Source organism: Hyalella azteca, unplaced genomic scaffold (genome assembly GCF_000764305.2).
Source record: "Hyalella azteca isolate HAZT.00-mixed unplaced genomic scaffold, Hazt_2.0.2 contig13248, whole genome shotgun sequence".
NCBI lineage: Eukaryota > Metazoa > Arthropoda > Malacostraca > Amphipoda > Hyalellidae > Hyalella > Hyalella azteca.
In genome coordinates, this window is record NW_025943177.1 from 1 (window position 1) to 66,283 (window position 66,283).

Genomic DNA, 66,283 nt, shown 5'->3' on the forward strand with positions numbered 1-66,283 from the left:
TTTTATTTTATTCACACATTTATCGCCAGCCAGGTTATCATACATTTCAAGAAGAGTTTCAGTTCCCAGTGCAATAGCGTGGAACTCAAGAGATGGAATTGTTTTGGTTTCAAGTTGCTTATTAACAATTCGATTTTTAGCTGTCAAGAAATTAAGCTTTCCGCTTTCTATATCTCTGATGTAGATCACAGTGCCAAACATGAATTTACTGGCATCAGTGAGAGCGATCAGCTAGAAGTTTCCGTCTCTGCGACCGACAAATCGGTCGACTTCGAGAGCGGGCGAATGATTGATCTGTTTGCAAATTTTTTTCCACTCATTGCACACGTCGGAGGAAAGCACGTCATCCCAGCCAAGGCTAGCGTCGCGCTGCAATTTATGAATAAACAATCTTGCTCTATTCAACATAGGTCCGCCAAATTGGAACAGATCGAAGTTGATGGCTAAAGAAGAAAGCAATTGACGCTTAGTGCGCGCATCATTATCAAGGCGAAGCGGTTTTATGGACAGTTTATCGGAAGCGCGGTCCCACACCAAGCCTAGCAGTTTTGCCTTTTGCGGTGTTTCGCATGCCGAAAGAACATCGATCTCTTTCTGTAAGGAAGAATCGTTAGTGGCAAATTGCTGCACGGAAAATTGGTATGGTTCGAAAATTTTTGGAAGCTGCTTGTGCGCCCACCTTAATTCATTAGCATCATTTGCAGTAATGCATCCGTTATCCATGTACATGAGGTCATAGACCAGCTGCTTCAGAAGCTTTAAATCTTTGTTATCGCTCTCTGAATCAAAGATCAAAATTTTATGCAACGCAAGCATCAGCAAAGTGGGAGAGCAACCTAGGCCGAAGGCCAGGCGCAGATGCTTGTATGCCACTAGAGTGAAATCATTTTTAGCGACATTGCGGTACCAGAGGAACAAGAGCTTTACTTGATCATGCGGATTCAAACCAATTGACAAAAAAGCTTTTCTCAGGTCAAATGCCATCACTAGACGGTCAAATCTAAGTTGAATTATGGAAGTGGACAAAGACTTGTTGAGATTAGGCCCGCAATGCATGGCCTGATTATGACTGATCTTTTTTTCGTTCCCGCTAGTTGCTTCGCACAAATTTGAGAGGAATACCACACGGCATTTCGTGGTCTCTCTGTCTGGTTTAAAAACACCCATATGAGGCAAAAAGCTGCACGTTGGATTTTCTTTGAGAAAATTAGGCAAGTCTTCTATTTTTGTGATCACTCCAGTTTTCTCTTGCTCGGCAAATACGTCATCGTACTGTTTGAGACGGGCGTGATCATTGCGAAATCTTTTAAAATTCGACTTCAAGACACATTTAGCCAATTCGTAATTATTAGACAATAAAGCACTAGATCTGTCGTTCCACAGTAGCGGCATGATCAATCTTCCGCTTTCATCGCGCTCTGTGCGTGTTTGTACGAACTGGACAAGCAATTTATCAGTCTCGACGTCTGATTCCTCGTACATTTTACTGTCGTAGATCATTGCGGGAGAGGAATCTCCCTTCAAGATATCGTCGACGGCTTTGTCGATTATTTTGGGATCAAGATTGGACGAGTGACACGTATGAATATCAGTGTCCGCTAAGGCTTCATTAATTGAATCTTCAGGGTCTGCCAAGCAGGTACCCTCAACCTCTGATAAAGCAACAGTCGTGCGCTGCGGCACGGCATTCGTCAAATAGCCTAGGTTCGACAACATTCTTGTAACACTGCCTGTCAACATAGCACCCAATTTGGTAGAGGAGTAAATGCTGGCAGGGTTGTCACCAAATTTATCGTCTGTGACAGGGAGAACATGTGCGTCATTGTTACCTAGAATAAAGTCTATCTTTTGGTTTCTGGTTGCATCCTGCAAAATAAATTCATCGGCTAAAGTTATTTGAGCATTCCTGAACCCCTCAACTATAAGGGCTGTGCCTTTGAGGTAAACTTTAGTTCGTACCTCAGGCACACAAATCGCTCTTACAGGAGTTTCCTCCTCGAAGACTTTGAAATCGACCACCCTAAGTGGGTAGCTTTCACTCGAGTTGAAACCATGAACTATGAGATCTGATCCAGCATCCACTGGTTCCAGATTCAATTCTCGCACAAGATTCTCAGTAATAAAGCTGGCCTGGCAACCAGAGTCTCTTAATCCGCGAAATTTTATCCCACTTGAATGTGTCACACTGAAAGTTGGGATCAAGCTGTCCTCCCCATACTGGACTTGCAAGGCACATACATCTTCAACTACAAGTAACCCAGAATGAATCTCACCTTTAGATTTGTTGCTCTTTGATTTAGAATGAGTCTGTGCGGCAATGGTCGGGCCGGACCCCTGCTCCGTCCTGGAAGCTAGCGAGGGTGTGCTCGAGGCGCTGCCCGCGTTGTCGGTGGGAGAATTGCACAGATACGCAAAATGCCATTGAGAGCAGTTAGCGCACTTCTTGTGGAAGCGAAAGCGGCATTGATTTGTGGGATGAGAAATATTACCACACTTTGAGCAACCATTAAGAGAACGTAAGCGTTCCCTCTTATCAGACACTGTAGGGTAAATTGAACATTGGTACGTTGCACGAGATACAATTTTATCGCCGCGCCCTGTACAGAGACTACAAAAGGGAACATTCACATTAGAAGATTTAGGTTTAATGTTTATAGCAAGATTGGCAGTTTCATGGCTTATGCCTTTAGCGTCACTACGCCCAATTTTCTTTGGGGCGCTTGCAGTAACGTATCGCTCCGTCACCTCAAATACGTGCTCGTTTATCTCATCAAGAGACGGTTTATTCTTATTAGTAGCTTGAATGAAAATTTCCTGCATACGCGGGTTCATACCATGCCAAAAGAAATACTGGAGCACGATATCAGTGCTGATTTTCAGAGTTTTAAAGGAATCGGAAATTACTCTCATCTTACTAATATAGTCATATGGACTATCAGCGTTTCCGAGCTTCATCTCTGACAATAATCTCAGAACATCGTACTGCTGGGTTAGGGGTGACGCAAAAGCTTTAGTTAATAGCTCTTTAGCACTTTCATAATTGTGCTTGCACGCTTCTAAGGAATTGATCAAAGTCAATGGTTCATTGCGCAGCTGTCGCTTTAGAAACACATACTTTTCGAACGACGACAACGTGTACTTTCCGATCGTGTTCTCAAAACTGGAGAAAAATTTATTCAAATCCTCTCCCGGCGCATGACTATATTCAGGTAGAGGAAGTTGCGGCAATTTTAATCAGCTAGGTGCCTCTCTACCTTGCGAATTATTCTCGGTCCAGTTGGAGGCAGTGCTATCAGCGGATTCAAGCAAGGTGCGTGTGGCGATCAGTTTTTGATTGTACTCAGAACAGCACTCAAATTCTTTTTCCATTTCAGAGTCGGCTACTTTAGATTTGAAGAGGTCACAAGAAATTTTTTGGTCATACTCTTTAATTTCACCTTGAATCTCCGTCAATCTCACCAAGATGTTTTTGCGTTCAATGGTTGAAAGCTCATCAAGGTTAGCGTTAACCTTGTTAAAAGTTTTGGTTTTCTCTGACCGTATGTAAGTACGCGTACGTTTAATTAATGCCACATCCATTATGACTGTCAGAATTCAAAGTTATAAATTAGCACTTGCCTCCGGCTGAACTGGAGAAGATACGAAATTCAAGATGCCGGTAAACAGAGTTAAGGAATTAGCAATCTTATAGAGCACTGGGCAAATGTTCAAGCTCAAGATAATTCAAAATAAGTTAAAGGCTCGTTACTATGAAATATAGTCAACACTGAATGATAAGGCAACCAGAGCACCATAAGCAAAAAAGCACACAATTGAGCAATTCACAGGATTAATTAATTTAATAAAGTAAATATCGGCAACCCGCGTCAGGAGTAAAAGTACACGCAGGGCAGTGAAGTGTGTAGAGGAGGTCGTCATGCGGTGATAGTTGGTGCTGAACTGGCTTGGAATGGCTGCCAGGGCTGAAAATCTCGAGGCTGCGGATTAACCTCGATATGGCGAAATTAAGTGGGTGCAAGTAAACACGTAAAGGAGATAATGCCGTCGGAAAATTAATTTAAATTTAGACATGGGGAACATTGTGATCACTCTTTGCTTAAATGAAATGAATGATAGCAGTTTTCAACATCACACGGTTTTAGGTCCCAAGTAACAATTAGGAAAGCAATAGCCCTCACAAATTTACATAAAATACACAGATTCTATCACCTCCCTCCAAATATAAAACGTACCCTATACCTCACCCTTGTTAGGTCAGCCCTCATTTATCCCCCAATACCCCAACACACACTATCCAAAACAGCAATATCACAACTACAGAAAGTCCAAAATAAAGCACTCAAATTCATTACAGACACACACTGGTCCGACTTCATATCCTCCCAAACACTACATGAACAATGCAACATTCCCACAATAAACACAGTCCTCCACCAACATGCTCGTAAAACCTGATCCATCATCAAAACATATGACCCCTAACTCTTCAACCATTTCACATTCCCTCCTGACGCCACCGCGAGGCAGCACCGGTCATTCCAAAGCTCCAAAATACTCGCACTAGGTCCCCCACCTCCACCCCTGTATAAATAAATACTCAGCGGACCATGCTGCACCTAGACAGAGTTGTTCTCATCACGGTTGGGTGCGGCTGGTCCCAAAACAACACAACACTAATCATTCATGACACCATCACACTGACGGACTGACGTTACTCACCGAGAGTGACGTACAGAAAAGACGTGACTAAAAATTTATGAATATACCAACCAACCTTTACCTCAATCCGAATCTCGAGCGACTCACCTATCGCCTTCACCATCATCAATCACCATTATCGTCATCCCCCCTTATTATCAAATTCATCAAGAAAAATGCAAAAAAAAAGCGAGAACGCATGTACATTAACATATGTAAATAGAGCACCAACAACCCCCCCCCCCCATCACCTACCTCTCGGATGCATCCAAAGCCCCACGTGTTCCCATCCCCCCCCACTTCCTCAGCTCCAAACACCCCCCAACTACCTACAGCCAACCCAATTATGCGCAATGCACCTTTTCATCTCCCACTGTCTTTTCCATTTCTCCTTCCTCTTTCTGGCCACTCTGCGCCACCTCTTGATCTTTTCCACTCTTTCCTAGTGGCACCGCACACAAATTAAGAACGCTTATTTGTGGTACGCCTTTGCGGTGTCGTTTGCCTATTAGAAAATCTCTGATCCATTGGAGTACATATCTTTCCATTCCATTTCCAAGAAACAAGTTGAGAACTGCCGAAAATTATTGTTGTGACATTAAACCGTCTTATTTTCTATATAAAACAGTTAAAAACTGTTTTACATATTACTAGAATGCAGTTCGAATAGTGCTCAGAATTAGAATAATGCACTTGGGAAATGCCTTATCTAAAATAATGCAGTTAAAAAATGTCTTATTTACTATCATGCAGTTTAGTAAACACATTTATAATCTTTTTATTTATCGACCGTATTTACTACGTCTACAATGCAGATTAAAAGGGCCTGAATTTACCATGTTGTTAAAAACTGACTAGATTTCCTGTAATGTAGTTAGCAACAGTCAAAGTTTGGCAAACTCATACATTTTCTGTTTGAATTTGATTGTGTAGGCAGTTCATACACGATCGTTGATCGTGAAGCAAATTCGTATCTTTGATACCTAGGGTTGAATAAAGGCGACGAATGTCCATTTTCTATATAAAACAGTTAAAAACTGTTTTACATATTACTAGAATGCAGTTCGAATAGTGCTCAGAATTAGAATAATGCACTTGGGAAATGCCTTATCTAAAATAATGCAGTTAAAAAATGTCTTATTTACTATCATGCAGTTTAGTAAACACATTTATAATCTTTTTATTTATCGACCGTATTTACTACGTCTACAATGCAGATTAAAAGGGCCTGAATTTACCATGTTGTTAAAAACTGACTAGATTTCCTGTAATGTAGTTAGCAACAGTCAAAGTTTGGCAAACTCATACATTTTCTGTTTGAATTTGATTGTGTAGGCAGTTCATACACGATCGTTGATCGTGAAGCAAATTCGTATCTTTGATACCTAGGGTTGAATAAAGGCGACGAATGTCCTCGTTCGACACATGATAATGATTGTGACGCGTGCTAGATTAGGTTCAGCATCATTAGGAGTAGTTGTCGGATGGAAGGAGTCGGACAGACGGTCGAAGTAAACGCCGAGTAACCAATCTCTTCCTCGAACCTCACACTGCACTCGTACTTTTCTAGCCGGAGGATTGGTCTAAGGCAAGTATAAAAGTGAGTAAAACTCTACTTATCCCTCACGCACGTCTCATCAAAAGCGAGTGCTCGGGTGCGTCGCGGATAATGTACATCGGTGTGACGCAAATCTTCGACTGCGACAATCCTATCTTGCTAGAAAAAGTAACGTGCCACTATCAGATTGTAAAAGAGAGGTTGCAATTCTTGTACCACATTCAGTTGCGAACCCACATTTGGGTCAATAATACAATGAATTAGCATTGAATAAAGTAAATTCATGAAACTTGTACTTCACCTAATCGACATTCCTTCGAACTCAAATCCGTAGGCAAGTCGTCGATCTCTGCCCAAGGTGAAGATAGCCGTTTCATACGTTGCTGTAAATCAGTGGTTCCAAAAGTGGGCGATATCGCCCCCCTAGGGGCGATGGAAATATTTTGGGGAAGGGCGATAGGGGGGCAGTAGGGGGGCGGCAGTCTGAAGTCAGAAGTTTCAACGTTCGTTTGACGATTTGTACAAAACACTTGCGCATTATCGATGCGCAATGGTTTTTTCACCCAGATTTGTTTTTTAAACTTCACCTGGTTTTACGTCTCGGACAAATTTACGGTCGGACACGGGGCCGGTCTCACGTCCAATTTCTAAATTCAACGATCAAGGAATATCTCTCAAACTAAGGAACTTAACTCGATGAAACTTGGTACACGTATTCATTAGGACCTAACGATAAGGTTTTGCTCGTGAAAATTGTTTGAATTTTGCCATCGTTTGTTTATGCCATTGTCAAATGGCAATACGGGCCGAATTTCAAAGTGATCGAGGAATTTCTTCCTATCTACTGAACATATTCGAACGAAATTTTGAATTTACAATCTTAACTACCCAACAGTAATGTTTAGCTGGTGAAAATTTGTTCGATTGTGCCTTCGTTCGCGAGTTTTTTTTTTTATTTCACCTTCATTCGTGATTTAAACAGCAATACGTGCTTAAATTCGCAGTTATGTAGGGTTTTATTCCCTGCGCTGGAGGTAATCCTCTTCTAGAAATGATTTCTAAAGTTAAGCGCTAAGCAGGATAGAAATAAGTGATCATCAATCAAGGCATTTTAATAAGAATTTATTCCAAGCTTCTTATTCGGGGCAGTTTCTTCATATTCAAGGTAGTTTAAATCCATTTAGAAAGCTGCGCCCAGGTTTAGTTGAATTTGGCAGAAAGGCAGCAGATGTTGACGATTACTCGAGATACTGGTTAAACAAACGCATCATTACAATAGAGTCTATAAGCTAGTAAATAGTAATATTTCAGATATTTCAGAAGTATTTCAGAAGTTCATGCTAATGAAAGCATATGGCTCACCTTAATCAATTAAGATTAAGTGCACATATTGCGTCGTGCTTTTAAATGTAGAAATCGATTTAAGTAATGATTGATGATTTAATTTAACGCGCGGCAGTTCCGAACATAAATATAGGTCACCTTAGTATAGAGAATGACCACCTTGGCCAGTCAAGGTAATAATTTTAAGGTTTAAAGTTGAGAGGTTAACAGTTAAAGTTTATAGGTTTTAAGGTTTCAAGTCAAATAGGCAATTTGACGAGCTGGCCAAAGTGTCAAAAGAAGTGAAAAAACGCATGCACCCAAAAGTGAAATTTGAACAAATCAAAGGTTGTGCACAACAAATTAACACCATTCATTTAGAGAATTAAGGAAACTAAGCACGTAGAGGAACTGAACACGACCGCTCAGTTAGAGTTTACAGATTTAAGCCTTCTACGAGAGCAGCGGCTCAGCTTTATATGGACTGAGCACGTTCTGCTTCTTCGCCGTAGTCTTTCTATAAGCCCGGATCGGAAATTTCCCGAACAGTAATTAAGAAAATTCTTCCAAACTACTGAACAGATTTGAAAGAAACTTAGTATTTAAATACCTAACCTCAGCAACAGTGATGTTTAGATCGTTACAATTTTTTCAATTTTGCCTTATAACAACAGGGAAAAGAATGCCTGTATAAAGAAAGTGCTTGATGAATACAGCCATGAGATGATACTAGTTATGGGGGACATGAATGGACATGTTGGTGTACTAGGAGAGCCTGTGAACAAAAATGGGGAGCTTCTGAATGAGTTTGTGTTTGAAAATGGACTTGAAAACCTGAATGTTACTATGGCTGAGGGGAAGGTAACCTGGAGCAATAAAGAAAATTGTTCAGCAATCGATTATATTTTGGTGAATGCGAAGGCAAGAAGAAAAGTGATGTGCATGTGGGTGGATGAAGCTGGTGTGTTTGATATCAGAAGTGATCATAATATGCTTCTTACCGAGTTAAAAATGCATGATACGCATTTGAGAGAGCTGGACAAAAAATGTAAATGGCGAGTGAAAGGTGTGGACTGGGATAACTTTAGTGCGAAACTTACTGATACAGAATGGGAAGTGACAAGTGATGTGAATGGTATGAATGAACAACTCAAGAAATGTATGAACGAGGCTGCAAGGGCCGCATGTGCAAGGACAACTAAGAATAAACGCAAAAGCCGAAGAATTAATGAAGTCTGGTGGAGTAGTGATGTGAGAGTGGCAAGAAGTGAACGAAAGAGATGTAATCGAGTCTGTAGGCAACTTCGGAAAAAGAGGCATGAAAGTGAGGATTGTGAGCAGGAATATCAGGAAGCATGGCAGAGGTATGAAGAACAACAGAGAAGAACCAAAACTATCATTAGAAACCATATTGTTGAGTATGAGCGAAACAGAATAAATGAATTCGTTATGAAGGGAGAGNGATGGAATGTGGGGCGTATGAGAGAGAGCGTCAGTCTATGATTGAAGTGATTCTGAATGAGAGAGGTGAGACTAACGAGGTGGGGCATGAGAGAACAAGCGAAGAGTGGATGGCGATAATTACGGGTCTGTCTGAGGGAGCAACTGCGGCTATGTTTGAGAGTGTGAAGAGATATTTGGAAAACGTGTGGATGATGAGGGAGAGGAGGAGGATGTTGTAAGTGGGGTCTTGAGGAATGGAGGGTTGAGAGAGGGGAGGGTGGGAAGACGTGTGAACGTGCCGAATTGTTTTAGTACGTGGTTTTAATTTTTTTGCGATTGTCAAATTTTTATATTTTTTCTTAGGACAGCTGTGAATATGGTATATTTGAACTTTTTTGTTAACATAAGAGTGTGAACTTTTAATTTTTTGATGCTAGTAAAAGTTTTTTTAGGCAGCGTGTATGACCGATTTAAAGGTCGTGACCGTAGGTCACCAAGCACCCCAATTCCAATTCCTTCGTTTGCGAGTTATACGGCTATATGTAAACAGCTCTTGGTTAAAACGGCCGGTAGAAAAGCCGGTCGTTTCTTCTATACCTGTATAACTCGCGAACGAAAGCAAAATAGAAAAATTGTGACGAGCTAAACATCGCCGTTGGGATGTTAGGTATTTATATACAAAGTTTCGTTGAAATCTGTTCGGTAGTTTAGAAGAAATTTTTTTGATCACCGCGAATTTAAGCGACAAATTACCCAGCGATACGGGATGAATATAAGGAAGTGTGAAATCATGTATGGCGGTGAAATGAAAAAAATCGCAAACGAAGTTAAATAAAAAAATTTTTAAATCTAAAAAATCACCGTTTGGTAGTTAGGAATGTATATTCAAAATTTCGTTCAAATCTGTTTCGTAATTTGGAAGAAATTCTTTAATCACTAGCTGCGAATTCCGGCCTGTATTGCAATAGTATAACTCACGAATGGAGGTGAAATAAAAAAAAAATTCACGTGCTAAACATCACCGTTAGGTTCTGATGAATACGTGTTCCAAGTTTCATAGAGCTGCGTTCATTAGTTTGGGAGATATTACTTGATAATTGTATTTGGAGATTGGTCGTGAGACCGGCCACGAGTCCGGCCGTAAATTTGCCCGAGACGTCCTAGATTTCTAGTGCTGAAACAGTTAAATGAGCTGAAAAACATATTGGTTCACTAAATGGGGTTCTATTTGTGAAATACACATTTGTGTTTAACCTTTATCTTTTAAAATTGCAGCGTACTAAATTTCAAGAGAGAGGGGTATGTTTTATATTTATCTGTGGGGGGTGCCAAAGGGGGCGCCAGCCTGAAAAAGTTTGGGAACCACTGCTGTAAATTGACCTATTATAGCTCATACGTCGAGCTAAATAAACTTCCACCGCTCAAGTAATTGTATATTCTATGTTACTTTTACTCAAATAGACCTCAAGCTCGGTATGTCTGACGTGGTTATCCTTCGAAATTTTCGACTATGCCAATGAGTGAATAATGCCACACTAGCCGTCACGGCTGCCTTCAGCTGTACCATCACAGCCAGTGCTTCCTATTGACACTTGAAGCTGCAAGGACTGAATTAATTTCGCACGAATGATATATTTTATTAAAAAAAACTTTACTGAATAACAGCACAATGATGGAGCCATGACTCGAGAAACTATGGATGACGATAGGCATTCACGAAGCCTAATGATGTCGTCTTGCTTACGACTAAATACTCCCAATATGAAACTCAATAGCGTCATATTTTGTAGTGTGTTGAAAGCATGCAGTCATGCTTAACTGAGAAGGCTATAATTGTTGCCATATTCCTTCCCGCATCGAAGATATCGCCCTATGTCTCTTGGAAAATTCACAACCAAATATTCTATGAGTGTGGCAGACGCAATCACTTCAGCTAATCCAGAAATTGTGCACTCAAAATAGGTAGATGCATATTAATTCAACATGCTTAACAATTTTCGGTAAACTCAAAAAAATTCTAGACGAACTTAAGCCCTGAAAAATAAAAAAACAAACAAGGGCTTGCAACTTCAGTGCCTCACGATAAACAACGCCACGGGTACAATAGAAAGGCAAGAAGTCTTACTAAACAAATTCTGGAAGCCATAACGTCAATCAGTGACTGACTGGATCCCTTACGGCCAGGAATTAATTACTTGCGAATAAAAAAACCGTGAAATTTCAGAAGGAGTATGAAAGCTTGGCACGTCCACATAGAGAACTTCTCTCGCCCATACAGACGAGTCACTATCATTTTTTTGAGCGAAGTGCCTGACTCTAAAATCATTCCGACATCATCGCAAGATAGCGAGTGAGCATCATATCATCTGCATCACTTGGATGAATGATACCGTCATTTCCTATTCAACCATAACAATGAAATATAATCTTATGTCAGAAAAACTGCAGAGTCACGTCAAGCGGAATGGTTTGGCGCGAAAGTAAAGGTTTTCTCCAGACCTTACTTACTTCAAGAACTCGCTATAAGAAGAGATTTAATAAACCATGCAAACTATGTATGGATAAGTCCTCGCGACAAAATTCGAAATGAATTATTTATGATTATAGCAAATCACTATCTTCAGCGAACCTGACTGCTAAAGTATGAAATTTTTTCTTTGTAAAATATAAGATACTACCAATCTACGTCCAATACTTTCCAACATCTGGAGTTTTATTCTTTATTAATTAAAAAACGCAACCGAAACCTAATTTGTTACATTCTGTAACAGAAGTGCGTATTCTGCACAATGTACACCATCTGTCATCATTAATATGCACATCTACCCAGGCGTGGGCGCCTGTCCGGGGGGCTCATTTAATGTGCTGAAGTTACCTTCACTCCTCTAACGAAGTACTAATGCTCAGACAAGCTACAAATATTGTACACAAGTTTACCACGACTCTCACATCAACATCGACGACTCCAGTAAATCATTTTATAACCTATTTTCATTTATTTCTATTCATTCGTAAAGCCGATTGTGTCTCTAATCCACTGCTCGTAAGCCTCGACCCTCGTATAGACGCCGGGCACGCTGCGCTCCCCGCACCCGATGCCGAAACTGACCACGCCGACCTGGTACCACTGGCCGGCCTTCTCGCACACCAGCGGCCCGCCGCCGTCACCCTGCACAGTGTAGAGAGTAAACATTTATCTAATTATATTAATTACCTAGTAATATCGAACACAATTAATTACCTAGTACTATCAAACATTCTTAATTACCTAGTAATATCGAACACAATTAATTACCTAGTACTATCAAACATTCGTAATTACCTAGTAATATCGAACACTATTAATTACCTAGTTATATCAAACACTATTAATGACCTAGTAATATCGAACACTACTAATTACCTAGTAATAGCAAACACTATTAATTACCTAGTAATATCGAACACTATTAATGACCTAGTAATATCGAACACTATTAATTACCTAGTTATATCAAACACTATTAATTACCTAGTAATATCAAACACTTTTAATTACCTAGTAATATCAAACACATTTGTCGTAAATTCTATGCAACTTTTCGCAACCTTGTAGTTTATTAAACATATGTGTTAAACTATTCAGTATCCGATATCAAATCAGCAACATGATGTATTTACATATTACATATTTTACGCCGAGTTACATTTTGTACAATTAGTAGGTAAGAGAGATACATGAATAAGATTTTGATTTTCATATTTTCAAGCTAAACCGTGATTATTGACTGTTGGTGTAACCATAATATTCGTTGAAACGTTTTGTGATGAGAAACGGATTTTTTCGACTTCATGGCAAATAAAAGAGTTCCTATTTATTTGCGATTGCCTTTAATGGTGTAAGAGGGCGCCACCATAGACAAATGCACTCGTAAGCGTCAGCGAGTTCAATAGAAGTGGAGAATTTTCTTATTCAAACGGCCATGACAGCCCAAAAAGCCTTACAGTTATGAGTGTAGAATGAACCACCAGGTGCTGAATTTTTTTATGTTTCAAGAGTCAAGATCCGATGTTTCGTTTGATCTCAATATGGTAAGGCCAGCCTCTGGGACTTCCGGCAATTAATTGAAAATGTAACTAATTGTCTGTAAAAGCGAGGAGAGTCTTCTCAATGCATGTTTCTTTAACTTAATTTTTTACTTAAAAAACTGATATAATTACGTCAATTAGAAACCCCCGAGTGAAAATTAGAGACATTTTAACGCCAACTTAGAAGTACAAGTGTAATTTGGCAACATGTTGATAGATTATGCATAGATGGAAGGCACGAAGAGCGAACCTTCAACTTACGACTGGATGTAAATGCCATCAAGGCCAGAACAGGGTAGGGTTTGGATCACATAATTTTGAGTAGTTAGTAGCACTTAAATTCAATTTATGACTCGCGAAATTTACGTAACCAGCGTCATATATTTTACATGCGTAATTGCCGTTACTTACGTCACAGGCGTCGCGGCCCTCAGCGCCGGCACAGATGGCTGTAGGAGGCAGGACGTATGCAGGACCAAACTGCTGACGCAGAGCTGTCTGGCAGTGGTCGTTGTTCCATAGTGGCACGCTGATCTCCTTCAGCACCACGCTGTGACTCGATGCTGCACACAAAACGCGCCATTCAGAATTTATTCTTAATTAAATTCAAGGAAAAGGCCTCCAATATACACTCTGATGGCCGGACCGACCCACTTGATTTGAGGTTGCTCTATATCACGTGGAACAACAAAACAAATTTGAAATGATAGCCTTATAACTCAGATAGTTCGCGAATGCTCCTGCACTAACGAAAATTTACTGTATGTAATGCATCAAAATTCGTCCACTGTAGCCCGGCTTCACGTGCATTAAAAAAATATAGACTACATGCAAAGTATTCCTATCGCCACAACGCATGTCCTGATCAGATACCAACCTTCATCTTTCCTGCCCCAGCCCGTAACGTAACACTTGGCTTTACTGCCTTCCTTGAAGTCGTTCTTAGATGGCGTGCAAACAGAGTCGACGTTGGGCCGTCTTCTGACGGACGTCGCGAGCTTCAGGAGCGCGATGTCGTTCACCAGCGTCGCGTTGTCGAACTGAACACAAGCGATCAGGATTAGGCACTTCTAGCTGGAGTTCTGGGCACCAACATTAAGAAGAGAATGCCAAGATTTCCATGCCAGATCCAAGCAGGGTAAAAAGAATTCCAGATTTTCAAAACGAGTTGATTGAATTTAAGCAGAACATTTTGAAACTTTAATGGGCATAATGTAATTTGAATAGAAAAATGGAATGGGAATGAGTGTTTACATGGAATGAGTGTTTACAGGGAATAAGTGTTTACAGGGAATGAGTGTTTACAGGGAATGAGTGTTTACAGGGAATGAGTACAATTTGAACAGGTCAGGCAAAAAGAATTTACCTCTACGAGCAAAAAAGACTGTTAGTAACTCATACAAGCGCTGCGTTTGTTAAGACCAAATAAGGGTAAGTTCAACTCAATAAATCCTCAGTGTTATTACTAGCAGCACAAAAACTTAAGAATACAAAGTAATGATGCATTCGATGATTAATCATTTGATGAGGAACCGCGTTCCTGAAATCAGTTTAAAATTTGTTATGAAACGTTGCTCCCATCTAACTGATCCAACATGAAAAATTATTTTCGAGACCTTCTACTACGACACAAGTGCGTATCATCTTATAGATGGGCCATCACGTACAATTAGAGGGCTAGATTGCGTACAGTTGAATTTTTAAAAGTCTGGCAAGCTCACCCGCGGCTGAAAAAAGAATTCAATATTCCTCTTAACGTAAATGAGCGATATTTCAATTTCTAAAATCGACCCTAGTTGATAGATTGATGAAAGGAAATGAAGAAAAGCTAACAGGTGATAAATAATCAGCTGCATGTTTGAATGGAGAACTGAAGGTGGGATGAGAAGACGAACACTCACCTCGGGGTGCAAGACGAGCTTCCTGACGAAGTGCTCCTCGTGTCGCAGGGGCTCAGCGGTCGTGCTCACGTCGTACTCCCCCAGCCGCACCTTCAGCAGCGGCTCCCCCTCCGCCACGTACGGCACGCTGCCCAATAAATCTCGTTATTACACGCTAATATCGCGACTCACTAGAACAATAATTAACACCACCACCCACTGGCCACCACCACTCACTGACCACCGCCACTCACTGGCCACCACCACTCACTGGCCACCACCACCCACTGGCCAGGCCACCACCACTCACTGGCCCCCACCACTCACTGGCCCCCACCACTCACTAGACACAACCAAACTGCAACCACCACCACCCACAGGCCACCACCACCTACTGGCCACCACCACCCACTGGCCACCACCACTCACAGGCCACCATCACCCACTGGCCACCACCACTCACAGGCCACCACCACTCACAGGCCACCACCACCCACTGGCCACCACCACCCACAGGCCACCACCACTCACTGGCCACCACCACTCACAGGCCACCACCACCCACAGGCCTCCACCACCCACAGGCCACCACCACTCACTGGCCACCACCACCCACAGGCCACCACCACCCACAGGCCACCACCACTCACTAGTCGTCCACGCAGTGAGCGGCAGTAAGCAGCCAAGTCTCGTGCACCAGCGACGCCCCACACACGTACAGGTCCTGCCTGCTCTCCAGCACCGCCGCCTGCCGGAGTTCGGGTTTGGTGTTACGTTAGGTTAGGTTAGGGTGTTACGTTAGGTTAGGTTAGGGTGTTACGTTAGGTTAGGTTAGGTTAGGGTGTTACGTTAGGTTAGGTTAGGTTACGTGTACAACATTAGCTTTAAAGCGGACTGCTCCTACTTGCCTCAGGTAGAAGATGGGCTACATTATCATTGGGAAAATACAGAGCAAGTCAGCTAAATGTGATGCAACGCCGTAACATTCACAGTTTACTGCTTGTATTACAGCAACGCCGTAACATTCACAGTTTACTGCTTGTATTACAGCAACGCCGTAACATTCAGTTTACTGCTTGTATTACAGACTCCAACTTACATGCCAGGGCCATTCAAACATCTCTGCCTGCCCCTCCTTGTGCCCGCTGCTGCCCTTCCTGCCGCAGGATTTGACTTTCTGCACCTTGGGCAGGAGGCCGACGGGCTTCGCGTTGTAGGGCACGAAACAACACACGCTCGACTCACTTAGTCCGCAGTAGCTGTTGATTGTGCCTCCTCTGCACGAACAAAATAAATACATTAAACTTATAAAACCTTGATAACATATATATTTTCCGACATGTTAAACTGAAACAAATGTGGGGATATTTGTAGCAAATCTAGGACACACAAAAACCTGTGCAGTATATGTGAACACCACAACACAAGTGGTACCTGGTGATGCAGTACAATACAAGTGGTACCTGGTGATGCAGCACAACACAAGTGGTACCTGGTGATGCAGTACAACACAAGTGATACCTGGTGATGCAGTACAACACAAGTGATACCTGGTGATGCAGTACAACAAAAGTGGCACCTGGTGATGCAGTACAACACAAGTGGTACCTGGTGATGCAGTACAATACAAGTGGTACCTGGTGATGCAGTACAACACAAGTGGTACCTGGTGAACCTGGTGATGCAGTACAACACAAGTGGCACCTGGTGATGCAGTACAACACAAGTGGTACCTGGTGATGCAGTACAACACAAGTGGTACCTGGTGATGCAGGTCCAGTAGCCCATGCAGTGGCACCCGAACTCGTTCTGGGAGACGTCCTGGGCGGCGCACGAAGCGACCAAGCAAGATAGCAGCAGCGCCCAACCCATCTTTGTCGTTCGCTCTCCCACTCTCGCTTCACCGCGGGAGCTCTTCTGAAAAAAAAAAATATATATATGTCCACAATTGTAGAACGAACATTTTTTGAAGTAATAAGATTCAACAAAATGATGAAATTTGATAAAAAAAATGTACACTTTCTAACGCAGTTTCCCAGCCGTCGCTTCAAATGCATTTGAAGCTCGTTTTATGTTAGCCATCTAGGCAGGGATACTTCAGAGCCCGTTCGATCGACTCGTGTGGTGTTCAGCATCTATGGAAAATAAGCACTTAAGTATGATATTTCAGTCAGCAAAGAAAATCATTCAAAATCCATCAAATTTTATGCTTGCATCTTTCTTTGTTAAAACAATTAAAGGACGAATCGTGTGGGAAGTTTGTTAAAACGACCCAACGAATTATCATCACATTTACGAGGAGTGCTGCGCATAGGCGCACAGGAGCGAGCGGCGTTCCCGGCCCTCACCAAAAGTTGAAAATTCGACACAACATCTGAATTTGTAAGGCATTGCATCGGCAAAGCTGCGAGTTAAGATGCTCTTCTCCTTCAGTGTGGCCTTTGCAAATCGCCAGTCAGAGGATAGCCGAGACAACAAGTTTTTTAAGAATTAACCTGTTGTACAGACAGTGGTCCTTAAAATGCATGAGATGTCGCAGGTCGGAAGTTTGCAAGTATTCTTCATGGCTGTTCATTACAACAAATTATACAGCGCATACTATAGTATATTAAACATTTTGTAACCCCTATTAAGCCATATATTAATTCCATCTTGAAGCTGTAACGAGTTGAGAATCTATTATGTCACCAGCATGTCACTGTTATATCGTGACAGATTTTGTAAGTGAAATACATTCTGCACCATTTTACTACAAACAATAAAATAATAAGACCAAAATACACATGGAAAACAATGAATGTTTTCCATGGAATGTTTGTTTGGAAAATGAAGTTAACATTGAATTCTTCTAAAAATATTTAAGAGGCCTTGAGATAATATGATGCCGACAATCGTCTTTTGTTCGTGGCACTTCAACTACAAAATATCTTCCCTTAGTTGAAAATAAAGTTTGTATTTTACAAGGAATTCGAAGAAGGAGCATTACTGTCAATTGATTGCGGCGACTACCCAAACGGAGCGCCCATTGTTCGGGAGTTTGCGGAAGACAAGCCAGTCTCGACGACTTCAATCTTTATCAGTTATTTTACGGGGATATTTAAAGATTGGTGACTTTCCTGAAGTTCAAACTGAAACAAAGAATGAGTTCAATTTCAACATTCTTTCTAAATGTCCCGCAAATAAACGTAGAATTTATCATAAAGTTGAACGTTCCATAGAATCTAAACAAGAAGCTCTGTTTAGATATAGCAATGACGTTAAAAAATTCAAAACACATCACACCGAAACATGCACACTTTGCCCCTCCTAAAGGGTTTTCTCGATACATCACATGTAGCAGACAAGGGTTTTTTCTAGTCTGGAGAGTTTGCCTATAAATCTATGACAGATGACCGGATAAGTGTTATATTAATATCAAATCGCAGACATACAAAAATACTTTAACAGCATTTTAAAAAATAATTAAAGTTCACGTTGTGCCACAAATAATATTTCACACTCGATCTACCTTTACTAAACCGACAGGTTATTTATCCTATACAACAGCCGCGACAGCGAAAGTCGGTTCTCATATTCGTCTTCGGTCACGACTGCAACCTACGACATGACAGTGTTACTTTATGGCAATGGACCAGCGATGTTAATTAAGGCAGTGATAGTGCCAGCTCAAGTAGAAAAAATCCGTTCCTAATTATACACAGATGTGCATAATGATACACACATTAGTATTAGATGACAGAATTTACTACAGAAGAAAGAATTTCTTCTTCTAACTTGAAAATGAATGTTTGTTGCATTCGATACGTCGTTAATAAACAAAAACTACTTCCTGAAATTTGCCTTTTAATCTACCGTCATCTGAAGAAAAGTTCCTCTCGCTGATAATATGAATCAACGAATTCTCTGGTCATTAATCGGTATATAAACATGTATGATGCACACATTATACACAGAACTTCTTCACGCGTGATACTTTTATTTGAATGCAAAGTATTTTTAAAATGCAAATTGCATAAAGTAAGGCGAGTTTGCTTGCTTTTCTGAGCTTCCATGTCTCAAGTGTGTAGCACATGCAGAGCAAACGGCGCCAAGTTAGTTAACACTCCTCACACTCGAACTGTAATCACTACAGTGACCAAACCTAGCTAGGTAATCCAAAGCAATAATGATACTGAATATAACTCATAAGGTGATATGTTCAATTACCTTCATGAACGCTTGGTCGTGGTTTAACGAATTCAGCAAATCATTTATTTATAGAAAGCATGGCTCGTCGATATAATTTCACCAAAAAGTACCCTAGAATTTGTCGCCTGTTATGCGTGAACGCGACATGCACTTCATTAGCTTTCCCTTTCTTCGAGAGAGCACACGGCGCCTGGGATGGACAACACGGACCATATGTTGCCGGAATAACCGATGCTGACTCGCTATCTGATTGAAGAGGGAAAACGATGATCAATAAAACCCGGTTTTCAAACAAGGAAAGCGCACCTCGACTTTCTGGGATTGGTGCGACATGTGCATTGTGCAGTTGTACACGTGAGAAAGCAACGCAACCCTTGTGAACATCGTCAATCGGGTATTCTATAATTCAGAAGTCGGCCATTGTCCAACAAAATACGGGAATCCTGAATTTAAACTAGGTTATCATTCATACTTACAAACACATTGATACGCTTGTATTTTATGTTATATGTCGCACAAATGAAAGCCCACAGCACTGACAGCAACAATGGTGGTGTAGCGTTTGCTATTGCGTTTCCTAATTTTTGGTTCACTTTAGAACAAAGTTCGCAAACGGATAGCAAACAATAGATTTCCGATATCTATTAATTAACTGTAAAATGCTATTTGATTACAATCCCTCGATGAGAGTTTTGCTTTGGATGATCGTCCGAAAATCCCATCCTGGACAAAGAGGAGTAAAGCGCAGAGTAGCCTTTTAGAACTAGAAAAGGTTTCGATTTCGTTACAGATCAGATGTATAGAACTTTCACCTCAATTATTCATGTTTTTACGATATCATTAAATCTGAAATAATTAATTTGGTGATAGGATGTAATTTTATGTTATTTAGAAGGTCAGAGTCAAATTGAATGACAGGGTGCGGCCGATGTGCGCTTGGCAGCCCGGGAGGCTAATTGTTCGGTGGTCGCTGAACTACAAATGTGAATGTGTGCAGCATTGGAGCTAATAGGGATAATAAGCTCCTAAATGCCAGCTGCTCTTGGCTTGCGAGGAATAATTGCATATACGAATAAATATACAATTATAATATATAATGCAAATGAAGGCGGACTTAATTCCTCGCCGAGGTGGCGTAGATCGAATGTTCACGCAATCGCCGCAGGCTAGAACAACGTTCAAGGATGCGGCTATACCCAATTGAGCGATGGAGACGTCATTAACGAGCAATTGAAATCTGAATAATAGATAATCAGCGGTAGTCGAACAGCCGGTGAAAAGGTAATCAAAGATACATTAATTAAAAGTGATCCAGAATAGCGAGACTACATTTCCTCTTAAAATAAAGTTCAAAGCTTACGGGAGGGCCACTGCACTCTCACCTCAATAGCTCGCTCAGCAGGAGGGGAATATTTCTTCATTTGCTTTTTAATTTGCACATCGTACACAACACAACCCGAACGTACACAACACATCAACATCGTACACAACAACCCGATAGTTAAATAGTCGAACTACCGTACTAGATGCCTCTACACTAAAACGTACATTTACTTCACTTATGAAGAGACCTGCTATGTTGTTGTGTTAGCTCAAATTGAAGTGAGCCGAGGGAAACGTACACCCTATACACAGTTGCTAAATTTCTGAAGAGATTGAGGGGCAGCCGCCACCTTCTTGAGCCGTTATCTGCATGGCTGAGCGATTTGAACACCAAATGCAATGCTATTCTGCTGGGCACGCAAGCGACCTCGACATGTTATGAGTGAGCAACGTCACAAAAAGCAGCGTCCCGTTAAGTGCGCGCTTCGTTTTAATTGAGTTAATAAACCCTTAATCGCTCAATTTGACTCTTGCACATTAGCAGGAATAATCCTTAATACGAAATTAAGTTATAGTGAAATAAGACATAATAAATGATCAGCTGCTGATATTTCAGTCGCTGTGTCTTTATTGAACTCTGCAACGAAGTGGGCGACATCACGCGTGGAAGCAACTCTAGTGCAGGGAACACTTGCAAGAAGCGATATATCTGAACAAACAGGCCACCGACCAGCAAGCTATCCCATTACTGTGAATTATCATATATTACGGTAAGAATATTGTTTGCATGCAAATTAATGTGCGAGTTGGATAACACATTTAAATAATATAATTTTCAAGCTATCTTCAGGTGAATCTTTGGGCAGGTAGAACGAAGTGGTTAATAATTAACTCTAGGAATGACAGCATTTAGCAAAATCGCAATTTAGGCGCTGTAAACATCCGTATTTAATTAAATGAAAGTCATCATGTGCGGGCAGCTACGCACCGCTGCTGTCACTTGGCACGACGTCAGCAAGACCGCCTCATAGTGTACATTTAATAGTAGATAACGTTAGGGTCAACGTAATGACATCAGCTACATAACATAAGCCTTTAACCTGTCCCGTTCATGCTGTAGCAAGAAATCAAGAATGCATGTAGTGACCAGGCAATACTGAAGGCCTAACGCGCCATGCATATGTACGCAGAGCAACTTTTACGATGGTTGATAAATGGCTTAAGCATGAAATAAAAGGCAGGGAAGTTTTTCCTTGTTTGTAAAAATGCTGCATTCTTGACACGATGTTACACTCATGGCTCGATCTTACTCTCTTGACCACTATATTCCCTCTTGATTGCCATTGCCTAGCCATGCAAGACTAGCAGGCAAGCATGGAAACCGTTCAACAACGTCATAACCTGAATAACCCACATACCACTTTTTGACAGACTTCATTTCGAAGACATAAATCAAAGATTTGACGATAACTCTACTCTCCATACTATACCATAGCCTAATGAGATCTTGAACCCTACTGAACAATATTGTTTGACGATGATTATTCGGGAAATTTTTAGGGCATGCAATAATATAGTATATACTAGTCCATGACTTTAAAATTTAACTTTCAATTGTTAGTACGGAAAATTTCGTTACCTTGAGAAAATCTTACCTAAATTAGAAGTAGTTGATAAGGCTTTCGCTCCCCTCCAATAAAAACTTGGTTCCTATATAGTTACCCAAACAACTCGCCCGGCAGCGGGCGCGGCTCAACAAGTGAATCAGAAATGAGACGCGACTATGTACAGGCAGTACAGCCATGCTAATTTCAGGAATGATTATGCAATTATTGTATCCAGATATCAAGTGCAGATGTTACGCTCAGAACAAAAGCTCCACAGGGTCAACAACCAAGTAAGCTCCAAAGCAAAGCGTCACAGTAGTACTTTTCTCAAAAAAAAAAACGAGAGAAAGACGAGCGTTTGGGAGCTCGAGTGCTACGCTCGCTGGCCGCTGCAAACCGACCTCTTAACGGCGATAGCGCGCAAAGCTGCTGTGCTTGCATTACTGCATGACCAAATAAAGGATTTCCGTCTCAAATTAATACGTTGCTACTACACTAAATAATGTGGCTTATGCCGCCAAAACTTCTAGTGCAACACACGAGGCTACTTAGCGTTTTCTCTGGATTGACAGGGACATTTTTTCATGAATATGAGATATTTGAACGAGCTCTTGTAAAGTTAATTTCCAAGCGGTTCTAAATTCAAATAAGTACAAACATCGCACAGATTACAGTATTTCATGTTATTATGTGAAATTACTGGTCCCTTGAAAGAATTTTTAGTAAGGGGCAATAACATACGAATACGATGAACTGCAGGTCTCTCAGAAATTTCACATCAAAGCGCCACGACGCGATACGCCCTGCACCCAGGTCTGATGACCGCTCCTCGCTTTGGTGCCAAGATTCAATGCAAAATCTTTAATTTTCTCCATCGCCCTTTTACTGCCAATAATTAGATAGCGAGAAAAACTCGCCTTCTATCACTGTCCAAGGACAAACGTATTCAATGCACGCTCACACGCCCTGCCACCTTAATATTCAGGAGGCCTGGAAAGAATATTATGCAAACCAGTCTGCAAGTTCGTCCTCGAAGTCGGCAAAGGCTCGGTCGAAGAACTGGATGGTTCCTAGTGGCCGTCGCCCATTCCTTCTGGTCAAACTTGGCGCGTCACATCCAAACAGTAAAACAACTCAGCAGTTCTTCAAGGCCGATTTAGGTGTGGTTGGGTTCAAATTTGGTTAAACCAAATTATGCGAGGAAACTAGTTTGTTTATGGTGCTAATTGCCAGAAGATGATCCTACTGTTAGTTGAACGAACAATTGTAGTTCCCTCTATTTAAACACGTAGACAAACTACTTCGAAATCAGTGGACTAGATGTGATTGTTCATTCGAATACAGCGTCCCATGTATTTCAACCTGTGAGTTAAGTTAGATAATAAAAAACTTTGAAACAGAACTTTACATTTTAGCAACATTTATTTTGTGTCTAAGCTTGTATTCAGAAAAATATAGGAAATAAATTGGATGAACATGAGAATTATGTTAGACATAATCGTTCTCGAGTGAAACCTTTGGCAGGTAAAATGAATATTTTGGTGCTTAAGTTGTAATCAAACTCAATTCCTGCTCTTAATTTAACGAACAATTCTCAACCTTTTGCAATCCGCACATTTTTGCCCTAGCCTCCAGCTTCACTCAAGGACGAATGATAACAATTTTAAGCATTGTTTTTCCAGACGGCATACTGCGCCTTCAAAACGAGTTATTAAGATGGCTCTGACAAATTTAAGCTCCTGGTTATTAAAAATAGGAGAACCGGCTGTAGTGGCAGACGCCGGGTGCGGCGCGGCTGGTACGACCAGCTCGAGGCTTAGCCATTGGTCCTATATACTCCAACAACCGGATCGAGGGCCGGCGCACCAACTGTATCGTGAATTACACAAACGCTACGACCGAATTGCATCTCAATTTTCTATCGTATTCTCGAGTGTCTCAGGAACTGAAGAGCAAAAACAACTATTTAAGGAAAGTTTCAATTAAAGTGACTTAAGGAGTTTAGCGTCAAATCAATGAGTGAATTATAATAGCAAAGACGCGTCTTGAGAAGAATCAAATCAACAGAAGTGTCGAGGGAATGCACAAGCATAGTCGTTGAACTGATCGATGGTGCAATATCAACAATTTATTATGGAGTCCTGGACAAAAATTGAATTATTTCATGATCTAACCTTTCCTTATTTTAACTCCTTATCTACTGGAAATTCATAGAATCATATTAGAAACGGTTTTGTGTATGTATATATACTGTATAGTTGTAAAAAGATCAGTTTTTTGAAAAGTTAGCGTACAATTACCATCACAACATCCTGATCAATCAATTCTCGCGACCTCAGGCAGGATTGTATTCAGCAGGAATGCTGCCTCCCAGGAAGGGTTAGCTGAATCATCTTGCCCAGCGTTGAGCAAACAGGATTCCTCGTAGTGGGATATTCCAGCCTACAGGACTCGCTAACTTATAAGACTCGCTTACCTTCGAACTCGATAGATCGATCGGCCTTAGCGTAGTTAGCTTAGGCGCTCTCAGCGTTGCGTAGTTCAGTGTTATGAAGTATTACGACCCTCACAATCATATCGTTAAATCATCTGCGATCTCAGATAATTAATTACAGTTAGGACCTCCACAAGCTATACAAACTGCCGCCGGACCACTTCAGTTGAAGTTTTCATGCACTATACGAACTGCGATCTCAGACCATGAGTTAGAGCCTCAAGCGCTATACAAACTGCGTTATCAGACCCTTACAGTTAGGTCTTATAGGCGCTATACGAACTTCGCCATACGGCCTCTATCAGCAGTGATTTCAGAGTTTTAGCCTCCACAACCGAGGTTTCTGACCAGCTAATTTCAGAATCCCTGTACAGTTTTAAATAAAAGCCTAGTTTAAATGCCACCACACACAGTTCCTATTCCTCGAAATTGTAAATCTTCCTCTTTTTCCGCTTGTGTTTTCTTCATTTTTATTTTTTTTTTCATTTGACTATTTAGGATTTAATATCCTTAATGTGAAATTTAGTTAACTAATTGTTTGTACTTGTATCGTGGGTTTTTGAACTGACAATGAAACTGGACTCCGAAGCGTTTTCTCTCATTAGGAATGGTGAATTTTTTGGCCTTTTTTCTTTGATTTTAAAATTTTCATAAATTTGAGACCTGAGCAAACATGTGAACTTAATAGTCATCACTGTCTGGATGGCGACAGAGCGAATCGTTAATGCAGCAAATGCGTCATAATTACCAGGAAATTAAAGCCGCATCCAAAGCCTACGACCTCAGGACAGCAAACGACCTAAGGACAGGAACAAACAGCCTTAGCGAGCATATATCAGAGGTTCTAGGACTTAGCACCCTTTTGAGCATCGATCGAGGCGGTGATTATTCATAATGAGGTTATCGCATTTCGCAGGTACCGACAAGGCACACATCTACAGGACATGTTACAGGCGCCTAATAGTTTCGGCAAGTCCCACATTAGCACATCAATAGGCAGGTAGGTCTCCTGGGCATTTTACTCACTAATGAAGAATGTACCTCTAATACCGCCAAAAAAATTGTTAGAGTTTGAATTTATCTTTCAGAATTAAATCAAGTAACTCTTCGAACGAAGTTTCAGAGTTTGGAACCCGTCAATAATGCATTGCTACGCAAAGGTTGCCGGCGAGTTCATAGAGCAGAGAAGATCTCTCCTCAAGTATCCACTCCACGAGAGCAGGAAGCAACGAGCAGGTGAGTGAAGAGTGTGTCGTAAATAATGTGTTTACATTTTTATTAGCAGCGTACTATTTTGCTATTGTCTTCACATATATTTTGAGTTGCTACGATTAAACATCTCGTATGAAAACTTCGAATTCAAATTGGACAAAGCGAGTTTAACACGGAATTTTGTATAAAGTTCGATTTTTGAACCTTGATAACACTCAATTTTCCAACGAAAATATGATAAACTTAAGCCAAGGCACCCTATAAACTAGCAGGATGCAATTGTCAAGTCGAAGACCGGCAAAAAATAAGAAAACTGGAGCCCAGCTGATAGGACAGCAGCCTGACCCCTGCATGGCGCAGTCTTCAGTGGCACCGCGTAGGGTGAAGATGCCTCAAGTCATACCTTGCGTCATGCTATCCTGACCAGGATATCTGAGGCCCTGAACACAGCTGCAATCGAGCTGCAACCAAACTGACTGTTGAACAAGTAAAAGCAAGTAAAAAGTTAACAAACAGACCATGCTACTTGATATCCAGGTCGACGCTAAGTTCAAATAGCTAAGTTTTGTCGCTTGTATAGCGGTGCCAAATGAACGTGTCCCTATTAATTCAATATGCATATAACATAAGGTGTCTTGTAACCAATGGCATTGTCATTACGAGCAAAGTTAATTAATGACAAAAATATTAAATTCGTTCAATTCCAACAACTTAGATTTTAGGGACCAGTTTGGTAGGTACGATTAATCTTGGCAAAATTTGCGGAGCGGAGTCTGTCATTCTCGCCACATGCAATGCTACTCTGAACTCAAAGAAACCAAATCAAATCTCGCGCCTTTTAGGCGATTAGAAAAACATTTGCACATGAAAACAAATAGGGGACTACCAATCGCTCCCGCAGCCTGATAATTATTTCCAGGCCATTAGGAATAATTTTAATAGAGAGCTTCGCAAGATAAGTGCAGGCAATGCACGGCCGCTGCACCTGCTATGCGCGGCGAAGATGCCGCTGGAGCGACCCTGACCCGCCGCAGCTGCAGCAGGAACACGGCGCTACCACCATCATAATCAACAACAATAACGTGCCATCAGAATAATACTACGAGTTGTTTTTTAACTTGATCACCATTGCAAAAGAACCCTTTATGGATGATTGATTTCGATTATAATTAATGATATACTGATTGATTTCATCCAAGAATTTCTTGAATGGAATCTAGTTGGTAATCAACTGGACATTTAATCTATTTAGATACAATTTTGTATTGTCTTGCTATGTAAGCATAAACTTCGGTTAAAAAATTATCGTTATGAAAAATAAACTTCAATACTAGACTACCTAACGCCCGAATCTCCAGCGTGCATGAATGAAAACCATTCAAATTCCACAACGGCAGTTTCTAACCGTTTTCACATTACGGGTTCGTTCTTCTTGCCCTTTGACAATTGGAATTTTCTGCATGAGTGACGCAGCACGTCACACGCTTGGCGGATGACGGTCAACACGACGTCACCAGGGCAGCATTACGTGTGCATGTGACGCTATAACAGATGTATAACGAAGTCTGGCATTGTGCTGTCTCTTTGATATTTGAAAACATTTACGGTTGATGACAAATGAGAATGAATATAATTATCGATTATATCGATGTGGGTAATAAGTGTAAATAGCGAGTTCCAGCTAACTGCACTCAAGCAAAAACTCAAAAAAAGGTCTTGCAATCTTGTTCAGCTGGAATTTACAAAACATTACCGAATGTTTATTTAAGGTCTGGGAAAGCCCAGCAGTAAACCTCAAGTTTGTTTCGGCCTTCGAATCAACGTTGCATTCCAAGGCGACCTTGAGACCCAGCCATGATATTTCGCATCCACTGCGCTCGCTAAAAATAGAAGTAAAAATAAATTGGGAAGCCGGAGGAGCTACACAGGAGAATGTCCTACAAAACCTGCTGGAAGGTCGGACCAATAAAAACCTCGCGGTTAAGGTCCTGATTTGCACGTCGGCGCCGGATAAATTCCGATTGCTGCTGGTTGCATGACACTTGGGGACGATGGCGAGATGTAGGGACCGTCGCTTACTGCAGTCTGGATGCTGTTTAGCAGGCTGATCACGTGTCGGGGGTGCAGCTGGAAGCACGATTATAGCTCATCTTCTCAGATACGAACCTTATCGACAAACCTAAGAAATTTCCGCAATCAGCCTCTACCGTGAAGTTAGCTGAAAATAATCCTCTCTAATTTCCCTAAATTATTTCCGATTAAACAGACATCATGAAACCTTGAATGACGAAGGCCTTCCTAGCCAATATATTGAATTTAATAAATAACTGCAAAAATTATAAACAGATGTAGAGTAATCCCTCGCTATATCACGCTTTAGCTAGCACGGCTTCACACCATCGCAGGTTTACAAGAAATAATAATGAGAAGAATCATTCACAGATCATTTTCGCCGTTCACGGGTTTCTGAGGAAGTCGATCGGTAGAATGAGTGTGGGAGAGGCTTGTAAACACTTGAAGGAATGAAAACTTATCAAACAATTACATTATAAAAACTAAAATAAGTATTATAAGATCCTCACCCGCGAATAAGACTAATTTTAATCCCTCAGTCGCAATTGGTGAGGGATTGCTGAACTATTATCCACTTGAATAAATAAATGACAACAGATTACCATTATAAGAAACTGCCTCTAAAAGATGCCGAATAGGAAGATCCCTCTCAGCTCCGGCTGGAAGAACCGCAATTTATTTAGTTAAAATGAAACAAATAAAGCCGCACCTATAGTTACAAGAAAGCCACCCACAAGTTACCTTCAAAGGGAAAGACTGCACACGAAATTATCCTGTATTTTCATTAATTCCAAACACTCATGTCTAAGACTGAGAGATTATAGGAAAATTACTTTCGTTTTCACGTATTTCTGGAAATGTAAGCCGATATAAACATAATTATTAAAGAGACTAAAATTCGAACTGATATATTGTCAAAAACGATAAAACATATTTTATTTTAAAAATTTTGTGCATATGTTATAAATGTGTGTTGAATGAACACGATGAATAAATTCAAAGAAACAAAGTTCTCGTCTCTGGGTGAACTCAGTAAAACTCGACATAGGAATGCAAGTTCAGAAGTTCACATCTCTGCTTCCATACAGCAGTTTTCGTCCAAATAATACAGTGATTCTCGTCTCTGCATCCACACATCTACTCTGAGTATCTGCTTTCACACAGCTACTCTGTGTCTCTGCTTCCACACAGCAGTTCTCGTCTAAATAATACAGTGGTTCTCGTCTCTGCTTCCATGCACACAGCTACTCTGTGTCTCTTCTTCCACACAGCTACTCTGAGTATCTGCTTTCACACAGCTACTCTGTGTCTCTGTTCCACACAGCAGTTCTCGTCTAAATAATACAGTGGTTCTCGTCTCTGCTTCCATGCACACAGCTACTCTGTGTCTCTTCTTCCACACAGCTACTCTGTGTCTCTTCTTCCACACAGCTACTCTGTGTCTCTTCTTCCACACAGCTACTCTGTGTCTCTTCTTCCACACAGCAGTTCTGGCCAGATGAACATCGCAGTTCTGCAGACTCCTACGACGTCGTGTCAGGTTGCGTGTCAAGGATCACAGTTTTTAAGAGTTTTATGCATGTAACGTGACGAGCCAACGTACGTCAACGTGTTTCGTTAGTCGTCGTTTGAAGTGAGTAGCCAACAGCTTAAACGCGTGCCACGCATAACAGCGTCAACGCGTGTCACGCATAACAGCGTCAACGCGTGTCACGCATAACAGCGCGTCAACGCGTGTCACGCATAACAGCGTCAACGCGTGTCACGCATAACAGCGTCAACGAGTATCACGCATAACAGCGTCAACGCGTGTCAGGCATAAAACGTCATCGCGTGTCACGCACAACAGCGTCAACGCGTGTCACGCATAACAGCGCGTCAACGCGTGTCACGCATAACAGCGTCAACGAGTATCACGCATAACAGCGTCAACGCGTGTCAGGCATAAAACGTCATCGCGTGTCACGCATAACAGCGTCAACGCGTGTCAGGCATAAAACGTCATCGCGTGTCATGCATAACAGCGTCAACGCGTGTCAGGCATAAAACGTCATTGCGTGTCACGCACAACAGCGTCAACGCGTGTCACGAAAGCACAGGGGCGTTGTGTGGAAAAGATCGTGACCCCTGCGAGGAGAGTTGAAGCATCGATCGACGATACATCTTTTTCCGACCTTCGCCTGGACGTGCGGTCTTTGTCTCATCCTCGAACTTATCCACAAATTGGGAAACTCACAAAAAAGGAAACTAGTTTCGTGAACTTTACAGTTGTCCCAAAATGGGGTCGATCATAAACAACGAAGTCTTAGCATGTTTATTTTTAGCCCTTGTGAAGTAGTTGACTTCTTAGGAACGACCGCTGTCGTGCTCAAGACTTTTGCAGCGCCGGGTTAACACAGACAATTGAAAAGAGAAATTCATGGAATGCAGTCATCATCACACTTTCTGTAATTGTAAAAATGAAGCATGAAGCTGCCATGTAAACTCCAGGCGTTTCGGACGTCGAGTTGTTCACGGCCTGGCAGCCACGAAACAGTAAATACGAAACAGTGAACGAAACAGTAAATAGCATTCAAATGTTTACAGTCAATTCAATGTTCATATCGCAGTTACGACGTTTCAAGATCCGCTGTTACCACTTTGCCGGATGCTCCCGTTACTACGATGTCAGATGCGCGGTTACAATTCTGGCAGAGGCTCGGTTACCACCGTACCAAATGTGCGGTTACCACACTACCAGATACACGGTTACCTCGCTGCCAGATGCACGGTTACCACAATGCCAGGCGTGCCATTACCACTTTGCCAGGTGCGCGGTTACCACAATTCCAGGCGTGCCATTACCACTTTGCCAGATGCGCGGTTAAAATAATGCAAATGCACGGATAGAGCGATGCCAGATGCGCGGTAACTACCATGACAGATACTCGGGTTCCACGCCGCCAGATGCGCGGTTACCACGATGGCAGATGCGCGGTTACTATTCTGTCAGATTCACGGCTACCACGTTGCCAGATGCGCGGTTACCATGTAGCCAGACCAACAACAAGCGCCGTAAAGGGCGCGCCCAAGGCAGCCACCTCGTGAACTGTGCGACAATTATTTTGACAGGAATTCGGGCCGGACGCCCTTGACATTGCCCCCGTTATTAATTTGAAGCTCAATTCTCTCGACACGTTTCGGAGGGGCAAAACATGACAGGAAGTTGGCAGCAAAGGCCAATACGCTGCACCGAAGTCACGGCCCACCGCTACGAGGACGAACAAGAGTTACCGCTCAGCAGGAGGTGGAGGAAAATTCACGAAAAGCTCCGCAAATATTTTAGCGATTTAGAGATTTAGATACACATACCTGGATGGAGGGAAATTTATCGTTAAAATAATCTCAGTGAGTAAAACAGACACGACTATCGTGACTGGGCTCAAGTGTCAGCAGTTGATCTTGATCAATAAAATCAGAGGCGCGGCGTGGCAGCGTGGGGCAAATCGTGCAGGGGAGGAGAAAGGAAGGTCCGTGGTGCCGGTAAAATAATAGAGCACGACACTCAGAAAAATTGTGGCGAGGGCAATAACGAGACGAAAAAAACTAGAATAAGAATCAAGAGCGCGAGAGTAACGAGAAAATCGACACGAAATATCTAGAACTGGTACATTAATGTAATCGAATCGCGTCTTTTATAACGACACTCTCGTTATGTGGATACGATCGGAAGGACAGGAAACAAAGGTGGAATGTGAGTATTTAATATGAATAGAGCACAAACCAGTGAGAAACTGACAAAGGAATGGAGCAAAGAAATTGAATGTGTTAAAATTGGGGGAAAAGGCACAGAGGCAGAATACGAGACAGTCGGCCCATGTTGCACAGCAGGATATATAATATACGTTTAAAAATTACTTTTTAAAGACAACACTTCTAAAGAATCCAGTGTCTCCAATGTTAAAGATGTACAATAAGTTTCTCATTTTATTTTCGGAAATTAAAAAAATTAATTTTTCAAATTTTTTTATATAATTTTTTTTAATTATTTATTCTGTCAATTGATTCATGCATTGCCTCCGACTTCACCCAAGTATGCGAAATTTCAGATCAATTGGACAGGTGGAAGTGTGTCAAATACCTATCAATTATAAGATTTGTAGCTGACAAAATTATTTTGTCATTTTTTTAATATTAAAAAAAATTAAATTCTCAAAATTATTTATTCTGTCAATTGATTCATGCATTATCTCCAACTTTACGCAAGTGTGCAAAATTTCAGATCGATTGGACAGGTAGAAGTGTGTTAAATATTGATTATAAGATTTGTAGCAGACAGACAAACAAACAAACAACAAGAAGTGAAGTTTAAGAGAAGTGTTGTAAAAAGAAACGTGGAACTTCTCACAGTGGGCAGCATGGAACACTGGCAGGATAGAGAGAAGCTGGGTGAAGGAAGTGGAATGGTAAATTATGGTAAGTGGAGGAATGTGACGAATAACGGAATTGGGGTACAAGCGGTGCTAAGGTATAGCGGCAGGATGGAAGTGGGACAAATTAATGGAAGAGAACACAATGAGAGAATTACGGACAATTGTAGGATTGAACACGGCTGGGGAAGAGGGAATAGTAGAGTAATAGATCAGGAGGAAGTAGGGGGCAGTAGAGAAATGGGGGACAGGAGAGAAATAGGTAATAATAGAGAAATAGGAAACAGTAAATAAATAAATACAGGACAATAGGGAAATGGACTAGTACAGACATTAGAGAAGTGGACTAGTACAGACCTTAGAGAAGTGGGCTAGTAACTAGTGCAGGACAGTAAAGAAATAGGGCATAGTAGGTAAGGCACTAGCAGGACGGGAGGGGGCGAAGATGAGGGTCAGGGAGATGCGCGCCTCCTTGACCTCAGCGGCGCTAACCTGCGCTGGTGCGGCGGTGGTGCGGTGGTGGTGAGATGATGTGGTGGTGTGGTGGTGGTGTGGTGATGTTGTGGTGGTGATGCGGTTTTGATGATGTGATGGTAGTGTGGTAATGTGGCGGTGGGGTGTGATTTGGTTTTGGTGATGTGGTGGTGGTGTGGTGACGTGGTGGTGATGTGATGGTGGTGTTATGTGGTAGTAGAGGTGATGTGGTGGTAGAAACGTGGTGGTGTGATGATCTAGAATCTAGATTATGACGGTGGTGTAGTTGCGGAACGTGATGTGGTGGTTTGATTATGTGGTAATTGTGGCGGTGGTGTAGATTCGGCGATGTGGTAGTGTGATGATGTGGTGTTTGTGACGGTGATGTTGTGATGTGATAAATTGTTAGTTGATGTGATGACGTGGCGGTGGTGGTAATAATGTGAAGCTGTGGTGGTGTGATGGCGTTGGTGAAGTAGTGACGGTACTGTTGTGGTGCTGTTATGCCGATAGTGATGTGAAGGTGCGTTGGCGGTGATGATATGGAGGTGATGTGGCAGTGGTGATGAGTTGTCGTGAGGGGGGAGGTAAAGAAGGTTATTTCTTGTCGGTGGTGGGCACTTGTAGTGGCATGGGCATTTTACTGCTGGCGCCACTGCGCCGGCAGCAGTGTTTTCTTACGACTTCTTACCGTTAACGCCACTGACAGCGCGTCGTATACGTATTACTGCTAATGCCGCTCCGAATACAATCACAGTGCGTCATTTGGTTGCGTCACGACAATGATGACGCAAGGCAGGCAGGATGCAAGAGTACTTCACGAGGTGATGGCTATGTTTGAAGCATGATTACAAATTAGTTTTATTGTATAACGCTTGCGGGCGCGGCGAGAGAGTGGTGACCTTGCCAGGCCAGACCACGCGGGGCAATCTATAAATTTTTTTTGTCAACGTAATTAGTGTTTAGAAATGCATCATTGTAAAACGTAGTTATAAGTCATCGACGAATCTTTTTTTAAGCTGTTTTTACTTACATACATTTTTCTCCCAGGGAATCTATTCATGAGGCAAATAAAAGAGTTTTGGGCCACAACTGCATGCATTACTCGTCTGTAGAAAAAATCAAATCAAAACGCTCAGTATTTTAAGAGGAGTTAACAAAAATGACGATCGGAGCAAACTAGTCAACTTTGAAGTCATGCCAAGAGAGATTAGGGCTGGCAAGCGTTCGTTCAGAACACTCATGGCGACTGCAATGCACAATGGATAGCAATCCTGGACGTTAAAATTAACATCTATTACTACGCTAAGTGGTAATTGCGTCAAGGTAATGTATTACAACAAATATCACAATACAGTCATATATATACGCCAGCCTCAGAACCAAGGGTGATTTTAACATAATCGCCATTATAAACGGTGATAATGCTAAAGTCTCGGACATTCATCGTGTTACACGATGTTAAACTCTACTTCGGATAAATATCATAGAATATATATAAAGACAATCAGCACATGCCACCAGTGTGTGTGTGCTTGTCGAGACTGCATGTAGCGCATAAAGTCGAGACGACACGAGAACATCTCGCGACCACACTGAGCTTATCGATAACATCGCGATGCGAGGGGACGTGATCGCGATGTGAATGAGGGGATCAAAATTAAGGGTGTGATTGGAGTGTGAATGCGCGTTGGTAGGAGTATGATTGAGAGTGTGAGTGCCGGTAAGGGTGTGATTGAGAGTGCAAGTGAGGGTGATATTGAGAGTAAGAGTGCGAGTTAGAGTGCAAGTGAAGGAGCGAGCGAGTGGGTGTGTAAGCGCAGGTGGGGTTAGGGTACAAATTATGTCAGAACGAGAGTGCATTTGAGGGTTAGGATGAGGGTACGAGTGATGGTGTAAATGAGGGTGTGATTGAGGGTATGAGTAACGGTGCGAGTGAATATAGAGGGTACCAGTATAGGTGAGAGCCAAGATCAACGTAAGAAACTCATTTTTGAGGAACTCTTGCATAGCAGGCTTTATTAGCAGCTAATGAAATACCTCCCCATCAACCACGCGTTTGAGGTTCAACTGGCTAATTTTGACTAAGCTTTGGCCGCTTCTTATTTCACGTGAGAGAGGCAATCGATAAATTATAAAATACTCAACGCTGATCTATAAAATTCTTTAGTTAATGATTAAGTATGAAGATCATTAATCATTTTTTGACTACAAAGCGCTGGTTGACAAAGCATCGCGTAGATTTGACCCGACGAGGTGCGCTTGTCGTGATGCGTCGCGGAGTAACGCACGACCAAGCCTCCTTCACAAAGACAAGCCACTTGGCGACCCTTCAGTTCAGCACACACGCGTCTCTATGACCTGACATGCGCGTCAGAAATTTGTTATCCTCACATTTACACAAAGCGTGTAAACCCTTTGCTAATCGAGGGCAAGCCGCTTCGAATATGGACGATTCATGGTAAACTTTGACCGAGTTGCTTGAATGTAGAGGAAGTGTAAACGAAAAATGCTGAGTACGTCGAGTATGAGTAGACATTTACCGCATAATATAGGAATTCAATCTCATCAAGAGTCTTCATTTTAAAGAAGTTGCCGTTGTAGACGAGCATCACATGCAGACTCAGTGAAAGTGTCATTCAAACGCCCCATTGAGCGTCGATGGCATCTGATGCTCATGATCCCAGAGATCATATAAATGTGCTTTTCTCCCATGGTCCATTGATTTGTTGAGAAGCACTTGCGGCTTCGGATGATTTATATGAAATAAAGTACAATATTCATCCCAAGGAAGGAATTAATTTTAAAAATTGGAGTTATGTAAACATTTTAAATAAAACCCACATATGAATATATTCAAGGTAATAACCAAGGGTCAAATGATGAATGATACATGAGGGTGTCGTGGTGGCTCGTATACGCGACATGGATTATAACAAGGAGCTTGGTGAGAGCAACGATACGATCGGTCGATAGCTTCGAATTTCTAGAAGTAATTATTATACACTGAAATGAAGAGCTACACATTGAAAGCAGGACTGCAAATTGAAAAGAATAGTTGCACATAAAAAAATTCAACGTGGGATGCCAACGTGCATCCCAACTGAAAAAAAGTTCCAAAGTGGGATGCCAACTGAAAAATTCCAACGCGGGATGCAGCGTTACTCAGCAGCTCAGGCTTATGCAATGCAGTTGCCCATATCGTTGTGTCACTCCTGATCTGGACAGCAATCTTTGCTTGCAAAGAATAATGAAGGAGTCAAAGGCTAAGCTCCTAATGCTTCGTTCGTTACTGACTGCTTGGCTTTGAGTTACTGCTTGAGTTACTCTTGAACGGTAAACGCAATGAAGTGCATAAACCCGCAATTAAATAATTCTTTATCCATTTCTTGTTTTACGTCAACAACAAAGGACGGTGCATAAAATAAGAATCGACTACCGTTAGCTTAAGAAATACATAAATATTTCATTTAATTTCCAGAAAAATTGTTCAATAAAATCATTCGTGCAAGCGAGCGAGAGAAACCTGTCTAAAACTTATTTGAAACTAATTCCGACGAAATTCTCTTGCATTCAAATACATAATTCCAAGCGGTTGATTGAAAAGCAGGACTGATCAGACTTGATTGTTATTCGGCCGTCGATGCGGAGGTTAAGGTGACGTTGCCTAACCGAGTTAGCGAACTCGGTGAGAAGTTCCTGATAACAATGAGAGGAAGTGCTGTTGCATCAAGCGTTTTTCTTCGAGTGCAAGTATGGTAGAGTGTGCATGGGTTAATTTGTGAGCATTACGAGAGTTGTTAGCAGTAGCTGCAATTACATTACCTCGGTAAACTTCAGGACAGGTAGATGATCAAACACTTTAGCTTGTGGTTAAACAACTAATGAACTGAGATGGAAATGTTTTTCTTCAAACCTCAATTCAGTATCGCCTTATCTTGAATGAGGAAATCTCGCTAAAATTCTCCGCCGCCTCTAGTGGTTAACCACTGGCCAGATCAAGATCCTAATCTTGAACTAAACTATAAATTATTTTTTGTGTTTGTAGTGAAGTCAGCCTAGCAACTACTTCAACGTAGGGATCGAGCTAACCATCCACACCTGCATAAGCTAGCATGCTATGACTTTTTACGAAGAACCTGTTCCATCAGAGGCTAACATATAGCTATTGGATTCGATTAAGACCGGCTTCATTAACATGCCTCAAACTCGAATTTATTTTTTGTCGCTAGTTTGTTAACCCCTTGAGTTGGAAAACTTGATTTGTATCAATTAAATTTAACAACAAAACATGAATAGATTCGCGCAGACGGCAGACAACCAGTGGGGAATGACAAACTGTTAAACAGTAGAGCTAACGCCTCATTTTTATTGAAACATAAATTTAACATTTAGAACTATAATTTGCGACTATCAACAGCCAAATTGTTATTGAGCTATAATATTCAATTTCAAGTCTAAAATTTCAACAAGGATTTTTAATGTTGAATGTATTCTAGACGAAGACTGGAAAAAACTAACAAAATTTGAATCTAGTTACGGATTAGAGCCCAACGAACATCGTGAGTTTCCCATGTTTCACATAAGGAATGCATACAATATTTGGGTGAATCCATATGGAAGACAAGCCAGGGACGGGTTTAGGAGTTACGTCAGCTCCTGAACTTGCCTTCAGCTCGGAAAATCGTGACCAACAAAAAACACGTGGTACTGGATGACAATGTCATCAGAGGCCACACCGCCCGACATGATCACGAGAAGAACCGAGCAGAAACGTATAGTTGTCGATGGAGCTTCAGAGCGCGAGACACTAAGAACCTGCGATGTCTCGAGGCTTCTTACAAGCAACCTGTCTTTGCTATCCATCTCCCATGTTGGGTATCTCCAATGTAAGACATTTTCCATGAAAAAACGTCGCCTGTCGAGTGCCAGTAAGGAGCGTTCAATGATGCATGCAGGAAATAAGTCGGTTTTTATATTCAAATCTACTCAGAGTGCGCAGTATTGAGTTCAAGTTTAAATGTGCATACAAAAAAATATATTAAATGCAACACTCTTAAATAAAATCCGTTGAAGATACGTGACTTCCAGGTAAAATTTTCTTGGAAGTTTTCCAATGACTTAAGTTTTCCAGGTATAATTTTCTTGAACTTAAAATATATTTGATCTCAAGAGCCAATTACTCCTAACATTGGAAAAGAAATTATGCCTTGAGTTCACTCGCCAATAAAAATAATTGAGTAATCACCGTAAAATTGCCTTGGCAGTGAACTTTCAACTTTTTTCCTGCGTCGAATTCAAAGTCAGAGTGTGTGAGAGAAGGTCAGATACAAGTTTGATGATGAGAGGTACATAGCTCGATAGCTGGAAGTTGGAGCAGGTGTGTCAGAAATGCAGTCTAGTCTTGGAGCACGTGAAGAATGATGCCCTCAATAACTGTTCACATCTTAATGCTATAATAACTAGTGGCAGCACAAATACAGAGTGATTCACGTAAACTTCCTGATTTCAAAGCCTAATAAAATAGAACTAGTAAAGATATTATTACAGTGTAAATTTTATTGAACAAACATTACCTGAATTCGTTATCACTGAGTTTTAAGATGACATAGGACAAATGATTACATCGGACATTAGTTTTAAAGATGACTACATCGTCAACTCGCTGAAGCATATTGACGGGTATGTAGGCGATTGTTTGGCGTATGTTGTTCCTCAAAGGAGGTCGGTTCCTTGTACCCGACTTCCTTTCATTCATATTTCATTCGTCAAATTGTTGTTTTTTTTTAAACAATTGACTCATTCACACTTCCACTTGCCTTAAAAGTGTTCACTCACGTAACAATCAATTTTCTATCCGAAATCCGGCCTGAAGGACGAACACGTAACCGAATACGGAATACTTGTTGAGTAGGATAATGGAACGGTCATTAGAATAGCACGCCTCGATAGCAAACGCACGCTGCTCACTTGTCCAATGAATAGTGCCAACTGACTAGGCGGGACACAAAACTTTATTTATGACATTGCCTTTCATATGAAATACTCCCAGCCGTTTTCCTACAACATCTGGCTGCTTGACACGAAATACAAAACAGTAAGTGTCCGTGAATCACCCTGTTATATGCCATAGCAAGTGAATTTTTGTACATTTTAATTTGTGTTGTCTATGCAGCTAAAATTCGTCAACGATTTTTTCAATTGATTTCAAGCTGATCACTTGAATGGCATAGTTTGGAAGAGGCATAATCAATCTTTGATTTCTATTCCATGTATTGTTCCATTTTGTCCATTCTACGAGAAGACGCTTGAACGCAAACATAATCGTTAGTCAATTTAAAAATAACCTTAAAGAGTGTGAACCTAAAAAGTTTCCACCTTATTTAGATCGAGTTAGCGTGCCAAGAATGACTCAATTACTCTATCATAAAACTTGATAATTACTTCCTTTTGGGAGGGTAATTATAGCACTTTTCCGAACTCAACGTGAATTAATAGGGCTTATTTCAAAGCCTTATTACTCGCCGTTACATTAAAGCGCCTCTAGCTCAGGGGAGCATCTGCTGGTTTGCAGGGAAATGCACTGGCCTAAAGGGAGTATATTGCTCATGGAGAGTTTTCAGGCTCAAGGAGAAGGCAGCTGGTTAAAGGGGAGTCTGCTGCTCATGAAGAGCTGGTGGCTTAAAGAGAAGGCAGCTGGCTAAAGGGGAGTCTGATGTTCATGAAGAGCTTTTGGCTCAAGGAGAAGGCAGCTGGCTAAATGGGAGTCTGATGCTCATGAAGAGCTTGTGGCTCAAGGAGAAGGCAGCTGGCTAAAGGGGAGTCTGATGCTCATGAAGAGCTTGTGGCTCAAGGAGAAGGCAGCTGGCTAAAGGGGAGTCTGCTGTCAAAAGAAGGAGTCTGCTGGCTGGAGGAGGAATCTACTGATTAAATATGAGATCGCATATTGTTTGAATTAACAACTGACTTCTTAGTTCGACAAAATACAGTAATTTTTCATAAAAGGATCTCGTGAATGATAATATAAATAAAAATATTCGTTATTAATTAAAGAATGAACTGTGTTTCTTAGTCCGAAATCATCGGTTTTAAAATTCATAATGAAGCATATGAATGTGTAAGAATTTAAGCATAATGCCTTTTACTAGTTATCTGAGTAAGGTCCAAGGCAATCGGTACCACACCAAGCAATCGCTTCAATTTCATAGCCATCGCCATTCAATTTCATTTCCATAAAGTATCTATAAAACAAAGAACCAAAACTCGGAGGCCTCATTCGTAAACTCCAATAGGACGGGAAGAGCGATGACGTGAGCGCGACGCCGGCCACTCCAAGTCGCGACTGTTGGTCAGGGTGAAGCAGCAACGGGACGGCAGCACTCTACATAGCAGTTCGCCCACCGTTCAGTAAAAAAATTTATCGCTTATAAGTGAATGTAATATGTTTACTAGTGTTACCCATAATACGCATACTGGAGTCCGAAAGGTAGATTCTGTCCCCGTTAACAACCTAACAAAAATATGAACGTGAACATTCCGGTCAATTGAAATAGTGACATTGTAAGGTCATATTTTTGGTCCGGCGCACAATCTTGTCACAAATTGTATAGGAGTAACTTCAAGTTTAAATTTGGCATTAGCATTTGGCTATAAATTAAAAAAAGTTGACTTTAGGACCAGTCAAGAACCAACTCATGAACAGAATGACACCTTTCTTATAATTACCAAATAAATGAGCTACAATAAAACTTCAAATTTGGCAATCTCTTCCACAAACTGGCAAATTTCTCGGCTGAGTAAAGACTTGCAAATTCGAGGCGCATGTCAATGCAATCAACAATCTTAGGCTTGGCAAGGGCCGTCACATTTTTGTGATGCTCAACAGCGCTTCCTGCATCGCAAGTAATAACTAAGAGCACTGCAAGTTAAACTATAAGTCGTAGAGCGCGTCGTTAGCTTCTCACTTCTCTGTAATTCATAAAACCTCGAACTTGCAGGAATTGAGGTCATTGCTACCTTCCAGAAGCTATAGCGAGATTCCGACGTTAGTGGAGATGGAAAGCACCAGAGGATAGCAGAGGTTAAGAGTCGCGCAGCGGCAATTACCAGCATACAAACCTTCGCACGGAGCAGCAGGCTATTCGAGCGTGGCATCGTGATGGCTGGTGGCATCGCAATGGCAGGTGGCTTCGTGATGGCTGGTGGCATCGTGATGGCTGGTGGCATCGTGATGGCAGGTGGCATCGTGATGGCTGGTGGCATCGTGATGGCAGGTGGCATCGTGATGGCTGGTGGCATCTTGATGGCTGGTGGCATCGTGATGGCTGGTGGCATCGTGATGGCTGGTGGCATCGTGATGGCTGGTGGCATCGTGATGGCTGGTGGCATCGTGATGGCTGTTGGCATCGTGATGGCTGGTGGCATCGTGATGGCTGTTGGCATCGTGATGGCTGGTGGCATCGCCATTATAAGGGGCTCTGTCACTCCAAGACACCAGTGAACGCCAAGAGAAAAACAACATAGCAAATTATCCCTTGTGTCTATCTCTTACACATGTAGTTAACATGTGACATTGTAGGAATGCACTATCACTATCATGTACTTTTTAGAACTTACAAATAAATACTCGTGTGCCACTTAAGAGATCATGCGTCCAGTATTCCAGTTGAACGGATCTCCAATACGACAGAACAGAAGTCACGGTTCCGTTGTCAAACAGGACAGGGCCAGGCAATAGAGCAGGAGTGCCAAAGTTGTTGTCGAAACTTATGTTACTCGATGAACTCTCATGATACGAGGCTCAGATTGTTTCGGTGCCCTGACCATGGTTGAATTATTACAAAAATATTAATTCAACCATGGCGCTGACTACATCGCGTAGACGATCGGTGTTCAACAGCCCGACGAAGGGTGATACCGAGACCCGATCAACGCTATCTTAGTCTCACTTATAAAAGGCAAGCCACACAATCTGCACCGGAGTGATTTCGCAAAAGTTAACACATCAGCAGTATTTAGGCAAGTGGCGTTCAGTACTAACTACTAAAATTTCCTGAATTAACGTAGGTAAGGATTCGGTGGATCGAAATTTCAGGCTCCGTTAATGGCTTGCAACTATAGTGTCAGAGCACGGTGCCCGCACTGTTTGGTAAGTCTTTGTCATAATATTTACTAATTCATCTTTAAATATTTCTAGTGAAATAAAGACGTACCAAATGTAAATGTTATTATATGCGAATTCTATATCTATACAATGTGTGCTAGTGATATATCGTGATCAGAAAGGGTACTAGCGGCTCCAAAAATGTGACGACTGTACAGTGTATAGTGAATACAATGAGGGTTTGATCATCCTGATAACTCACATTGTTCACCTCACGATAGAACAATCAGACTGCCGTCATTTAGTACCGTTCAGCGACAATCGTGACTTCACCGCCCCGGTCACATGCAACTGCCTGAGATTATTGCAACATTCGAAAATGTCTATACAGAATTGCATGGCGCAATCGATGCCTAGATTAAGATGCAGGTTAATGTCACTGCGCGTGCCACGGTCTTCTCGCAACACAAAAACGTGATCACCAACATCTTTGCTTTACTATTGTCATGTTTTAACGTACCATTACAATACAATCACAAACTTAATCAGCGCATTTTCTGCCATGGACTTTTACAAGAAAGAATGATAGCTCTGATAAATTCAGCTGAATAATATAAAACAAAGCGCAGATAGCAAGCAAGGCTTTGAGACGCAGGCGGAGGGCAAGGCAGCGCTCGTTTGAGAAGGGCTAATCGAAATAAGGCTAATGGAAGGAAGGCTAATCGCAGGCTTCTCTGACATTCACGAGCAGCAATCAATTTACGGCAGTGACCGCACCTCCTCATCGGCGCTGGGCCAATTAGTGACGCTGGGTAAATTTTCACGCTCATTGAAACTCACTTCTCTGAGTCTCGCCGAGATGACTAAAAACAACCCTTACGTCGATGAATGGAATATATTATTAAAGTTCAGTTGGGGCCACATGAAATAAGCCAAAGAAGCCAAATAAAGGTAAATTGAGATCTCTACAAAAATATCAAAATCGTTATAAAAATTCCGTTCTAGGAGATTTGCAGACTGTTAGGCTGTCACGAGTTTATAAAATTATTCATCAAAAGTGAACACAATTTTCATACTTAAATATTATTTTCCTTTATATTTTGCAAATGTAGGTCGAAATTGTAAATTAATCATAATAATTTCTCATCTTTACGGATGAAAAACAATGAAGAAATTAATAACAAATTAAAATTGAATTAAATTAATTAAATTATAGGGCAATTGTCGTATTTTAAATTACTCAAATTAAAATACGACAACCGCCCCATGAGTACGGTGGGCTGTTCTCATTTTTAATCGCTATAGACATGACACACTGTGTCGCTTAAATCAGAAAACGTATTATAGTTCATTCCATTATTAAACGACACTAGAAGTAAACCATCACGTTCTGAGTAATATCAGAACATCATGTACCTCAAGCTTTTAAGGAAATTGAATCACTTGCTTCCTGAAGTTCAAGGCGCTGAATTGTCGAATTTAAGTTTCCAAAGTTTGGAAAAGGGATAACTTAACCCTATGAAACACTGACATGCCTGCAAGATGCTTCGAATTCATACGTGACCCCTTTTACAACGGAAGGCACAATGAAGGCTCTGAATCGCAAAATTATTTACAAGAAAGTGTGGTAAGATTAGTAGTAATGACATATCTAAGTGTTGTGACTGGTTTTAAACACTAACACTGATCCACTTGGTTTTAAATCCCTCAACGCAGATTCTCATTACTTCATCACATAATGCTTACGAACGTGTAGAAACTCAATGTCTTCATACTTCAATATTCTGTGATGTCGCAATTTGTTCAGCCGATATTAGTTTTCCCGAAGTTGGAAAAAGTAAAATCTAAAATTGAGATTTCTATTATATTTAACTGTGATACGTATTTTGTCGGATTGATTCAGAAGGGAACAATCAATCGTGTAGCAATCGAATTAATTATTAATTGAGACTTTCCGTTTACCACCAACAAATCAATCACTAATTGTACACACGAGGTCGCCACTGGCAATTCACTTGCCGTTCTACAAGTCCCAGACTCCTCTACACGCCCTGCAGACGGGGTCGCCAAGAGGCGGTCCGTGGTTCTTGTCTAGCACGCGGACCGTAAATAGCAGCTATATAAGAATATATTCCACCAAATAGACAAAAATTATTTTAATCATGAGCATATGAAATTATTATATTCATAACCTTTCTCCAAGATTGTCTCTAGTTGGACTGGGATGAATTCTATTGTTGCCAACATTTTTACTACAGTGTCGTCGTCATCGTCTCTTCCGATGACAGTCCATCGCAAAAGCGCGCGACCTTGCATCGCTACCAAACCTAGTCCAACACAGAGGCCTACATTTGGTTCTTTCTGTCACATTATACGAAAGAAGAATAAAAGTTACTTGTCTTATTTAAATGATCAAACTGAGAATAATGCATGCAAGTCCACACAAAAATATTTAAATATTGAAACAGAATACACATATCTTTTACGAGCCGAAAACAAAGGAAATCTCAGACAGAACGTTAATAACTTTTCGTCATAAAAGAGTCCTAGTCTAATGAAATAAAAGGCACCACAATTTATTCATAATCATTCGGAATAAGTAATTAAATATGTTTGAAGTCAATTCATTAACACGTATCGCGAACGTGTGTGGAAAGCCATAATTTTCACTTAATGCGTTGGGAGCTACATAATAATTCCTTGTTAGCACTCGGACCAAAATTAAAGTCAGAGTCAGTTTAGTAAATACCCTAATATAATTGTATTCCTTGATGGCAGTACATGGAAATCTAAAATAGAATAACAGATAATGTAAATCAGCGCTAAGAACGACTTCATAACTTTATTATAGCTTAACATATCAAGAGCTAGTTCAAAGGTTGAAATAAGTCAAGAAAAAGCACTTGCACCTCTAGTAGATCAGTTTAGAGCTCCACCATAGTGGCATGTTGCTATAAAAAAAGGGGGAGCATTCAGCTCAACAACAAAATAAAACCTAATAAAAAGATTGACTTTGGATACGGTGAACAAATACGTTATAAAGCGCGTAGAACCTAACCTTCTGCACAAACGTGGAGTGCAAAAAGTTTCAGAGATAAATTAAAAAGTCATAAGTGGTCGTAAAAAATAATATACAAGAGAAAGTCACAACAAAAAGATGTATGTGTTATAAACCCAAATATAAGGCCCTGTATTATATACAACTCTCGTGCCGGAGTGAAGAATTATCTGCATGGTCATCTCTAAATAATAAGGCCATAGATTATGATTGCATTAGAGACAGAATAACAGTGATAGAAGAATTTGACACAATCACGAACGAATGTTTTTCTTCAAATGCAATGATCTCTAACGCATGGCCCTGAACTACGAGATTTGATCTTGTTGAGATGCGCAGGTTGTGGACGTAATTAATGATTGCAAGGCGAAGGTAATTACACTGCAGAGCAACACATCTTATCCGCCCTATTGCACTGCGCCACCGAACGCTGTAGGGGCACGGTTAAATAGAGGGACTTTGGGTGCGTTAGCCCAGCATTGAATTGTGGACAAGCAGAGATTGATACGTGAATTGCAGTGGTAGGTCATGCTAGTGTGAAGTGAGGTAGCGGGAGGTCATGCTAGTGTGAAGTGAGGTAGCGGTAGGTCATGCGAGTGTGAAGTGAGGTAGCGGTAGGTCATGCGAGTGTGAAGTGAGGTAGCGGCAGGTCATGCTAGTGTGAAGTGAGGTAGCGGTAGGTTATGCTAGTGTGAAGTGAAGTAGAGGTAGGTCATGCTAGTGTGAAGTGAGGTAGCGGTAGGTCATGCTAGTGTGAAGTGAGTTAGCGGTAGGTCATGCGAGTGTGAAGTGAGGTAGAGGTAGGTCATGCTAGTGTGAAGTGAGGTAGAGGTAGGTCATGCTAGTGTGAAGTGAGGTAGAGGTAGGTCATGCTAGTGTGAAGTGAGGTAGAGGCAGTTCATGCTAGTGTGCAGTGTTGTCTCGTCATCAACGTCGAGCTTATATGAAAATAAATTCTTTATCTAATTAATCAACACATCCTTAAACATCAACATCCTACCTTATTAGCACCAAGAAAATATCTTGCAAATTAAATGGCAAGATTATAAATGTTCGCGGCTCTTCAAATGGTGTCTTCTTTTGCCATGGATGCATTTAATGTTATTGTTGAGATGATTAGTGCATATAGCTGCCGGGGCATGTTCACACTGCGACGACTAGTAATGCATTTGACTACCGGGGCAGTTAAATGACTGGTGCACGATACTGCCACAACATCGTCAAGCTACGACGACTGATGCACGAGGTCGTCACAACATCGTCAAGCTACGACGACTGATGCACAAGGCCGTAACAACATGGTCAAGCTGAGTCGGAGTGATACACGTAACTGCCACACAATGGTCAAGCTGCAACGACAGATTTATGCATGTTACTGCCAAAAAGTTTGACCAGCTGCAGCGATCATCTGTCAAGCAGCGTTGGACAGATCGGCCCAGCTTTGGCAGGCAGGTCAGAGGGGGTCAAGAAATGCGTGTCGTTTTCCTGTAGGAAAACAAAGCGCTGCTTTTATTGGAATCTCTGGTCCAGCTCAGTCGATGCAGAGATGAGAGAGAACAATGTTGGAGGCAGTTAGTTTGGCGCGCGTCTTGCGGTATTTGGACTAAGGCCACACTCATTTCGTAGGGAAAATATTTCTTACAAGAACAGAGGAATTGCAAGAGTTAATTTGTTACATTTAGTTCATATTTCTTTGTAAAAGTTTCTGTTTGGGGTGTTCCTTCGAAAATTTAGTCTTTTTCAAGACTTTGAAAACCACAAAAAAAAAGCAATCCCATCAAAAGATTGAAATGAAGTAGCAATCAATTTGGAATCTATTTGAAGAGCACTACACACGAGTAAATTTTTACCGAACATAGTAGAAAATTTGGCGAGTACGAAGTAATTTTAGTCCCGATTGATGTCCTTGTCATTTCAAGCTTGAGCTGTTCACATCACCATCCCCTAAGTTAGCCAGTTCACCTAACCTCTGCTGAAAAGCCTGCATTTCAGGCAGAATTCATCTAAAATGTCGCAACACTTATTTGACTTCCTAGTATGCTTGATAATAACAGGAGCTCCACCAGAACAACAATACTTCAGGTTTACAATTGCACCTCTACATTCTACATTGGATAATTGAATTGCATTGATTAAATTATGACATGAAATCGTTTTCCGAATGCTTCACAGTATTGGATGGTTTATGTAACGCCAAAAAAATTGTTCATGACGAATAAATTCCAGTCTGTTGATTGTCGCAAGAAGCCATGCGTGTAAAAACAAGACATTTTCTCGCATCGTAAGAGCAAGTTCGAGTAACAGTTGATCGTACATCGTAAGAGTAAGTACGAATAACAGTTGATCGTACACCGTAGAAGCAAGAGAAGCAAGTACGAATAACAGTTGATCGTACATCGTAAGAGCAAGTACGAGTAACAGTTGATCGCCATTTCAGGTGGCTAGTAGGATGTAACTAATCGGGTGCAGGACATTTACGGCCTTGCATGGGCGCGCGACCTTGTGGACAGCCGCTGCGGGGCGGTGGTCATCGCTTTCCTGCGCGCTCGTTGGCTCTCAGAACAAAGTCCTTGAGGGACGCAAATATCAGGATCTGGCCGCTCTTTTTTCCCCGTCTTTGTCAAGAAACTCGCCGAAACATCAAGTGGCGGAGGTTCAAGTCTCTAGACGCGAATGTCAATGAATATATTTTAAGCATTTCCTGGGTCTCTTGAGTTAATCCTCTTTTTTATTTCGTGTTCAACAGCAGCGACAAGAAGAGATCGCACAACGCCAGAGTTTACATTTAAAAGCACGCAAAAATGCTGGATAAAGATAGAATAAAATAAACAAACAACAAAATTTATATGATAGCGCCTCACCGCGCGTTTTGTTTGTGCGTCAGTTGGGTTATGATGGTTACAGCTTAGTTCAGTAACTCTAAGATACTAAGAGTTTCAAAGCGATACGCCAACATTTTTAGGCTAGTCATAAACTTTTATGATTGCAGCGAAATTCAAGCAGTAAACATACTCAACCACGTTGAATTACATAAAATACTTACAGCCACATTGTGTGAATTAAATGCTACTAGCGTTACCTACAAACGATCATTGTGTTGTGGTGCCAGGAGGTATGCGATGACAAAAGATGTTACATTTCAAATTCTTAACGTACTTTTGTCAAATATATTATCCCCTAAGTGTGTGTCATAGGAAACGAACTCTAGTTGATTTTATTCAACGTAGTAAATTTAGTTCGATGCTGGCTCTCGACTAACCTGGTTTGAAGAAATATTTGGTACGTGTTTTAGTCAGGAATCTTGCGCTGAATAAAATATAAATAATATTTTTATTTATTTGCTCTGAATATTTACGTTCAAAATAAAGTATTAGATTATTTACGAGTTGTGCAGTACAAATTTATACACAATTATTTTTACCAATGTATCTGTTTGTCGCACAGAAATTGGAATAGGTTTCTTGCCAGGGATAGAATTCCTGTCAGGAATAGATTTTCTGCCATAAATAGGTTTTCTGCCAGGAATAGGTTTCCTGTCAGGAATAGGTATTCTGCCAGAAATAGGTTTTCTGCCAACAGGAATAGGTTTTCTGCCAGGAATAGGTTTCCTGCCAGGAATAGGTTTTCTGCCAGGAATGGGTTTTCTGCCAGGAATAGGTTTTCTGCAGGAATAGGTTTCCTGCCAGTAATAGGTTTTCTGTCAGGTATAGCTTCTCTTAGCCACCTTCATCCATCGAATTTCCGCCTGGTTTGTCAAACAATTTTTAAAATTCTCCATGAATGAATATCTACGTCGCGTAAAGGACACGCTGGGAACTTGAGTGCAGGCGCGGGAGCGCTGCTTGCACACCCAGACTGCCCTGCAGCAGTACAATCGACAGCGTCCGAGTATGTTTCTTCTGAGCTCACTTTACTTAGTGTTATGGCAGAGAAAATTTGTTCAACTTAGGTCAACTAATTCATTTTGTGAGCAGTGATGAACTGTTGTTGTTTCCTAAGTTTATCTCAGTGTCTTGACGGACACAGTATTAAACCAATACTGAATATGAAATTTATACTTTCAAAGTATTTTATAACACCAATTTCCTTGCGCATTTACAAAGTTGGTCAATGAGTACGGAAGAATAAATGAAGTAAATAAATTTAGGTAACCAACGAGCACTCATATAAAAACTAAACTAAAACTGATCAAAATATTTCCTCGTGGATGTAGTGAAATAGACATAAAATATGTAGGAAGAGACATCGTCCTGACTGATACTGGACTGTTTTTTTCTAAGCATGCAACTTAACGAACTCAATGTTTTCAAATCTGAATAGCAAATAAATGCGCATGCATGGCCGCAGGACTTAGGGAACAATTTCACAATTTAGAGGATTTTTTGACTTTACTGAAGGCCAAATCAAGAGATTATTTTTAGATGGAAAAGGTTTGCACGACGCGAGAGTAGCGTCACATTTTAGGGCTGGGTCGTGATTTTGGCGAGCAGGTGCGGCATCGCTGGTCAGCACTCAGCAGGAGGCCGCCACGTGGTCATGACATCCGTCACCTCCGAGATCGTAAACTTGAAAATTTTGCCCTCCTTGTTTGGTGATGACGGGTTAAATATGCCACGCAGAAATCGCATATTCTGAGCTAAGGTCACGGAGTGCGTTTCGAAGAAATAATTTACCAATTTCACTAGCACATCAAGTGTGCAATGAAAATATGAAATTGTACTGCAGTGAAATTGTACTCGTACTGAAATGACAGCCGTTACGAAGGTTAAAATCAAAAAACAGAATTTCGCGACTGCTTTATATGATAAACGACGTAAAAAAAGCGACATGAGCGTTTTCCCACCTTACTTCAAAGTTTGTTCGAAAAATACTTCAAATATTTACCATCGAATACAATCGAACAATAAAAAACAAATCCCTTTTTTCATTTTCGTTCATGAACAAGTTTTAGTGGATAAAACATAGTTTCTGGAAAAATTTTCTCGTCGAGCAGCGTTGGGTATGAGTACACGTAACTAGATGGTGTCACATAGTGTAGTTGCCTTGCTCAAGCATTAGTTTACGTCACGGCACATTCCGAACGAAATAATTGAAGAAATTTCGTAGCGGTTGGAAATTTTGTTGTGCAGTTCATCTCATACACATTAATCATTGATATTTGTTTGTTGGCTGCTTAGGGCGAGTTCCCTTTGTGGACGAAGAGTGATACAGTGGAGTTCATTTCGCGACAGCAGTGTTATGATGGGTTAATTTTGCTACAGATATGCTACGGTGGGATTCATTTTGCTACAGCAGTATAACAATAGAGTTCATTTTGTGGCTGATGTGTTACGGGAGAGCTCATTTTGCAACAGCAGACTTACGATGGGGTCCATCGTTATGACGGCGCCAGTCCACAGGAGTATATATATACCTGTTGCTAAAGTTGTGCCGAAACCTATCGAAGTCGTCTTCTATTTGAATTAAAATTATAACGTACTATCCTCCTTTTGTTTATCCAAGTTGCGTTTGCACGAATGTTGTAATTTCTCATTTTTACATTTTCATCCTTCGCGCTGGCTTTTTCAATCATCATAATAATGACTTGACTGGCAAGACTAGTGTAGGGACAGCAAGGTGTCATGTAGCGTTGCCCACAGCAGTCGGGAAGCGATCGGTTAGGTTGGGCACCAATAATTACCATCCCGACTCCCGAGGACCTTGAAACATTGCTCTCAGATGAACATTAACTTAAAGTTAGCACTGAAAAATGTACTCCTACTACAGTTTAGGTTGAGCCGACTAGAGGGAATGTCGAACAAATAAAAATAACAATTCATGCACAAAAAAAAGCAAGCATGCCAGTTGAAAAGAATCTCGTTCGACACAATGTTTGAAGTTGATTTAGAACAAATTCAAAATTTATCCCTGAAACAACATGAATTAAATCAAGTGTAACACATCATGTGGATATTCAATGAATGAAATAAGTCATAATAGATACACTTGAAATGCCAGCTGGTAATAGTTGAAAAAAAGAACAAATTTTGCAGTACCTAGCTAGCAACCTAATTTTAGTTTATCTTGCAGGGCAGAGCATAACCGAGGATGCAACAAATCAAAATAGTGGTCAAATACAGCCGGCGAAATTGAATCGGTCAGATATGGCTTATAGGGCGTTAAGAAGATAGTTAGTGGTAGATGATAAAATTGAACTTTGCATGGGTTTAATTCAGTAGTTCGGACATTATTCAGTGGCTTACTTACCTTGACAAAGTTATTCATTTTCGCTTCAAGTTCAAGAGACTTCAATAAATTGTTTCAATTGTCGCCTGTCGGTTACTGCGATCCTTTTTCTGATTACTTAACAAATAGAGTTCTAGCTACGAGATTTAGATTTGTATTGCATCGGTTTTCTCGGCAAAGCATCAACAATGTTCACAAATCTGAAGTGGTGACGAGCGACAGTCACCGCACCGCTGAACTTAACCACTCACGACAGCGTCCAGACACTCACTGGCGTCTGGCGTGCGTCTTGTGCTGAGTTCCATCCTGATAACTCGTTTTCTATCAAAGCTTCGTTAATCACACTGCACGTTAATTACATAAAACATGCTTCTTGAAGTACAGAATGAATGCAATTCTGCATTCGTTTTCTACACGTGCAAAGAATTGATTGTTACTTTCCGATTGGTGGCAGTAGTAAATTTTGCCCTCATAAGGGTTCGTCATAAGCAGATGTGGATAGTAAGTTTTACTCGAGATTTTTGTTTGATGGGACAGATTCATGCCGACAGTATAATAAGCCACATGAGATTCCAAAAATACGATAATTTCAAGCGGTTTTACTTTGGTTTCCACTAGCGTTCAATAAACTCCGGGTATTCGAGACTGTGCCTAGCAATCCCAATAATGAATAACCTGCACATTGATTTCAAATTGAAAATTATCGTTTTTATACCGCATTTGGATCAAAATGAAACTTCAAATTCACACTAGGTATAAATAATGGAATATAGAATATTGTTTAAGGCACGTAAAATTAATCGCCACTTTTTCAGTAAGTCCTGAGTAAATGATGAAACACGATGTTTCAGTCAATATTGAATAAAATTATGTTAGTGAGCCTGTTGCTGGTAACTGTTGTGTTAGTGAGCCTGCTGCTGGTAGCTGTTGTGTTAGTGAGCCTGCTGCTGGTAACTGTTGTGTTAGTGAGCCTGCTGCTGGTAACGGTTGTGTTAGTGAGCCTGCTGCTGGTAACTGTTGTGTTAGTGAGCCTGCTGCTGGTAGCTGTTGTGTTAGTGAGCCTGCTGCTGGTAACGGTTGTGTTAGTGAGCCTGCTGCTGGTANGATGGTAGTTGTGGTGAGTCTGCTGATGGTAGTTGTGGTGAGTCTGCTGATGGTAGTTGTGGTGAGTCTACTGATGGTAGTTGTGGTGAGTCTGCTGATGGTAGTTGTGGTGATCCTGTAGCTGTTAGTTGCGCTGCAGGTTCTGCTTGACTGTGGGTGTAGTACGCAGAGTTGCAGTCTCGTGCTTTAGTTTCTGCTGCACGCTAGTTTCTGCTACACGCTAATGCTTGGCGTTAAGCTTAATTTCTCGGGGTACGAGAGGTGAGGTTTCATCTAACCTCATATATCATCTCTATGTGATAATTCATCATAATATTTTATAAATTGAATATGCCCTAGCAACTTTCATTTCTTGTGCCATCATCCACCACACCTTTGTTGTTAGGATATTTTTTTTATTAATTCTTAGCCCTATGTCTTGAATCTTTTTTCCTTCGATTCAATTTTTAAATAATTTTTGTAAGAGTGAGCCTTCCTGCTGTGAGCCATGAATTTCATATGAATAGTATTAGCCTGCCATAAAATAAAGAACACAGGATTCAACTATTCGGTTCATATCATAATTTGTCGATAGATCTAAATCGCTAGAAGAAAATAATTTTGCATTGTCTCCCTACATCCTGTTTGCTCTCACATCACTCACTGTTCGCTATGAACTTGTAATGTTGAATACTTTTTATGCCCAATTAGAATACTTTCTATGAAAATGTTAGGTCGATTGACTTTTTAATTACTAAATTCAAATCTCGGCTATCCTTATCTAAATATTGAACATGAAAATTTTACTCATTTCCAATAGGTAATAAGTATCCCAGAATGATAAATATTGTGGATATCTCTTAAATATTTTTATCCCATTCTTCAAAACCCAGAGCTTCCTGAGGCATGTGACGTCCTATCATTTGACAGCTTAACCCGGCGTTGCCCGGTATAATCACGGAAATTGATGCGGCTTGTGCTTTCCTAAATTCGTTATTCATTTTTAAATCAAATAAATGTAGTTTTAAAAAGTCTCATTCACGTTTGGTCACTATTGAACTTCAACTGGACTCCATTTCGGTATATGAATTATTTTCAAACAAAATTTCGTAGTATCGAATTAAAAATGCATTGTGAATTTTTAATTCATTTTAGTACCACGTCCGTTTTTAACGGCTCATGATTCCACCACTATAATTAAAATTAAAAGCAATGAAATATCGAAGACGTTACGCACTCATATTAATCCTTTGCTAACTCATACATATTCGAGGGTTAACTCATACATATTCAAGTGGAATGCTTTACTGAACCTTCTGATAAAGCAAAAACAATGAATCAGATTCCGTGTTGAAACAAAATGCATATCGAGAAAAGTGCTGAAAGTTAATACTATTTCTGACAGTGTAATCAGCTATCAACATGAACACATACAAATTTTCAATTAAGACTTGCAAAATTGCAAGTAAATCATTAATCCTAAGTGACATGTAACTAAAATAAATTTTCATGTGCAAGCCATTTGAATATGGGATATGCAATAAATGTTGGTTAAGTTCAGCAGATGAAAACGATGAAACAGAGATCACGAGTTTCAGCCCGCCGTTAACAGTTTTTAAATGTATGCATTAATTTGCATACTTCAGGGGCCATACCTTCAAAACTCGCTAAGTGAACGTAAGTACTTACGCTCTATTTTCTTGTCTATGATTGGTGGATACTTTCAAAGCTCGCTAAGTGAACGTTAGTACTTACGCTCTATTTTCTTGTCTATGATTGGTGGATTTTGCTTGAAAGGCCGTCAATGATTGGCTGATGAACTTACGATCTCTCAAATTTTTTTGAAAGTATAGGCCCAGAACTAGAACGAGAATTGCCATGAGCCGAACATTTTTTCTTGGGGTGGAAGTAAGATGCGAATTACGCAGCGTAGATTATGTGAGAGAAGCGCAGTATCGTTGGCAGTCTCTCAAGTTCTTGTTGCTGAGCCAAAACCACGTTACGCATCGGCACATCGGACAGTAAACTCTGCAAAATGGGGAAACATTTGAGTTCAAAATAACAGATTTACATTTAGGGCGGAAGAGATGAGGGTTCATAATGTGCAACTTATGGATGTCATCACACAGAACAATAAGTAGAAAATACAAATTATAATATTCAGTAACAAATGTAATCGGTTGATGTTGATTATATATGTGCTATATCCATGTATGATACACCTATTCATCGGTCACTCGAACGCATTGCAATGTTCTTCTGCTAGCGCATTTGTTTTTTTCAAAAATCATAAGCCTGTGACTACGTCTATGTATTTCATATGCCCAATTAAATGCTAATATACGAACAGAAAACATACGTTATGGATGGAATTTCTTGGTACTCACGTACTATTGAAGAGTTTTCTTGAGCAAGGCAAACAAAATGAGTGTCGGCAACCTGGCAGCACTGAAAAGCCTTCTTTTTCAATTATATTTTCCAAACAAATAGCGCATTCCTGTCCTTTACAGGACAGAGGAGCGGTGAGGACTGAGGGCAGGTCTTCCCTCAGAGGCTGATACGAAAAATCAATTCGTCCCGTGATCAACCCACTGAAAAATATCATCGAGGTGCTTAAATCTTCGGCAATTCTGAACCTTTCGTACTCGTGCTTCACGAGGTTCGACAGTGCTAGATCACCTTGTAGGCGAAGGACATCATGTATGTCATGGCCTATGTCAATAATTTTGAATATGACACATTTAAGAGTTCTGGGAGATTTTACGGAGCATTGAGAGTGGCTAAATGCCAGAAGAAGTGTTGTGGTTATTATAAAGATGTCCATATACAGCTTTGTTTCAAATGAACGGGCATCGGCAGTCGCTCCTTCGAGTGAAAATAAAAGCGCCTTCCTGAGTTTCAGTGCTTTGTTCACAGTCAGTTGACTAAGAGGCGTGTTCAGGAGCACACGCATCTGCATTACAGTGTATAGCTGCCGCTCTTGAAGGTCGTGCAGGTCATCTTGATGCTGCGAAAGTTATTATTCTCAATTTTCAATAAAAATCACGAGGGAGGCTCATGCGAGAAGAAAGTAAACGAAACTCAATTTTCACGGAATAAGCACTAGTAAAGTTTCCTTTATGACTGATTACCTTGAATAAATGCAATATTTATAATGTAATTTTGCTCTAATAAAGGTATAGCACTAAATTGTGAAGTCAGTCTCACGACTTATTTGACGAGACATTATACCATTAGTGATCAAAGTCTTTCATGCATTCAGAGAGGTTCAGATTACGAGTAATAAAGAATGTATTGGAAAAAAGACCTCCGAAGAACTGACATGCCTCCCTTTAATGAAACAGACATCCCTTATAAGTATTATTGAGCCTTATCAATTTAGAGATTGAGTAACTTTAACATGTGATTTAACATATCCAATAGTTGTCAATTGCACCTCTGAGATAGAAAATACTACAATTTATCAGGAACTGCTTCAACAACTACACTACAGTTTATCAGGAACTGCACATTTCTCCTACACACAACAATCCTGAAATATGGAGTAAACTCACCACGTGGTTGAGCTTCTGCCTGAGAAGCCGTAGCTGATGGCCGTACTGGCGCCCCAGATACGCAGCTCTGGAGCGCATGAGTTGCCTGACGCTGTGGCGGTCGGTAGGGCAGTCTGAGGTGCTAGCCATCGGGAGCAAGAGGGAACGGCTCGATGCAGGACGTTGATTTTGAGACGAGGTACTTTATTTTGTGGTAAACTGCAGGTCCGGCACTGCGTGGAAAATGAACTGCGGGATAGATGAGGCTGAAGTACACATGCTGGTGCTGGTACTAAAACTAAATTAATCGGTTAATATTTTTTCTATAATTGTCCTCAGCTGTTTTCTGACTAATTTGGCAAATATAGGGAGAGTGATGACCAAATTTGCAAATACCCTTATCATAATGTCGATTGCATGATCTAAATGTTGTCTCGTGCAAAAATTCAAACAAAATTAAATCCATGCTCGTTCAGATTTCGCAAATTAATACTTGGGGGTACATTTTTTACAGCATATTATTACAACTTATTATAATCTTAGTGAAAAAAGCAAGATTGAAGTTGCCATATATGAAAATTGATGCATAAAATTACACGCGTTTTGAAAAGAAGAAAATCTCGTGGGCTGCTTTGCTAGTTCATGAAATGCACCTGCTGTAATTTGCTCTGCTCCCACCTTATGTTTCGCGATGCCTTTGTAGAATACCACACACGACTATGAAAAAAACTAGAAATTCACTAATTTAATCATACTAAAAACAAACGATAACAATTACAAACACTTGACTTTATTTTAAACACTATATCACTTGGCCGAAGCCTGTACAAGCACAGAAGTTGACTGTAGGAACTTTCGTCTGAGACTGAGAAACTGGGTTACAAAAATGGCTTTTAGGATCGTTTACCCGAATCCACAAGACGACGCCATTCATTGGGTCACGCATGTATAAAAAATTTTCTACCTGCTTTATCATTCCATCTAACTTGTCTAAGATGTCCGTCTTTGTTCTACTCACTTCGGTCAATTTTGTGAGTCCAAATCCAAAAAAAGGTCCGATCGTTCGTTGACCAGCATGATCATTTATAAATCTGCCTATCATGCTTTCGCTTCATTTAAACCATTCAATGAAGATCTCACTTTGATTACGTGTGAGGTATTGGAATTTTGAATTCAGCAAGAATTTTCAAGTCGGAGAAGTTGGTTATGTTGCGTAAAATGCACCTTCAGAAATCGCAGTAGTCGAAGAGTCAGCCACGAGTTAACATGTCTGCCCCAACAATCGCACTATATATAGCGTTGCTTCAAGGCAAATATCAAGCAAGCTTATCCATTGTCCAATACCCACCGAAACATTCGCACATGCCCGCTACAAAACGACCGAGGCCACCGCCTTGCCCGACCGAATCGTCCGCAAACTGCGCGCGTGCGACTTACACTCGTCATTGACTGCCTAGGTCGACCTGTTTGCGAAGGTACCTGCGCCGAACGGCCTTGGTCACGGCAAGAATTTTGAACTGGGCAAGAATTTAAAAGCAAAGACAATGCCACAAAATTTAAACATATCTTTATAAGAGAAAACGTTTCGGAGTCCAACTCCATCGTAAGTTCATAACACAAAATTCTGTTCAGAAAAAGTTCAGTCCTAGAAACACAAATACAATCAATTAGTAAAGTAAAATGCACTGTCAGGTTTCAAAACGGAAAATAAATAAATAAGACATGAAATTAACGCTAGTAAACGGCCTATCTATTTACTATTTCAAGAGGAAAGGAGCTATAAGCGGTATTCAGACTAGGCTTCTGTTTGAATATATACAGGGATTCTAAAATTCGTAGATCACTAACACTGGATGTGGAAGCTAGAATTTTGAACTCAGTATCAGATACAGAGGTGTTGCACTGCTCGGCATGTACACGTACAGCAGAATGAGGTGGAACAGAACTGAACAGAATTTTGTGTTATGAACTAACGATGGAGCTGGACTCCGAAACGTTTTCTCTTATAAAGGTGTGGTGAATTTTTGTGGTATTGTCTCTGCTTTTAAATTCCTGCTTAACTCGCGACTCAAGCTAACAAGTGATTATAATATTTTGAACTGGGTATATAGATACAGGGATTGTATTCAACGTGGTTGAATTATTCAAATTCATGCATCTGTAAGAGGTAATCAAACGAATACGATGACACCAAACCTTAACATAGAAGATTTCATATAATTTCTCGGGATGCGTCCAGCTACGTTTTGTAGAGCAGTGTAGAGATGAGGCTCTGTCTCACCTTACAATATCGTCTTAGATTGCTTTAACATTGAATGTTTATTCCTACATGGCATACCAAAGCACATTTTCAACTCCATTTCTTGTGACATTTCCCAGATCATTTTCCTTCGCGATATTTTCATTAATTCTCTACGTTTGTGTCTTGAATCTGTTTCATCCATGGGTCTGAGCTTTAGGTTTTCATGAAATAACGAGCTCTATATTCAACTCCAGGCTTTATCTTGGATTTGCCGATGAATTAAAATCGCTAGAAGAAAATGCTGTTCCAATGTCCTCGCTCGTCCCTATTATTAAATGCAGTAATTACGAATTTAGATCATAAGTCAATAATTTTTTATATAGATTTTCATACATCTTTTCCCTTTGAAATAAATCAATAAATTGGTTTTGCGGGACTCTCAGTTTGTAATAAAATCATTTAGTTTATTGAAAACGAGTGACATAATTTATTGAGACCATCCATCATCGCCTTTGCATTGGATGTAAAAAATTGGTCAGAGATATTTTTCTATCTGTGCATTTTAATCCATCATTTATTTCACTGTTAAAAACTATGAATATTTTTCAACCATTCCTTCTTAATTTTCTTTCTTTTTTACTGGCAATCTTTGTACAATTTTAACAGAGAATGGAAAAGAAAATAGAGAAGCACATCATGGCGGCTGAAAAAAGATTTAGGAATCCCGTTTGAAATATTTATTTTCAACGAGCATAAAGTTTAAGTACGAAACGAGAGTCTCCAAAAAATATTAAAATTCTCTTTTATCAAGGAATTTCTGCAGCTCTGCAAGGTATTTAAGCTAATTAAGAGTATCTGCGCTTCACGGTAGATGGAGAGAAATTAATGACCTCCAAAATGCAAAGAAAATTTCAGTGAACCCCTTTATTTTGAAGTGGGTTCGATTTTCAGCAAAAAAATACTCTGTGAACTTTTAAATAAGCAAGCAGCTTAATTCTGAATAGCTGACAATAACTAGCAAGGGAATTCCCAAATTGGATCAAACATTTCCGGAATTTTCTTAGCATTAAGATTTCTCTTCGCCAGTTGAAGAGTAATCCTATTGCCAACGATCCAAACAATTCTCGAATTTAACTAGCGCGCAATAAAAATGATTCTTCCGAATGCCACGAAGAAACCTTCATTCGACCTCTCTGGAAATTTAAAGCAATTCTAATTTTTTTTAATTTACGTATAAGATAATTCAACGCAAATTTAGTTTAGATGCAAAACTTTTTTTCTAATTCAAAGCCCATCCCACAGTGCCTCATGAATGGACACGAAAATATCACTTTTCAGAAGGCAGGTAATATCCCGACGCGATGGGCATTGTGGATACGTGCTCAAATATCCTCAAATATTTTGGATTCCGGGTTCAAAACACAGAAAACTTCTTTAATATTTGAAGTGATTTAACGGCTTGACTTGACGTGGCTCAAGATAAGAAGTTCTTTATCCTCCCGGGGTTTTGCAATACCTCACGAGTCCTACAATGCAACTAAATTTTTAATCTAGGGAATATCCCGATATGGAAGTTATTGGGAAAACGTACTGAAACAACACATAAATGTCAAAGTGTAAGGCTCTTCTGCAATTTATTTACAAAAATGTTAGACTAAATTTTCCGCTTGAAACATCACGCATATTATGGAAAAATGACCACAAATTGACATAACGGACAGTTTTCAGATTTTCAACTAAAAAGTCCAAAATTTCAAGCAAATCACTAATCCAGAAAAAAATAGGAAACCACCTACACGTGCACACCATTCAAATGTACGTATTTGGTTTAGTTCAGGGCATGAGTTGTTCAGAAATGATGAAACAGAGATCATGAATTGGAGGGCATCGTAACCAATTTTTAAATGTATACATTTTTGTACAAAGGAATTTGAAAAAGGAGGATCATGAGTCGAACACTTTTATTTGGTTCCCATGCAAGGTTCAAATTATGCTGCAAATATTATGTCAGAGAAGCGCAGTATCGTCGGCAGTCTCTCAGGCTCTTGTTGCTAAGCCAATAGATCGATTGGCCTCGGCACATCGGACAGACAGTACTGCACGATGGAGAAACGTTAAGTTCACATTATTATATTATATACATGAAGGCCGGAAGCGATGATGGTTCATAATGTGGAACTTATGGATGGTCAACCCGCAGAACAATAAATAAATACATATGACAATATTTAGTATGAAATAAATGGAGGGGACATTGATTGAGTTAGTGCAATCTAGACATAGAACACCAATTTCTCAGTCTCTGGAACGCAAAGCAATGTATTCAGCACTTTAGCTTACAAAATCACGAGCCTGTGACTTCACCATGAATTGCATATGCTCAATTAAATGCTAATACATAAACAGAAAACATACGTTATTCGACGGTTGTATGGAATCTCATGATACTTACTCATTATCTAGACTGTAGAGTCTCCTTGCGCAAGACAAACAAAGTGAGTGTCGGCAACCTGGCAGCACAGAGAAGCCTTCTGTTTCCCCTATATTTTCGAAACAAATAGGGCATTCCTCCTCAAGACAGACGGGAGCTATAAGGGCTGAGGCCAGATCTTCTCTTAGAGTCTGATTTTCAAAATGAATTCGTCCGGTAATCAACCCACAAAAATGTATCATTGCTCTGTATTGCATTTCGGCTGAACCAAACCAGTCGTGCGCCTGCTCCGCGAGCTTTGCTATTTCAGGATCACATTTTGATCTTAGTTTCCAGAGAATGTCATATCCAAAGTTTGCAATTTCATTTCCGATAATAAATAGAGGTTCGGGAGTCAGTACGGCGCATCGAGAGTGGCTGAAAGCCAGAAGAATTATTTTGATGATTTCAGCGATGAACAAATGCAGCTTGCCAGCTTCTGGACTGACGCCGGCGAATGGGTCTAGGTCTTGGTTTAAAGGTTTTTCCTCTATCAAGAAATGCAGCGCCTTGCTGAGTTTCCGTGCATTTTCCACAGTTAGCTTGCTTATAGGTGTATTCAGCAGTGTACGCATCAGCAGAAGAACGCAAAGCTGCCGCTCCTGGAGGTCTTGCAATTCATTCCGATGCTGCGAAAGTTAATATTATCATTTTTAGTAAATATCACGAGGAAGGCTTGAGCGAGTAGGCAATAAATTAGACTCAATTATCACGGAATGAACTCTTGATATATGATCTTGAATATATGCAATATTTTAATTTTCATTTTGCAGTAATACAGCTAGCATTAGATATTGAAACCAGTCTCACGATTTAATCGACGAGGAATAGTTGCATTGGTGATCAGAGGTTATCATACATTCAAAGAATGTATGCGAAAATGCATAAATCATGTATTATAAAAATTACCTTCGAAATATTGACAAGTCACTTTTTAACAAAACGCACACTCCTTACATTAAGTACTATTGAACCTAATCAATATGGAGATGGAGTAACTTTAGCATGTAACTACCTCAATTAGTCTTCAATTGTACTCCTAAGATAGAAAATACTGCAATTTATTAGGAACTACCATCAACAAACGCGCACATTTCTCCTACACGCAACAATCCTGAAATATCGAGTAAACTCACCACGTGGTTGAGCTTCTGCCTGAGTAGCCGTAGCTGATGGCCGTACTGGCGCCCCAGATACGCAGCTCTGGAGCGCATGAGTTGCCTGACGCTGTGGCGGTCGGTAGGGCAGTCTGAGGTGCTAGCCATCGGGAGCAAGAGGGAACGGCTCGATGCAGGACGCTGATTTTGAGACGAGGTACTTTATTTTGTGGTAAACTGCAGGTCCGGCGCTGCGTGGAAGACGAAATGCGGTATAGATGACGCTAAAATACACATGCTGGTGCTAGATAGGTTATTAATAATAACTAAATCAATCAGGAAATACTAATTTTTGTAATTCTTATGTGTTGTTTTCTAACTGTGGCAAAAAGAGAGAGATTTGTCATCAAATTAGCAGAAACCTCAAATATAATGCTGAATGCACAATCGGAATAAAATTTCGTGTGAAAATTCAAACATAAATGAAATCAATGTTAGTTTGGAATTGTCTCATTAATATTTGGGTGTACGTTTATTATCATGTACATTTAACCTTAGTCAAAAGTGCAAAATTAAATTCGGTATTTAGAAATATTGCTACATAAAATTACACGCGCTTTTCAGACAGGAAAACCACGTGGGTTGCCTTGTTGGCTCATGAAATGCACCTGCTGTAATTTGTTCTGCTCCCACCTTGTGTTTCGCAGTAATACTCTTGTAGAATACCACACACTTTTATTAATAAAAACCTAGAAATTTAGTTATTTATTTCGCTAAAATCAAACAATTGTGATCAAAAACATATAAAAAAGTTTAAAAGACAATTTCACTTGGCCGAAGCCTGTAAGAGTACACAACTTGACTGTAGGAGCGTTCGTCTGAGACTGAGAAACTCAGTTTCCACATAGGGCTTTCAGAATCTGATACCCGAAACGAGAGGCGACGCAATTCATTGGGTCACGCATGTAGAAAAAAAATTCTACCTGCTTTATCATTCCATCTGGCTTGTCTAAGATGTCCGTCTTTGTTCTACTCACTTTTCGGGCAATTTTGTAGCCCAAATACAAAAAAATAGAACTCAGTACTCACCGCAGTGAGTGACAGAGAGCGCATTTTCTCTTCGACGAAAACATGAAGTCACGGACGGACAGACAGACAGACGGACATGGCGAGCACAATAGTGCATTTTTTTCATGAATGAGAAAATGCGCTAAAAAGATCCGATCGTTGACCAGTACGTAGGATCATTCATATATCTGCGTACCATGTTTACGCTCGTGAACGTGAGAGAAATATCCATTTAAACCACTCAAAGAAGATCTCACTTTGATTACGTGTGTTGTATTGGGATTTTGAAATCAGCAAGAATTTTCAAGTCAGAGAAGTCTGTTGTTTTTCGAAAATTACCCCATCATAAATTGCCGTAGTCGGTGAGCCACCATCGGGGAACATGTCTGCCCCAACAGTCGCACCAGCCTTGCTTCAAGGCAAATAATGAAATGCGGTATAGATGAGGCTAAAATACATATGCTGGTGCTAGATAGGTGATAAGTAATAAATAAATTAATCGGTAAGTAATTGTTTCTGCAATTTTCTTACGCTGTTTTCTAATTCGTGTGGCAAATAGAGGGAGATTCATCATCATATTTGAAAGCACCTCATGGGTATTGTTGAATGCACGATATAAATAGAATTTGGTGCAAACTTTCAAACAAAAACTAAATCATGTTCGTTCAGATTCATCATGCTAATGATAGGGTGTACCTATATATTTTATCATTTACATTTAATTTTAGTTAGAAGTGTAATATTAAAGTTGGTTCTTGTAAAAATTGATAGTAGTTATAATTACACGAGTATTTGTGAGAGGAAAAACAACTTGGATTGACTTGCTAGCTCGTGAAATGTACGAGTTGAAATTTGCTCCCACCTTAAATTTCGTGATACTCTTGTTGAATACCACACACTTTCATGAACAAAAACTTAGAAATCAACTAAGTTTATTTCACTAAATTCAAACGATTGTGATAAAAAACACGTGACTTTTCTTGAAGATACATTCACGTGGCCGAAGCCGATAATAAAGCCCGATATGAGTACACAACTTGACTGTATAGGAACGTTCGTCTTAGACTGAGAAACTCAGTTTCCAAAACGGTTTTCTGGATCGGAAACAACAAGATGACGCCATTCATTGGGCCACGTGTGTTGAAAAATTTGACCACCTGCATGATCATTTTATCTGGCTTGTCTGAAATGTTCATCGTTGTTCTTCGGTCAATATTAGGAGCCCAAAACCCCCCAAAAAATATAACTCATTACTCACTGCAGTGAGTGACAGAGAGTGCATTTTCTCGTCGACGAAAACATGAAGTCACGGACGGACGGACAGACAGACAGACGGACGGACACTGCGATCACAATAGTGCATTTTTTCCATAAATGAGAAAATGCGCTAAAAAGGTCCGATCGTTGACCAGAAATCTACCTGCCTGGAATTTGGATATGAATGAAATTGCTATTTGAACCATTCCATGAAGATTTTGATTCGACAACACGTGAGGTATTGGGATTTAGAAATCAGCAAGAATTTTCAAATCAGATAAGTAAGCCATTCCGTGGACATGAGCTGCAAGAATTATTACCTGACGCGGTGGAATTGTTCTATGAATTATTCTAAATGGAAAGATAAAAAATTATAGATATATTTAACATAATATATGTAATATATACATAACAAACATAATATTATATAAATATAATATAATAAACATAATATTAAAGATAATAAAAGAGATTTATTAAACAAAAAGTTTATCATAAAATCTCCACATGCAAGATTGCGAGTAATTCCTAGCTTTGAATCCAGCTCTATTACGGTGGCCTGAGAGGTGATTCAATTCATTCATACATTTTGTGCCAAAGTTCCCATCTCATGTAAGATATTGACACTTTCGAACACATTGATGCCTTCGCTTGCTGCCAGGTGACGATCTAGCGCACATCTGATTTACCGGCCGGCAGGCCAAGCAATTCGCTTAGTATACCTGACTTGCGACCCAGCGTTTGGTCCATGTTTCTACATTGCCTACAGGCTCCTAATCCTTGCTAAAACTTTCATTCTACTGTCTTATTACTTTGTGCGAATGTGGTTCTAACTGAATTTACGTAGGGTTTATTTCTCATGCATTATCTAGGTATAATTTATCTAAGGCTCATCATAGCTCACCGAAGCTTGAAAAGGACAAAAATTTAATAGAGAGTTTTCAAAAACTTGCAACAAGGATAATTCCGGGCTTGAGAGGCAAGCCCTATGAGGAAAGATTAAAGATTGAGAAGCTTCCAAGCCTCAGTTATCGACGTCTGCGTGGGGAACTCATTGAAGCATATAAGTATACTCATGGCTTATACAAGGTCCCAGAAGGATTACTAGAATTTGAAACAAGCACCAACACCAGGGGCAACGGATATAAACTAAAAAAACTGCGTTGTAACACATCCACGCGACAACTTTTCTTCTCGTTTCGAGTCACCGACATGTGGAACAGCCTCCCTGATAGCATGAGCATCGTTGACGCTCCGAGTATGAACGCCTTCAAGAACAGACTAGAGTCCTAGACGAAGCTATGCAGGAGCATATGTTCAGTCTTAAAATGCCTAGCAAATTACGGACCAGGCAATAAGTCCGTTCAGCAGCTATCTCAATCAATCGTCAGTTATGGAAAGATCGGGTTACAAAGGCTGGATCCCTTGTGAATCAAATCACGAAAAATTCAAGAATCGGCAACAGGCCATGATCCTATTTCTTTAGTGCCGACACTTCTATTTTATTCTATTCTATAGCTCACGTTTGGGGAGAACCAACATTGAGACATTTAAGGTGGATTTAAATTATGTTTGTTCATTTGCTTAGGGCATAATATAGGTATATGGAGGTTTAGGGTTTCATCCCTCCTCTAACTTTTTCCTGAGCATTTTAACATCCTACTGTCATGCCTTTCCTCTCTGGTGAGCTTTCGTCTTACTTTACACTCCTTTTTTGTTAAAGTTTCATTTCTTGCATTATAGCCTAGAAGTTGTTAAGTTGTCACCTCGGATACTCACCAACTCCAAATAGATTTAGGTGTGTAGCATTACTCTCGCATGAATTCTATCAATTTATACGGCCATTTATCTCTGAATTTATTAATGCTACACACCAGCTCTGCGCATGCCACAACCTTCATTTATTTCTTCAACAGGATAGGCTTCGCCGTTCCTGCGACGCTTGCTGCCGGTCCCGACCCTTTCCTTGATCATTCTCATCCTGACCGAAGATAAATCTCTTGGAGATAAATTTTTCATTCGGATGGAGATCTATAATTTAGATGTCCAACTTGCATTAATTCTAAAACCTGCATTTTAACCAACCTTCTGCGATCCTTATGAAGATTCCATAAGAATCGAAACAAAAAATCAAATATTCATAAAATTTGTTAGCTTAAACTTTATATCTTTCACCAACCTATTATGTATGAGAGTAAAAAAAATCTTTACACTAATTGCACTTCCTATGTCATTTTCCAGTTTTCGTTTGACGTCACGACACATTTATTAATCTCCTGCTTTTGCACCATGAATCTTTTTCCTTCATGGGTTTGGGTCGGAGCCGGTCATGTAATAACGAGCACGACATTGAACTCCTCGGCCCATCCTGGTTTTCATGATGAATTCAAATAATAA

The 66,283-nt window shown here is 40.4% G+C and overlaps 1 protein-coding gene across 1 annotated transcript; it reads right to left on the reverse strand.

Annotated features, from left to right (window-relative positions):
• Window positions 1-10,643: 10,643 nt before the first annotated feature.
• LOC108672890 (phenoloxidase-activating factor 2) lies at window positions 10,644-51,413 on the reverse strand. Its single transcript, XM_018160646.1, has 8 exons — window positions 51,158-51,413; window positions 16,733-16,887; window positions 16,070-16,247; window positions 15,621-15,718; window positions 14,992-15,118; window positions 13,968-14,130; window positions 13,502-13,653; window positions 10,644-12,191 (listed from the first exon to the last, which is right to left on the reverse strand). The coding sequence occupies exons 1-8, from the start codon at window positions 51,173-51,175 to the stop codon at window positions 12,024-12,026; spliced, it is 1,059 nt and encodes a 352-aa protein (XP_018016135.1). The 5' UTR covers window positions 51,176-51,413; the 3' UTR covers window positions 10,644-12,023.
• Between the last annotated feature and the right edge of the window lie 14,870 nt (window positions 51,414-66,283).

Excerpts from the sequence above, each read along its gene's own strand:
- LOC108672890 (XM_018160646.1), bottom strand. Across the intron at positions 14,131-14,991 it reads AGCTCGTCTTGCACCCCGAG|TTCGACAACGCGACGCTGGT; the intron begins GTGAGTGTTCGT and ends GCTTGTGTTCAG. Across the intron at positions 13,654-13,967 it reads CTGGGGCAGGAAAGATGAAG|CATCGAGTCACAGCGTGGTG; the intron begins GTTGGTATCTGA and ends TTTTGTGTGCAG.